The 72,089-nt window shown below is 42.3% G+C and overlaps 1 protein-coding gene across 1 annotated transcript; it reads left to right on the forward strand.

Annotated features, from left to right (window-relative positions):
* Positions 1-828: 828 nt before the first annotated feature.
* On the forward strand, positions 829-18,537 carry LOC139465434 (uncharacterized). Its single transcript, XM_071247147.1, has 15 exons — positions 829-903; positions 5,908-6,004; positions 7,666-7,778; positions 7,964-8,066; positions 9,891-10,015; positions 11,036-11,147; positions 12,461-12,576; positions 13,198-13,294; positions 14,018-14,139; positions 15,218-15,305; positions 15,494-15,609; positions 16,627-16,750; positions 17,353-17,462; positions 18,172-18,210; positions 18,476-18,537. The coding sequence occupies exons 1-15, from the start codon at positions 864-866 to the stop codon at positions 18,535-18,537; spliced, it is 1,464 nt and encodes a 487-aa protein (XP_071103248.1). The 5' UTR covers positions 829-863.
* Positions 18,538-72,089: the final 53,552 nt, after the last annotated feature.

Here is a 72,089-nt window from a genome sequence, read left to right on the forward strand (position 1 = left end):
ACATATGATCCTGTATGTTATATATGATCCTGTATGTTACATATTATCCTGTATGCGACATATGATCCTGTATGTTACATATGACCCGGTATGTTACATATGACCCTGTATGCTACATATGATCCTGTATGTTACATATGACCCTGTATGTTACATATGATCCTGTATGTTACATATGACCCTGTATGCTACATATGAACCTGTATGTTACATATGATCCTGTATGTTACATATGACCCCGTATGTTGCATGTGACCATGTATTGTATTAGTTATCCTGCACACCAAAAGACCGAATCACAAAAATATACGTGCACTCGGAAGAACGACAACGCAATGTCCTTGGACATTTTCTAGAGTGTTTGTAGTCGTGCGTGCTAAGCCATCACAAAACGACTACATTAAGTAGGTTTGTATGCGAACTCGACAAATAAAATCTCATATCGACCTCTTGGGACATATTTAAGTTGTTTTCTTTGGTAGACCTGCACCGCTGACCTTGAACACCTGTACCTCACTGCAACGAGGCAGTCACGCCTCAGTGAACACTGACGGTCACAGGGTCCAATGGGAGCACAAGGACCGCATGATCATATGATTTGCTTTGACACTGCGTGACACAGTCTGACAGTCTGACAGAGAAGGTTACTTCAACCTGGCCGCAGCCAATTACTTCGAGAACACACCTAATACATATCATTGTAGAACACATCTAATGCATATCATTGTTATGCGGACGTAGCGACACCTATAACTGCAGTGTATTGAGCTGATCTGAGCATGTGCATTGCGCAGTAGCCGACGACGGGCTCAAACATAACTCCGCCATCATCAGTCGTCCCGGGAACACACACCTGAAACAGCATGACATTCAACAACCTGTGCCTTTTGACGTTATTCCTCGGTAGGTACATTTTGAACAGCTGACTTTTGTTGAAAAACATATATGGGATTAATGAAAATAGGTTATTTTACTCACTCATGATATGACTTTCTCTGTATGGTTCTGATGGACCTTATCAAGCCATCTTTCTCCGAAGTCGAACTTGTGATAATAAAATATCAATCAATCAATCTTTATTCAAGTACTTAAGAGGCCCCAGGCCTATAGTACATGTGACAGAGATGTTGCACACAATTTTAACTAATATTTACAGATTTGGTTCTATATAATAATAGAATATATCCAGATATTGTTTTGCGGTTGTATATCTGTTTTATGAAAGTAATAGTTTATTCTGTTCTTATCATGGGGTATATGGGGGACGATGTTGTGATAGGCGCTGATAGGTGATTAGCACTAGCCAATGCAAGCCAACACTTTTCAGTTATTAGCGCTGATAGTATGGAAGCTAATAGGTAATGGACACTGGGCAAACGAGAGGCCGGGGGTAATTAACACTGATCGGTGAAAGAATGGACGAAACATTGTGTTCCTCATAATAAAGAAGTTGACATCCATATATTCTCTTCCTTATGTGTATCACATCTAAATGCCTTTCAAACACTCGATACACAAAATAATGTTTAAATTGTATATTTGGTATAGTGATGAAACTTTATTTTGAAGGCACACAGTTTAAGAAGTATGAATTACCTAGCACTTAGTTATACTTTGTTTATCTCTATATTTACTACGGCAATAAACTTTACAGATGAGTTTGACTGATATAAGTGATGAATTATCTGTCTGCACATCTGCCGTACAGCCTGGAGCAAATATCGCTCAGCGGCTTCTCTTCATATCAGTATACTATAGAAGCTGCTGCATATTTATATACTCGTTATATCTTGTATGACTAAGCAGTTGCTCCCAGTTACCTATGATATAGGCCAGCGGACGCCGTCTCTCAACTACCATCTCCCTACCCCTTAGCGTAACACCATTAGCAACGATGTTTTTTTTTAGAATATTTTAGGATTTACCATCAACGACATATAAAGTAATGGTGATGTTTGCCTTGATGCGAATCTCAATATCAATGATATATATACTCCCCCCTCTCTCTAACTCAACAGTCTGTCTATTTGAAGAATAATTGAGAGTTTAAACAATAAGACACGTTTCGTCTTGCAAAGTCTGTGAATGTCATCTCACAGAATCGGGCAATTTGGCAAATTGGTGAATTAGCCTTACGGTGAGGTGAAATGCAATTGAGCTTCATTATTATTGCGTTTATGTAGAGATTGGCATGCGCGTGTGTGTATGTGTATGTGTGTGTGTGTGTGTGTGTGTGCACGCGTGTGAGTATATGTGTGTGTGCGCCCGCGCGTGTGTGTGTAGGTGTGTATGTGTATGTGTGTGTACTTGTCATAGTCGGTTTTATAGTGCCAGCCCACTGAGATACCATGTGGCAGTTTAGCATGAATACCCCACTCGGACACAGAATACTGATTCGGAGCCGACCTCTCCCTTAATTCCTAAAAAACTCATTTATCCGAGAATGAGTTTGATAATCATGTGAGTATACCTAGTATTTTGTGATTGTGTGTCCGGAAGTGTGTGATGCTAAGATGTAGAGTTTTCAAAGATAACACATATGCATCTGAACGTCAATGACGACAGATATTGAGCTTGATGAAATTTCTTTTGGGGTTAAAAACATGAAAAACAATAAAAGCCCCGGTATTGAAGACTTTCCTATGGAATTAATAAAAAAATGGAAAGGACTTAAATTCTGGATAAGCAGATTTTAAAAAAGTACTTCTGTTTATATAAAAATGAGCATGACAATGAAAAGAGTTATAACGTCTATACCAAAAGCAAATACACAGAACACAGATTAAAACCTGTAGACGACTAACGTTATTGCATGCTCTCTATGAAATAATTAGCACTTGTATTGAAAACCGTATAAAGTCAACATTGGAATTGCTCATTCATAGCAATCAACATGATTTATTCCTGGAAGATGTATTTCAGAAAACACAAGAATGTCATACGACAATATCTGTGAATCAAAAAAGACAAAAGAGACCAGGATTACGTCTGCTGATAGATTTGAAAAAGGCTTTTGATACGGGTTTAAAACAACATATTTCCAGAAATATTGATTTGGGCCTCATATGACAAGGTGGATGAATATACAAAGTTTTAATACTACAGCAAATTTAATACAAAATGGACATCTACCAAAATGTTTTTTTACAAATGGAAGAGGCTGTCGACAAGGAGACCCACTGTCGCCATACACTTTCCTCCTCGTAGCTGAAATCCTAGGATGTATGATCAGAAATAGTAATAAAGTTGAAGGAATTTTTGTTCATAACAAATAAGTTTGGCAGTATGCTGATGATACTGAATTACATTTTATTGGTTGATATAAAAGATTATGTGCTGCTATAGAAACATAATTAATTCTACAAAATGTCTAGTCTAAAACTTAATGTAGACAAAAGCAATATGCATAGGTTCAAAAGCTGGTAGCAACGAGCGATTATGTCAAGATTTACACATAGAATTGGGGGGGGGGGGGGGGGGGGGGGGCTGGCATTTTGTTTACAAACATACCTACAAAATCCCACGTCCCCCGAATATCGAATGGTCGGTTCCTTAATAGGAAAAAGTACAGTTATAAGAACATTAGCACTGTCAAAACTTGTTCAAATATTTTCGTCACTTCCAACTTTGACTTTGTTTTATCTCTTGACAAATACTTTACAATCAATTAACATTTGCAGTACATAGATATAAACATAGGGGTATAAAACTTTTAGATTTTATGTACAGATTTCTACATAGAATTATTTAGTATCTACACATTGAAGGATTTTAGATGTATATTAGATGTATATATTCTATATCATAAATAATTAAAAGATGGTAATCGATTGTTCAAATTTGGCAAACATCATTTTCATAGACCAGGTTTCCATGTGGCATACAAGGAACAGTAAATTTTCATGGTGAAGGTCATCTGTTCTCAATATCTTTAACGTTACGTCGAAAGCTAGGTTTTACTACCTCACCTCAATTCGGGCAACTGCCATGCCGATATCCAATGCTGTATGCTGTCATTTTAAATGTTGATTTCGTTGAGATTTATTGTTGATCTTTTCAATACATTTTACTTAATGCATCTGTCTTTTGTAGTTTTTTGAAACTGGAGTAACTTAAAACTATGGTGAAGTTTTTTTGGCCTTCAGTTTACTTAACTACTTCAATCAACCAGGTTTTTTCTGTATGTGAAATTAAAGGAATCTAACCAACAATAGATACACTTTTGAAACATACATTCTTTTGAGGATTCATTGCTATAAAAAAGGATGACGAAACCACCTTTAATAAGAAATTGTTTTGACTCTTTGTTGATACATACCATGTTTGTGTGTGTTGCAACCTTTAAAAGTTGAAATATAACACTGTTTAACTGGTTTAACCACCTCACTCACTCAACAATTAACACCCATTCTACTCACTGCATCGGAATCTGAAACACTATTAAGAAACCCGACTTTATACTTAACGTTTTTCAACCCACGCCAGTTGTTATCAAACTGAAGTACACCGGATATATTTCGTTCCTAATTGAATTCCTCGCAAGAAAACAATATCGTATTACCATGACGACGGTGCTGTGTGTTGATCAATATGAACTTATTGTTTGTTGTCACGATAGCGGCCAATAACATGGCGAGCCTGCCACAGACGCCGAGCCCCACCTTCCATTGGGTGGAGTGCATGCTGCTTGTATTATTAGTCAAGTGTGTCCACATATCTCGTATAATTGGTTCTCCAGAACAATACCCGTAGTTTGCTTCCCGGAAGTAGAAAATAATGATTTCTTAACCAGGATAATAGCAAGTCTTTGACAGGCGTTTAGAAGTTATACACATAAGGAAGATATGTTTTAATGGATGTCAACTTCTTTATCACGTGGAACACAACGTTTGAGAGTATATACTTACTCCTTCATCAGGTGAATAAATGCTATGAGGCAGAGAACATATATATGTACCTGTAAGAACAACAAGAGTAATAAGATAACACAGGTGGAAACTTAACAAGGGGAGCCAACAGATAATTGGTGCTGATAGGTGATTAGCAGTGGACAAATGGAAGCCACACTTAACAGTAAATTAGCACTGATAGATAATAGCGATGAACAACTTGAAGCCAGGGCTTAAATTATCACTGATTGGTAATAGGCAATGGGCAAAGGGCGAACGGGTGGCCGGGGTGATTGGCGCTGAAAGTAATAGATTAGAAATGACAATGGACAGAATTATAGTGAAGGTGTTATGGGTCTGATTTTCACTCAATATGCAGTCATATTTATGTAGGCATACAGGTTAAGATAGATCTTTAACAGTCATAGAATGTATACTCGTGTAAAATGGCTATGTCCTTCAGCTAAAGTTAACTGAATCAGAACTAAACAGGAAAACACACACACTCGACGCCGGACACTAGTTTATCGGATATAAATATTATGCATACATTGTTAAGTCATTATGGGATTGTTCAAGAAGTTCACCTTATACATGGTAGAATACAGTAGATAGCCGATTAGGTGTGGATCAGTTGGTGGTCACATGAGTACTGACTCAAGTAATTGAAAGTACGATTTTGTTTTTCTGCTGGTTACAGTTTAAAGATTTATTTCCAGTCTAGCAGTTCATGTTTACCTCAGTTACACAGGGAAACTGTAACAGCTTCACACAATAGGTGTAACACCAGGTCAAGACTGTACAAGGGTGCCAAGCCGTGATGCATTGTATCTCCTTAAGGAGCTATTCCAGAAGTACCTCACAACCAAAGTCAATATACCTGCTGGAAGTGAGTCTTGTTATTTTAATTCCCGTGACGCTGTTTAACACAGCCCAGTATATTTGGTGACTAAATGTTAAAGAATATATACATAAGACCAGTCTTTTGTGACGTGCATTTTCCTTGCATGATGTCTAGGCGGCAGCCTGGCGTGTAAGAGCGACCCCAGTTGTACAGCCCTGAGTGTGGACGCCAACAGAGCCAAGACAGACAACAACCAGAAACTGTACTGTCAGTAAGTAACGGCACTAACATGTATGTATGTATGTGTGTGTGTGTGTGTGTGTGTGTGTGTGTGTGTGTGTGTGTGTGTGTGTGTGCATGCGTGTGTGTGCGTGCGTGTGTGTGTGTGTGTGTGCGTGCGCGCGCGTTTGTCTGTGTTAGCGTGTGAGCTGTACAGTTCTGCATAGTTCTGTCTGCATATGGTTGTATGAAAGAACAGTCACTCACTATACACCTCATATGCAACTTTTAATGTAGTGGTGATTCAATATTTAGTGTAGTGGTGATTCATAATTTAGTGTAGTAGTGATTCAATACTTAATGTAGTGGTGATTCAACGCGTCGTGTAGTAGTGATTCAATATTTAGTGTAGTGGTGATTTATAATTTAGTGTAGTGGTGATTCAATACTTAGTGTAGTGGTGATTCAATATTTAGTGTAGTGGTGATTCAATATTTAGTGTAGTGGTGATTCAATATTTAGTGTAGTGGTGATTCAATATTTAGTGTAGTGGTGATTCACAACTTAGTGTAGTGGTGATTCAAAACTTAGTGTAGTGGTGATTCAAAACTTAGTGTAGTGGTGATTGAACACTTGGTGTAGTGGTGATTCAACACTTGATGTAGTGGTGATTGAACACTTAGTGTAGTGGTTATTCAATACTTAATGTACTGGTGATTCAAAACTTAGTGTAGTAGTGATTCACAACTTAGTGTAGTGGTGATTGAACACATGGTGTATTGATAATTCAACAAATGATGTAGTGGTGATTGAACACTTAGTGTATTGGTGATTCAATACTTAATGTAGTAGTGATTCAACACGTGAAAGAGATCAGCATTTTATAAGCGCTTTGTGCAGTCAGTGGAAGCGGGAATAAAATGACGTGTGCATGTTTACATTCGTGTTTGAAACATGGCGCCTTTAACAGGCGATGATTGAAGGAAGGGCCGCATGCACGACTGTGATGGATGGAACAGTAAGTGATCAAATGGACGATTGAATTAATGGTAGAAAAAAAATACATGACTTGATGTGGAGCTGTTTGGAATGAACGAATAAATAAAATTCAGTCAGTGAATATGAGATTGGAGTACCGTTAGTGATCGATCCATATGGTTCAACATGAGCGAGTACACATCAACATCCACGCGATATACTAGTATGTCATACTGATCGCTGACGTAATGTAGGCAGCATGGTTGACGTCATATAGAAATGACATTAATATGACAACATACTTTAATTTCTGACGTCATGTTGCATCTCAGTTAGGTTGAAGTTTGGAACAGATATTGCTTATCCTAATACGTGTTGAAACTTGAGATATGACTGCACTCGAATGTGTGTCTTACTGAGTTTACACGTGGCAGAAGTACGACCCTCAATTTTCGTAAAACTCTGTAATACTCACACATTCCTTTTCTATTGCCTATATATCTACATAAGTACAGGAACTCTACAAAACCAATCTAAACTATCTCCCTGAGCTGCATAGCAATGTGATGGGCTCGCGATAGTCTGACCCCGAGTTGACCTCTGGTCACATCTACACAGGTGTATTTGTCACTATGGCCTACTGATAGTAAAAAAAACCCGTCTGTCCTGGGGACAGGTCTGCAATAGCGTCACACTAGAATTAAAATATGATATTGATGTCCTGCTTCCCCACAGGTTCACCAGCAAAATGATTGCCTGCTACTCCAGCGCCCATGCCAGCTGCGACAACGGTACCGAGTTGTCGGACGCCATGAAGAGAAAATACTACAGCGAGTGTTCGGTGACGAGTGAGTGTATTGGGCTTGTTTGCTGACGTCACATGGCAGACGCCACCATAGAAGTTGTAGAACTGAATTACATTACTGGTTTGATGAACTCTCAGAGACTAGCCTGCATCTTGACTTGTGGTGGTTTTAATATATGTTTTTGATTCAACAGTTATATTAAATTCCAAGTTTCGTTGCCTTTTCAGAGGAGGAGGTTCGGTCATGCAGTAACGAGATTGTCAGCTGCTATCCATTGATGACAGAAGCTTCAAATCTACTTACGAAAATGAACATGACTGGTTACTGCTCGTAAGTCATACTACTGGCAACCATGCATGCGTCGTACAACTGCTTACAACACGTGCGTCATACTACTGGCTACTATATGTGCGTCACACTACTGCTTTCAACACGTGCGTTATACTACTGGCTACTATACGTGCGTCACACTACTGCTTTCAACACGTGCGTCATACTACTTAGCTACTATATGTGCATCACAGTACTGCTTACAGCACGTGCGTCATACTACTGGCTACTATATTTGCGTCACACTACTGCTTTCAACACGTGCGTCTCACTACTGCTGTCTACATGTGCGTCACATTACTGGCTACTATACGTGTGTCACACTACTGGCTAATGAACGTGCGTTACACTACTGGCTACTGACGTGTATCGTACTGCTGGCTGCTGTATGTGTCATCATACTGACTACTGTCCATGTGTCATACTACTGGCTACTATCCGTGTTTCATGGTACTGGTTACGTTACGTGTGTCATACTGCTGGATACTGTATGTGTGTCATTCTGCTGGCTTCTGCCCGTGTGTCATACTACTGGCTACTATCCGTGTTTCATGGTACTGGTTACGTTACGTGTGTCATACTGCTGGGTACTGTATGTGTGTCATTCTGCTGACTTCTGCCCGTGTGTCATACTACTGGCTACTATCCGTGTTTCATGGTACTGGTTACGTTACGTGTGTCATACTGCTGGATACTGTACGTGTGTCATACTACTGGCTACTGTGCGTGTGTCATACTTCTGGCTACTGTACGTGTGTCATACCAATGGCTACATTACGTATGTCATATTACTGCCATTGAACGAGTGTCATACTACTGGCTACTGTACGTGTGTCATACCACTGCTATTGTTCAAGTGTCATACTACTGGCTACTGTAGTACTATACGTGTGTCATACCAATGGCTACGTTACGTCTACCATACTACTGCTACTGCCCGTGTGTCATACCACTGGCTACTGTACGTATGTCATATTACTGGCTACTGTAGTGTGCCATACTACTGGCTACTGTACGTGTGTCATACCAATGTCTACTATACGTGTGTCATATTACTGGCTACTGTACGTGTGTCATACCACTGGCTACTGTGCGTATGTCATATTTCTGGCTACTGTAGTGTGCCATACTACTGGCTACTGTACGTGTGTCATACTACTGGCTACTGTACGTATGTCATATTACTTGCTACTGTAGTGTGCCATACTACTGGCTACTGTACGTGTGTCATACTACTGGCTACTGTACGTGTATCATACCAATGGCTACGTTACGTGTGTCATATTACTGCTATTGAACGAGTGTCATACTACTGGCTACTGTACGTGTGGCATACTACTGGCTACTGTACTGTGCCATACTGCTGGTTACTGCACGTGTGTCATACTACTGGCAACTGTAAGTGTGTCATACTGGCAACTGTAGGGGCGGTCTGGTAGCCTAGTGGTTAAAGCGTTTGCTCGTCACGCCGAAGGACCGGGTTCGATTCCCGACATGGGTACAATGTGTAAAGCCACTTTCTAGTGTCCCCCACCGTGATATTGCTGGAATATTGCAAAAAGCGGCGTCAAACCATATTCACTCACGCACACGCTACTGTACGTGTGTCATACTACTTGTTATTGTACGTGTGTCATACTACTGCATACTCGTTTCACACTATCTGCTGCTTTACGTGTATCATACTACTCGTTTATTCTGGGATACCACTGTTTATCACTTCAAATCGTCCAGACCTCCTACCCGGTGTTTTAACCATGTATGCCACGTGCACTCCGCTCCATCTGTGTGGCCCCTGCGTGTAATAGTGACGGTCTGTTGCAGGTCCATGGAAACGTTCATCAACTGTGTGGAGTTTAAAATGAAGCCCTGCGCAAAAGGTGTGACCCTGTTCGATGTGCTAGAAGGGGTGTATGCATCGTACGACCACTTTTGTAGCACAGTGAATAGTAAGTCTGCCGTTGTTTTATTTGTTCCGCTCATAAATTCATTAGCATCAAGTCATGGTTAATATAATCGATAGTAACTACGTTTATCTTGCACGTGTATCCATGACGTGTCCCCATATGGTTTACCCTACACGTATTTCCTATTCATGTCCCCTTGCAGTTCCTCTAGAGTTGGGGCTGTTGGGTAGCCTGGTGGTTAAAGCGTTCGCTCGTCACGCCGAAAACCTGGGTTCGATCCTCCACATGGGTACAATGTGTGAAGCCCATTTCTGGTGTCCCCCGTTGTGATATTGCTGGAATATTGTTAAAAGCGGCGTAAAACCATACTCACTCACTTCTCTAGATTTGTTAATCCTTATGGACCGACGAAATGATATTCTGGAGGGGGTTGGCCTGAGATTTTGTAGACAGATTTGATATTTTTTTAGCTATATCTACAAAAGCAGATATTTTATTTGAAACTATGAGTCTGAATTTGTTTAAAGAAATACACCTTGAAACAATGGAAGTTTTGTGGCAGGCAAGTTTTGTTTTCAACAGATTGAAGCAGCATTTATTTTCAAGACTTTCTGGGACAATATATTTTTTGGATCAAATTCCAGCCATCACCCCTCCCTTCCCCTCAACCATATCTAATGGTCGGTCCTCGTGCGTCGGTGTGCCACTCTGTGGGTTCGAGTCTCGGTGCGCCCTGATTATGTTTCTGTGTTTGTTAGTACCTCGCCGTGGTCGTGGTGACAGTCGAAGACTTCAATTCTTCAGGCTCCCTATACCAAGCTGAAACGCAATGATGTCACTAAACTATTGTTCAAACGGCGTTAAACCATCTCTAGCATGTACATCTTTTCTGTGTCCCTACCAGTTTATCTTGCTCCTTTAACGCATCACCTGGTTGATGCTGTACGTATTTAGGGGCTATTTATACGTCAAGGCAACACTGCGAATTGGTAGGCGGGTCTAGTAATACTGTAAATACAAACTTGTGTGCCTAGATATTGAAAGATGGAATTGTTTATCCAGGCAACGACAAGAAAGCACTATGTACAGGCAAGCTTCATACGGCTGGGTGTGCAGACTCAATGGCGGGAATATCTGAAGCTTTAGCATCTTCTAACATAAATGTGTACTGCAGGTGTGTACATAAAGCTTTACACAGTGAATCACAAACATCACCAGAAACTAATTCTGGTTCCTACATAGACACTCAAACATGTGTAGACACCAACATAGTTCCCATATAAACCTACAAACATGATTGAACACTACTCTTTGTTTCCTACATTGACACACAGACATATGCAGAAAAAAGAATCTTTGTTTCCTACATAGAAACACAACGATCTGTAGACACTAAAATAATAATTCCTACATTGACACACAAACATATGCAGTCACAAATAATCTGTGTTTCCCCCATAGAAACACAAAGATATGTAGACACAAATAATAATTCCTACATTGACACACAAACATATGCAGACAAAATAATCTTTCTTTCTCCCATAGAAACACAAAGATCTGTAGACACTAAAATAATTCCTACATTGACATACAAACATATGCAGAGAAAATAATCTTTCTTTCTCCCATAGACACACAAAGATCTGTAGACACTAAAATAATTCCTACATTGACATACAAACATATGCAGACAAAATAATCTTTGTTTCTCCCACAGAAACACAACGATCTGTAGACACAAATAATAATTCCTACATTGACACACAAACATATGCAGACAAAATAATCTTTGTTTCTCCCATAGACACACAAAGATCTGTAGACACTAAAATAATTCCTACATTGACACACAAACATATGCAGACAAAATAATCTTTGTTTCTCCCATAGAAACACAAAGATCTGTAGACACAAATAATAATTCCTACATTGACACACAAACATATGCAGACAAAAATAATCTTTGTTTCCTACATTGGCACACAAAGGTCTGTAGACACTTACAGAAGTTCCCACATAGACACCGGTAACATCTGTGGACACTAATATTAACAACATGCAAAGTAAGATGTGTGATATCTTACAGTATTTTGTCTAACTGTGTTATATCCGACTGTGTAATATTTAACTGTGCAATACCCAACTGTACTGTATCTGCCTGGGCTATATCCCACTGTGTTATATCCGACTGTGTAATATTTAACTGTGCAATACCCAACTGTACTGTATCTGCCTGGGCTATATCCCACTGTGTTATATCCGACTGTGTAATATTTAACTGTGCAATACCTAACTGTACTGTATCTGCCTGGGCTATATCCCACTGTGTTATATCCGACTGTGTAATATTTAACTGTGCAATACCTAACTGTACTGTATCTGCCTGGGCTATATCCCACTGTGTTATATTCAACTGTGTAATATGTAACAGTGTTGTATCCAAGTGCGATAAATCTGTGTTATTCCCGACCATTGATGTTGCAGGCGAATGGGAGAGTACATGAGTTGTTTCGACACAACGTTTGCCAAATGCGATCCGAGCCTGAATCGCACCAGCTTCATGTCTGGGTTGGAGGACCCCTACAGGAAGCTGTGTAAAGGTGACGTTATAGTCAGGTCAACGCCGTCGGGAACAGTGTTACACATACATCCCGGCGTGTCAGGTTGGGTGAGGGATTGTGTGTGTGTGCGTGTGTGTGTGCGTGCGTGCGTGCGTGCGTGCGTGCGTGTGTGCGTGCGTGCGTGCGTGCATGTGTGTGTGTGTGTGTGTGTGTGTGTGTGTGTGTTTGTGTGTCCGGACCTCCTGGGGAGCTCCCCCCCCCCCCCGATCCGCCCGTGGTTATTCCGAGATTTAAACGCACGATCGCCTGGCAAGGGGTAGGCTCGCATCTATGTATCATCGGTGTGTCAGGCCCCCTGAAGGTGGGTGCCTGTGTGAGGAGTAACATACTTCAACGGTTGACGAATCAAGGTTAAGGTGATTAGTCAATAATTATTTGTACATGTAAACGTTCTAAGTGATCTTCCGGAAGTGTTTAACCAACGGAGTCCGCACTAACGAGGTTTCGCTGGATAAGGTAAAACCAGTACTGTTAGGATTCATGCAATGTCACTTTACGCATAGGGATGACTTATCTTAAAATTTAAATCTTGTCAGCGCATTGATTTGAAACTTAACAATGTTTTACAGATCCAGTTTTCGTACTGAACATATCTTGTAGGTAACCCAGTAGAAATGTGCCAGACAAAGCTTCAGAGTTGCTTCCCACAACTGGCTGAGGCCCTCAACAATACAGACAAGCCGCCAGTCTACTGCAAGTAAGTAGTTTTTTCTTTGTTGTTTAACGCCACACTCAGCAATATTTCAGCTACATGATGGCGGTCTGTATATAATCGAGTCTGGACCAGACAATCCAGTGATTGATATCATCAGCACCGATCCACGTAATTGGGATAGGATGACATGCACGAACCAAGCCAGCGAGTCTGACCACCGGATCCATAAAGTCGCCTCTTACGACAAGCATGGGTGGCTGATGATTTTTTTCTACTCTGGTTCTTCACGGGTCGAAAGTAAGTAAGACAGGTGCACGTCGCTGCCAGAAGTATTGATTCAATATTACGTCGGCTCTAGCGTGTACAAGGACACGGACCAGTACAGCATGATTATACTGTCAATGACAAAGGTGTCACTTGGTGGCGTTTGCTAGTAAGTCATTCTCAGCAGTACTTGATGCTATCCTCATTGCTCTTTGATTTTTATAAGTCGTGGCCCATGTACTGGAAACAATACCACCTGGAGTCCTAAAACGAACTAATGACCGGTATCTGTTATAATTATCATTAATATGGAAAAAGATGATAATATGAATAGCTACCCTTTCCCCACTGAAACACCACCATATGTTTCCTAACGCAGCACCACTATCTGTTTCCTAACGCACCACCACCATCTGTTTCCTAACGCAGCACCACCATCTGTTTCCTAACGCAGCACCCCCATCTGTTTCCTAATGCAGCACCGCCATCTGTTTCTTATAGAGGCCTCAGCTCCTACATGGACTGTGTGGACGAGCTGCTGTCAAGCTGTGACCCTCCCGTCACACGGTCTGAGGTCCTGGGAGAGCTGGAGGAGGGATACACAATGGCATGTCATATGGTCGGTACGTGTTGTTAGTAATAAGGCTCTACGGACACTTTTCAAAGTCTTCCTAATGTGAAGTTTGATTTCAAGGGATGCAGCTGTGTTGTATAGTGACCTGCATTTGATGGTGTTGTATGTTTGACCTGCATCTGACAGTGTTACATATTAGACCTGCATCTGACAGTGTTGTATATTTGACCTGGATCTGACGGTGTTGTAAAGTGACCTGCATTTGATGGTGTTCGATATTTGACCTGTATTTGATGGTGTTCTTTAGTGCATCATGTTTGACCTGCATCTGACAGTGTTACATATTAGACCTGCATCTAACAGTGTTGTATATTTGACCTGCATCTGACGGTGTTGTATAGTGACCTGCATTTGACGGTGTTGTATAGTGACCTGCATCTGACGGTGTTGTATACTGACCTGCATTTGACGGTCTTGTATATTTGACCTGCATTTGACGGTGTTCTATATTGGACCTGCATCTGACGATGTTGTATTGTGACCTGCATTTAACAGTGTTATATAGTGACCTGCATTTGACGGTGTTGTATAGTGACCTACATTTGACGGTGTCCTATATTTGACCTGCATCAGACGATGTTGTATATTGACCTGCATTTGACGATGTTGTATGGTGACTTGCATCTGACGATGTTGTATAGTGACCTGCATTTGACAGTGTTATATAGTGACTTGCATCTGACGGTGTTGTATACTGACCTGCATTTGACGGTCTTGTATATTTGACCTGCATTTGACGGTGTTCTATATTGGACCTGCATCTGACGATGTTGTATTGTGACCTGCATTTGACAGTGTTATATAGTGACCTGCATTTGACGGTGTTGTATAGTGACCTACATTTGACGGTGTCCTATATTTGACCTGCATCAGACGATGTTGTATATTGACCTGCATTTGACGATGTTGTATGGTGACCTGCATTTTACGGTGTTCTATATTTGACCTGCATCAGACGATGTTGTATAGTGACTTGCATCTGACGATGTTGTATAGTGACCTGCATTTGACAGTGTTGTATAGTGACCTGCATTTGACGATGTTGTATAGTGACGGTGTATTTCCAGACTGCCCCTCTGTGTATACATGCACCACGAACATGTCCACCTCCGCCCAGGAAGCGCCGACTGTTCCAGACCTACTGATGAGATGTCAGTACGTACACCTTCAACTAGCTGTCTCTGATGACTAAAATGATTTCTTCTGTGTGAAATGCATCTTTCTGAGACATCCATACAAGAGTCAAAGAACACATTTTCCATAACGTATAAATAACATTTGCCGGAAGTAGTCTTCAGTGCTGTGTTTGGGTTACATGACCAACTCGCTCCTTGTTCCAACAGGGAGATGACAGAAACAATGGCTTGCATGCACGCAGAGTTGGAGAAGTGTAACGTCTCCTCCCCCAGGGACTACAGCTTCGAAGAAGTCGGCGGCCTCTACAACGCCACCTGTCGAAGTACGTACAACGTCGTGTACTATGTCAAGGAATTTACAGACAGGTGTATCCAGCGAATAAACATAAGCTCTAGAAGTCATTGTTATTACATAGTATTAACACCCAGACTTTGTTTCCTTAGTATACGAGTGTATCTGTTGTTTTGTAGCTATGGAGATTCAAGTTGACAACCGAATGTGTATCACCCGGAGACGCCTTGGGAAACATACTTTCAGAACTAGGACACACCCTCCATCTTCATCGTCCTCAATAGCATTATTGATTTGGATACAAATTATGAATAGATGTTGAATTATAGGTCCAATATGTAGAAGAGAGATAATTTGACAAACCATTTATGTCTCTTACATGGACATACAGTTTAGAAAGCAGTGATATTTGAATGCTAAGAAAAACCGAAAGCTTAAAAATTGTCTTTTAGCAGTATTTTGTTGGTTATTGCGAGCAGAGTAGAAATATTGTTTTCGCATTGTCCCACGTGTAAGCATGTGTATGATCATGTGCACCTATTTCCCAATCAGCTGTGGGGAATATTCAAATCCAGTCCTGTCTCCTATGTCTCCTAGTGGCATTGAATCATTCTAAACAAATAATATATTTCCACCATGTTATATACAAATAGGATTTTAAGCTATTAATTTTGGCTTAACACTGCAACATTTTCGATTTTCTTCTGGATCATTCCCTGGAGTTGTATAGCTCATACCTCTTATACTTATCAGTATTGTTTATGGACACCTCTTGTGCTTATGACTCCTCAACAAGCGTTCATCTATTGCAGATGCATCCCCCCCCCCCCCCCCCCCCCCCACACACACACCACCCCACCCCTGACGGCTACATTGCTTATCGGTATCAACCTATCCCCTTCAAGAAATCCTAAACAACGTGTGTTAACGGTGTGTTACGATTCTCATAAAATGTTGTTCCATTGTTCCATTTTTGTTTATTTTCGGTTTTAACCATCAATAAACTTGTGTGATGCCGCCTGTTATTCGGTTTTAACTTTTTCTTCAGCCCTGACGGTCGACGTGGAGTTGGTCGGCTGTCCGGAAATGACGTCATGCATGGATACAATGATGGTCCCGACCGACCTCAACACAGCCGTCCCCCTGTTCATAGACCCGCGTTTCTGGTGCTCGTGAGTACACTCTCTAGATGATAGATTTAGTTATATGTTTCCAGTCTATACGATCTAACGTCAAGGATGACGAAAATTGAAGTATTGAAGCAAACATGTTTATCTTATCGACTTAGCTGACAAAATCAATCTTTTCTAGATTGGTGTTCATCAGGTCACGATATGAGATAAACATTATGAATTACTTGCGTTTGTTACGCATGGAATGACCGAAGACCGAGGTGTTATAGTGGGATTCGTTCAACGGACTCTTCTTTTAGCAGATATTTCTTGTCGCTTTTATTTACCGGAATATTTCTCTCTAAAATTCAATGACACATGTAATGAATTTATCATTAACACTTTAACAAAGACTTATTTTCTGTGAAATATACTTCCGTGGCAATATTGAATCTATCTTAAAAAAGGTTAATCGTGTCGTGATAATCAAGTGACGTCCATCAAACACTATGACGTCATGATGACCGAACAGAAAAGCGTTAGACGCGACTAGCCCAAACAAAAAGTGAGATGGTATGCGGTATGATTGCGTTAAAACCGGAATAGTAGTTGCTGCTCATTGAGTCTGAAACGAAGTAATCCCCATGTATTCACTTCCTCAGAATGCTGAAGAGCACTGTAACGTGCGCTGACAGTGTGAAGCATTGTACCCTTGCTAACCAGACAGACCATGGCGTGTCACTCGCCACTATCAACCATCTGTGCCCGGAAGGTGAGTAACACTTTCATCATTTGGTCATCGTAGCTGGTCAGAACGCCGGGCTCTCTGTTCCGTAGCTGACCATGTTGGGGGGCAGGTCGCTGACGCAGACATTGAAAGTGGTCCTGTAAGTGACAATGTCTACAACAGAACCCGTAGAACACGTTGGTACCCGGAGAAATCGCTCAGCTCCGGTTGGCGTTTTTCGCATAATAACCCGTAGAACATGTTGGTAGACTAGTACCGATCTGGCTTGTATGTGGGCATTGTCCACTACAGAAACTGTAGGACATGCTGATAGACAGGAACGGATCTGGCCTGGATGTGGGCATTGTCCACTACAGAAAACTGTAGGACATGCTGATAGACAGGAACGGATCTGGCCTGGATGTGGGCATTGTCCACTACAGACACTGTAGGACATGCTGATAGACAGGAACGGATCTGGCCTGGATGTGGGCATTGTCCACTACAGAGCTTCTAGGACATTTTAATAGACGCAGGAATCGGTGTGTCCTGGAAGTGGCATTGTCCACTACAGAACCTGTAGAACATATTGGTAGACGCAGGAATCTATCTGCTGGTCACGTTTTCACTGTATGACATGTTAGTAAACATCACTTGCTTGACATAGGTGTTATAATCTATACCGAAATCGACGCCTCAATTGCAGCAAAGAAGTTGTTTATCCATAAGAACTTGTCTGTTTTTTTTCTTTCAGCTGACACACGAGTGACGCCAAACAGAGGCAGCATTTCAGGTAAGGCTCACGCGCACAACACACGTGGGGTTGGCATTTCTGCAAAGAAAAAAGAAAAAGTGTCAATTGAGGAGTGATGAATGTGTAATCCACGTCATGTAACTTCTCCAGGAATCCCTATGTTATGTTCGAGAAATGTTTCACTGGGTGTGTAAGATCCTAGGGTCGATGGGGTAATGTAGTGACTGATTTAAACACTAGCTAGTTACGCCAAAGAATCTGGTTCGATTCCCCACAATGGTACAGTGTATACCTTCTGTTTCAGGTGCAGGTCTGTTACCAGTGGTGACACTTGTGATGTCGTTCCTGCTCTACAGACAGGCGTAAGGGACGTCCAAGACAACAGTCTCAAACACTTTCTCATTAAACCCCCAAAGATTCTACTCCTTTCACACTCATTGCTGACAATAGTGATAAAGTTTTGCATCAAAATGTTTTTTCTTTAAAACAATACGAATAGTAATATCTGCAAATTTGCTATCTATTTACTATTTCTTTGTAGGAGTATTCCAGTGAGGTAGTCCACGTAAAGTAGAGGGTCAAATATAAAATAATAAAAAAAACATATATTGTAGATCTTAACGCCATCATCTCCAGACGTTGATGTTGACCACCATCTTTTAGACGTGTGATATAACTGTCACCTTTGTTCTTTTGTTTTCGTTATACGCATCATGTCGATCAACAACAACCCACTATGACTCCCGTACATACTTCGTGCCTTAAAGAGGACTATCTTCGACAATCCTGCAATGTCGTTGCATTACTAATTTGAATTTGATTTCATTTGAACTTGATTTGTATTTGAATTTGAATTTGAATTTGTCTCTGAATTAATTATTTGAATGTTGGCTTGACGTTTTTATCATTTGTCGTTTCTTATCCACAACAATAAGATGACATCAACAACGGCGGCATTTCGTCCAGTTTAACGGTAACATATCTTACATTGTGATGCATGGGTTCAGTTAGTCCTGCACCATGACCGTGGAATATATTTATTTTATGAAAAAAGAATAAGCGAGAAATGCATACAAAAGCAAGTCGCTGAAATCAGCATAGGGATTTTTTAAATATATTTTTAGAGTCAAGAAGGCTATTGTGCAATATAAGATTTCAGAGACTAAATGTTAGTCTAGGGTTCAGTGGGCATCGGAGGTCCCTTAGCCGTGTGGGGGTCGATGGTCGTGTGTTGGAATCTGATTCTTCTGTTATGAGCCTTGGTTTGTCAGCAGCGCACTAGAAGTCGTGACCTTCATCGCCGTTGTAGCATCTCCCAGCTGCATCACTTCGAGCTTCAGAGTTTTCCCCATCAAGCTGACACGCCGTGATCATCCTGACCCTGTTAACCATATACACCTCACTGTCACGCTAGCTATATTGCAAACCATCAACAGATAAAATACTGATGCGTATGTTTGCTTGTTGCTTAAAGTCGCACTCAGCAATATTCCAGGCTTATGACGGCGGTCTGTAAATAATCGAGACTAGACCAGACAAGCCAGTCATTGACATCACGCAATTGGGATACGATGACAATGATCAATCAAGTCAGTTAGCCTGACCACCCGATCCCGTTAGTTGCCTCTTATGACAAGCATAGTCGCTATTTACGGCAAACGTGGGATGCTGAAGACACTTTCTAACCCGGATCTACACGGGAGATGCTTATGTGATGGTATGTAATTACAGAGTGTTGCGGTGAGGTAGCTTTCATAGAAATCATGACATCGGTCGAAAAGTACGCATGCACAGAAAGAATGCAACTAACGCTGACAGTTACCGCCAATTTGCCTTGGGGTCATAAGTTACTTTTTGAATGTACTTGTTTAAATAAACAACCATTGTCACATACGTTTTCGTTACGTTTTTGTTAAGCGAAGTTGTGACAAACGGCATATATATTGTGCTGTAGGGACCCAGGACATGTCGGGTCGGGTCGGGTCGGGTCGGGTCGGGTCGTGTCGTGTCGGGTCGGGTCGGGTCGGGTCGGGTCGGGTCGGGTCGTGTCGGGTCGGGTCGGGTCGTGTCGGGTCGTGTCGTGTCGGGTCGGGTCGGGTCGGGTCGGGTCGGGTCGGTTCGGGTCGGGTCGGGTCGGGTCGTGTCGTGTCGTGTCGGGTCGGGGTCGGGTCGGGTCGGGTCTTCTTACAGGATAATTGATAACGTACAGATGTTGCAAGATTCAGAGGTTTAATGTGTCTGACCTCGACATGACCTCGAATGTTGAGTATTGTGTAAACAATTGTTGTGACGCATAGTCGTTAGCACTCGCCCCAGTTTTTTTTGTCTGTTTGTTGTTTAACGACGCACTCTGCAATATTCCGGCCATATAACGAAGGTCTGTAAATGATCGAGTCTGGACCAGCCAATCCAGTGACTGATATCATGAACATTGATCTACGCAACCATCAACCTAGTCAGCAAGACTGATCCCGTTAGTCGCCTAGGCCTCTTACGACAAGCACCGTCGTCTCATGGTAAAGCATGGGTTGCTAAAGACCGATTCTCACCGAATCTTCACGGGTCCACTGGCTCTAGTCGGGCCAAACAATATAACATCACGGATACCAGGATCACATCTACCATTGAGTATGGCCGGGTTTAATGATGCACACAGGTTTACAAGTTGGCGTCCAAAACTGATTGTGACCTTGTCACAGGAGAAACGACGTAAATTTTAATTGTCACAAAAAAAACAAAGAAGATTTTGTCATAGATGCCAATTTCCAAACATGCTGCCATACCAACTTTTGCATAGTCGACGATAGTTCCAGTCACCGCTAATAATAACAATTTCTCTAACATCGTGTGAGGGCACGGGGGGCCTAGTCGTCTATGGCGATTCGCTATGCAGATTTGCGTCCCTTGGGCTCGCCAGAAACCTATGATTGTGGGTTCGAATCCCGGTTCGCCCCGATTATATTTCTAGGTTTGTCAGCACCATACCCATGTTCTTGGGTTTCACATTAAGCTGACACGCCGCGATATAACTGGAATTCTGTTAAAAGCGGTGTTATACCAGACTCACTCACTTATTCACTCCAATATCGTGTAGAATATCAGGGCTTCCTGAAGTATATGTGAATTACTGTTTTCACATGTTTATTTGTTTTACCATGTTGACCTTTCAGGATGGAAATAAGTACACATAAAAAAACACATTCATCTTAATCAAACAAAGACTTATGCAACACTAAAAAAATAACGTTTTCTCCTATCGAGGGATACCTTTTCACGTGATTAAATGATTTTCTTACACAGGGGCAATCCCCCTGCCGTGTTGTGCTGTCCGAGTAGCACTCGCCAAAACAGGGTATAATCATGAAAACATCCTAATCAATATCAATAACCTGAAGCCATGTTTCTGTTATTCCAAATATGAACAAATGTTTGAATAAATGGCAGAAATGCGAGTCAGTTTTTTCTGAGGCTAGTCCACTGATATTCCTAAAAAGTAGTCATAGACCTATCAGTTCCCCAAGTTTGGACCTTTGCAGCTTTGATTTCAGCGCGGAGTCGTGGTCGGCCTTGAATTTCATTTCGGTCTCAAGTAGAAGGGAGGTGGCCTTTGTGACGTCACTGGGTGTTCTGACGTTGTACGGTGCCGCCTCCGTGGTCTAATGGTAGAGCGTCCGCCCGGAGAGCGGAAGGTCCGGGGTTCTATCCCCGGCCGAGTCATACCAAAAGACGTTAAAAGATGGTACTTGTTGTTACCCTGTCTGGCGCTCGGCTTTAAGGGGCTAAAACAAGGACTGGTCGGCTCGGAGTCAGTATACTGTGTCTGAGTGGGGTATTCATGTTAAACTGCGGCATGTTATCTCATCGAGCTAGCACTATAAATCGGCATCAGTCCGGACTAGTACAAGCAGCCACACACACACACAGGTACATGCACGTCGCTATATAAGTGCAATAATCTTGGACGCGACGTTAAACCCCATCTCCTCCACATAGAACATCTTCGTTATCATAGACCGTGGTCTATATTGTCTATGTGCTACAGCAGGTCACCTGGGGTGATGTACTCCTTCTCCAACACTGAGGTCGAGTGTGACGTGACACAGATGTATTGCTTACAACCTGTTGCAGATTCGTCTGTGCAGGATTATATTATTCAGGCGTCTGTTGACCTGCTCCTGTTTGTCTAGATCGTTTTCCAATTTATCAAATCTTGAGTTCGCTCCTGTATACGTCTACATATGAATAATCAGCATAAGTCACCACACTATCAAAGCGTGCAGCTATTTCCTCAATATCGAGTCCGAGAATCTCTTGTCAAGATTATCAAGACTTTTATTTCCCCGACGTGACTATTTAATTCGTGTGATTCTATTTTGAGGCCTTTTTTCCGTTGAGTTATTTGCCGCAATGAGTTCTTTGTGTCGCTTACGGTACTGGTCAGTATCAATTCCAGGGACACCTTTCCAGGGCCTGGGTTTAATTCGATGTCACAACAGAGAGTTAGTATTCTTGATCGAGTAAACAGACAAAAGCGTGTAAGAGGCTCCATGCATATAGCTTCCGGCCTCGCTCGGGATTCCTGTTTGTGTCTTGCACTCAACTCTCACAGCCGATGTAGCGTGAAAACACACTGCAGATTGTCAGCAGGATAGTCGCTGGTCTGTTTCTGGTGTCCGTCCTGCTTGTCCACAATGTCAGACGAGTATGTGTTGAAATGGCGTCTCTCAACCCACCTGCTTGTCCACAATGTCAGACGAGTATGTGTTGAAATGGCGTCTCTCAACCCACCTGCTTGTCCACAATGTCAGACGAGTATGTGTTGAATGGCGTCTCTCAACCTACCTTGGGTGGTGGGGACTGAATGTCCAAATTCGCTGATCCAAAACTTACGCCCATTCTGTTGTGATCGTATTCTATAGAGAATATACATCATCCCTCTGTCTGGATCGCGACTATTTATCAAATAATACTGGATTGTGCATTTTTATCGAAGAACTTCAAAGGTATCGAAATACTTGAAAACAAATATTCAGAAAGATGAATTGTAACATTTCACATATTCATATCTTAATGCCCTGGACTTATACTTGAGCTTTAAGTGATTGTATTGTCATTATTTATCATAATACGATTACCTACACAAACTGTGAAACCTAATTTTGATTTTTAGAATTCATTATGTATTTAAACATCCATGCAAATATTCAAACAAACTATAAACCAAAATCGTGGTCAGGTTTCGAAATTCTTTGTGAACGGGCACAGTGAAATGCGTTCTAAAGAGTAGCGTGCGTAATTCAGTGTTCCATGTCTATAGAAAATAGGAAACATATTAAAATGTTCTTTGTATAATCGATCATGCTCTTTCTACGAAGATTTCAAAAAGCTCTATAATTTTTTTCTGTGCTTAAAGATTCAGAGCGACAAAACGATTCCCTCAAGACAACATGACAAGAGGAATGACTTCAACGTCCCCAATTTCGAGCAATATTCCATCAGCTCTAGCCCTTGGTGTCTACATTTCACAACTGTTGAGTTTCTCTTTCTACGAAGGTTTCAAAAGGCGTGATATGATCTTGTGATCAAGGTTACAACATTCAAGGCCTCGGTAAAGCCTTCAAATTTTTTTGCAGCATCAGTGACGAGAATGATGTTTGTTCCAATTCCCTATATAGACTTGTACCATATGTTCCCGTATTTTGTCAGGTGAACAACTGACTTGCCTTTGCATGTGTTTGTGACGGGGGCCACCGGTGGGACAGGATACGCTAACCTTTTCACAAACACCTGGTAGCATCACTATTTGATAATGATTTATTCTCATGATATGGTCAGAATCCTAAAATGGACTTTTGTCGGAGATTTCTTATCAATATGGAAAGGTTTTGTCGTTTTTATTATAATTGAATAATCATGAGAATCTGTCAGTTCCGGAAGTAGAATTCTCTGACTTTAACCACAGTTTTGCACAATGACCTTTAGATGGTAACGTAAGTTGTATTTGTTTAAAATACACGTTCAGAATAGCCAGTAAATTTCTGGCTCAGAATCAACTACAAGAACAATAGCATGACGTCATCAGAATGGTTCAATAATGAATATTGCATTTGCGTTCCAGTTTCACTGCTTAAATATCGATTGTCTGCGACTGAACAGAATAATGTGTATCACGGGCATTATAAAATGGTATCAGTGACCATGCATGGTTGAATGTTAGAATGATAAGATCAGTCCCCACTATGAAAACATCCCAAACATGACAATAGTGCTACCGTGTGCAGACACAATTTAGTCAACATAGAAATCTTAAATTAAACAGAGAAATGTACAGACAAAAGAGACTTACGCTTAAATAGATATAATTGAAATACGGTACTTGGTTTAACACAATCGACCCCAACGATGTGGAAAATAATTACTAGCGGGACGAACGCTGTAAACGGAATAACGTTTTCTCGGTCGTAATGCATAACCTGTTCAATTGCTCGTCAGTAGAGCGGGTTAGCGTTGTAAATATACCCTGTCAAGACATTAAACAACAAACTGCATTAAAACGCTTAAATTTTCACTGTCAAAAGGTGAAATGTAGGACGCACCTCATTTCTCAATCGCGCAACTAAATTGGATTTTTTTCGTACTTATGTAAACATTTTATACTTGTACATTATCATGAGGAAAAATATATTGTTACGCGTTCATAGCTTTCATTGCGCGTACTAAACACGGGTATGTTGAGTGGTTCTGGGTGCTGGGAGTGGCTCACTGGGTGTGCAATGAACGAATATAAATATGTCATGAACAAATGTGATACTCGAAAGAATAGAGCCTAAAATGGAGACAAGTCGCAATAAAGTCAAAGCCACAAATACTTAGGCTGTGCCCGTCCTTTCGTATTCTTTTAGTGTTGTTGATTGGACGAAACAAGAAATTCAGGGTATTGACTACCTCACACGAAGAATCATGTCAGACAATAGATCCCACCACCCTCGCTCTTCCCTTAATCGCTTATATTTACCAATTATGATGGGAGGGCGTGGTTTGATTAATGTGGAGGCTCTTCATGATAGAATTGTTTTGTGCACTTTTGCACACATTTATTTTTCTGATGATCCTCTTGTGAAGCATGTCAAGACTCATGATGAAAACAAGGCATTCCACAGTTTTCTAAAACGAGCCAAGGATGTGGGACATACTCTTTATGTCGGTGTTGGTTTTGTTGATGGTTCTGTACTGCTGGATGGTACAGAAATGAGTGTCAACCAAGTGAAGTGCCATATCAAATCGGCCCAGACTCAGGTTTTCAATGAGAGGCTCTGAACGACCACTGCATCACGTTAATGTGCAGTGTGTTGAGAAGATCAGCAACCCTGCAGAGTCCTTCACTTTGATGAAGTCGGCTGGCCTGAAAAGTGAAACAGAAGGCTTTCTGTTTCCTGCTCAGGACCAGTCACTTCCAACTAGAAACCGTGAATGTGTGATTTTGCATCAAAATGTGAATATGAAATGTAGATTATGTAATGAATTTAATGAGACTGACTACTACTACTACTACTACTACTACTACTACTACTACTACTACTACCAACCGTCCCTCGATACATGTCCCCTGAAACACTAGTCCCATAGGAAAACTGCACTCGGGCGGTTATCCGTGAAGATCCTTGTCTATGACCTATGCGCTCTGGACAATTACATGAGTAAACTGTTTAATCAAATATTTATGAGGGTTGATAACTTCAGAGTCCCGCTTTAAAGGAATTGCGTAATAATGAAATCTTTGTTGTGGGCATTGCATGATGTCCTAAAGGTATATCCTTGATTCAATGGACCAAATCACACGCTGCGACAAGTCAGTAGAAAAAGCAGGGATTTGAAACCTTTGGAAAATTAATCAAACTTGACAAAGGTGCATTGATCAAGTAATTGCAGACAAAGGGATTCACTCCAAAAGGCAACCCTTCCTATGTCACTGTAAAGCGCAGTGTTTCGGCGAGGCAATGAGAGCCTTGAAGACGACCATCATCCCGGAAGGTCTGTGATGTCAGCAAAACAAGAAATGATCAAGAGAATCCACGTTTGGTGATGACTGACCGGCGAAAGACTCCCACATTGCCAGTAGAGTAGGCATTTCCCAGGAGAGAGTGCATTACCATTACAACGGAAACGTCGGCAATGAAGAACGTTGGGTTCCAAAGCTTCTACCATCTGATCAAAATCGCACCTGGCACAATCGACATGTCTCGTGATAAACTAGCTGTTTGAAACTGAACCAGAAATGTTTTTGCAACGATTTGTGATGATAGGCATCTCTTACAGGAACTGCCCTATGGAATTGTCAGTGCTAACAAATTAAGAAGTCAGGATGACATTATGTTTGTTTACCACGGAGATTACAGAGAGGATTCGCTCCGAGAATGGAAGTAGGGCATGGCACCACGATTCTACTTGTTACAGGCCTTGCATGTTGGCATGTTGAACCAGAGTTTTTGCAACAATTTGTGATGATACGTGTAGCATCGGTTCTCTCCACTTCCAGCTTGAGCCCAAACAATTACAAAAACGTGGAAGCAATTGATATCTCCACAACCAATGAAGGCAAAGATTGTCAATCATGTTGAATGGTTATGGCCTCCGTATTTGGAACGAGTCTATTTTCCATAAGAGCAGGCATGTAACAGAGCATGTTTTGCTGCACTTTGGGGTCAATTACGGGATTAAGACTACGAGACGTAGGAAGCTGAGAAATAGTTGTGCTCTTCCATCAGGACAATCCGCCAGTGCACAAATCAGTCATTGCCATGGCCACAATCCACGACTGTGGCTTTGAGCTCCTTGAACCCCATTCATTCTCCTGATGTGACTCCGAAACACAAACATCTGTTCTTAAACATGAAGGACGCTCCAGCCGAACCAATTGTGCCCCCAGCAATGACGTCATAGCAGCTGTGACAGAAAAAGGAGAACGATTACTACAGAAGCGGGATAAACACCCTCCAACCCCAACTCGAGAAAGTGTACGAATGATTATGTTGGACATTATGTTTGTTTGTTTGTTGTTTAAAGCCGCACACAGCAATGTTCCGGCTGTATGACGGCGGTCTGTAAATAATCGAGTCTGGAGCAGACAATCAAGTGATTGACATCATGAACATCGATCCACGCATTTGGTATCGATGACATGCATCAATCAAGTCAGCGAGCCTGACCACCCGATCCCGTTAGTCGCCTCGTACGACAAGCATAGTCCCCTTCTACGGCACGCATGGGTTGCTGAAGACCTATTCTACCCCGGATCTTCACGGGTCTGTTGAACATTAAATCATTTTGATGTCTGTTGGTCATGTCTTTCTATGTGAGACTGAGAAGTTATCAATCCACTTTCGAATATGAGGAATTATATATTTTATGCTAAACTCATCCTCCTGCACTTTTATCATTTATTTCTTATTTGAAGACTATAGTTACGCCATATCAACAAGACTGAAGACGATAGTGACATCATATTGACCAGACTGAAGACGATAGTGAAACCTTACTGAAGACGATAGTGAAACCTTACTGACCAGACTGAAGACGTTAGTGACACCTTATTGACCAGACTGAAGACGATAGCGACAACAAATTGACTATACTGAAGACGGTAGTGACATCTAAATGACCAGACTGAAGACGATAGCGACACCTCATTGACCAGACTGAATACGATAGCGACGCCTAATTGACCAGACTGAATACGATAGTGACACCTTATTGACCAGACTGAAGACGATAGCTACACCAAATTTACCATACTGAAGACGATAGCGACACCTAATTGACCAGACTGTAGATTATAGCGACACCTTATTGAAAAGACTGAAGACGATAGCGACACCTTATTGACCAGATTCTAGATTATACCGACACCTAATTGACCAGACTGAAGGCGATAGCGACACCTTATTGACCAGACTGAAGACGATAGCGACACCATATTGACCAGACTGTAGATTATAGCGACACCTAATTGACAAGACTGAAGACGATAGCGACAGCTTAGTGACCAGACTGAAGACAGATAACGACACCTTATTGACCAGACTGTAGATTATAGCAACACATCATTGACACAGTACATGTAGATGGAAATCCCAGCTTCGATTCTCTTACAGGAACTGCCCTAGGGAATTGTCAGTGCTAACACATTTAGAAGTCAGGATGACATTATGTTTGTTTACCACGGAGATCACAGAGAGGATTCGCTCCGAGAATGGAAGTAGGGCATGACACCGCGATTCCACTTGTCACAGGCCTTGCATGTTGGCATGTTGAACCAGAGTGTTTACCATAAAGACGTTTGAACATGTTTTCATGAGCACAATAATGTCATACCATTGACCAAATAGCGTTCTTCCCATCACATGGTAGCGTTTGTTGAAGTCAGTATTAAAGGAAACCTTCTCTCGGGGACTTCAATAATTATGAGGTGAAAACATCACATGCTGGGACATAGAGTAGTTCACTGCTTGGCATAATGGGAAAATTGACGACTGTTTCAGTATGAGCTCGATGTTTTGTGCACTTAAGAAATATGACTTGATCTATCACTCCTTGCGATACATTGACAGCGGCTCCTTCCAGAATAACGAACTCTGCACTAAGAAGCCAGCATTATGCAGTCTAGTCTATACAGGTTCTCCAATAACAACAGTAATGTCTGTGCGTAGATGTACACAAAAGTTGTTCAGACACTAATCACCTCATACACCATAAACTGTACTTTTAATTAATCTTGAATACAGATCAACACAATTCCATATATGTATGTATGATATATGATATATGATTTAAACAAATATGTATTGCTCTCTGCCTTTGTATTATCATAGCAATAAACCCCAGACCTTTTAAGGTAATTTTCAATATCGCAGACCTTGCTGATTAGGAAACAATAAACTACACTTGGTAAGATAAACATTACCAGTTGTTCATGTTAAAGAGTCATTCCCAAGTAATGGCACGGACAATTCAAACGTCATATACTCCATCGAAACACCAATGAATGAAAGTTTTATATTTATGCTTGTTAATATGTTATGAAAAAGTGACATTGTGAAATGATGACTTGTTATACAAAAATATGAGGAAATATGGTGCATATACGCTTATACGACATGCAGTCAATATGCCATGGTAGCTTTAAATGGAATATGGATTATCCAGATCATCTCACTAAGCTATGCATCCTTTGACCACTGACATCAAAAAGAGCATTTCAGCCTCTTGACATATTCCTGATGGGCGAGGGTCTAGGTATTCTGCAGAGACTGATCCTACCAGCATGTCGCGAAGGAAAATTACTGAAGGCTTTAGTCATTTCACGAAATGGCAGGTTTCTTAGCCTGACTAAAACATATAGACATGTACAGTATACAGTGAGTGAGTGGGTGTAGTTTAACACAGTCGTATCACACCTACCCTCACCAAGAGACAGTACCAGTATCTATCCATGACCTTTGCATAGCGTTGTCACGCCTCCTTAATCACTGGCATTTACTATTTTAATTGAAATTGTGGGAGTTGCGGGAGCTACCGTTAGAGCAGGCCATGCTTAACCTTTTCGTGAATATCTAGTATCATCACTGATTTTTTCAGTGATCCATTTAATAAATTTCTTCACTTTTTTCCTTTTACGCCCTATGGAATCGGTTTGGGCAAACATTCGAGACAGATCATTCTCTTTTCTGAGTTGACGTTTTGAAGTTATTCTGTTGTTCGCGTTGGTTGAACGGTAAAACAAAACCACCCCATAAAACGCCACTAACACTGACAACTATATAGTCCTCGACAGGTGAGAGAGAATTGTGCTGAGACATGGAGTGGGAGACATGCTATTGATTAGAGCGAGGGTATGGGGACGGCGACCAGGGCAAACAGTTGGCCAACTCCCTTGCATACAGACTGCGCGTTATGACCAAGCAGTTGCAGACAATTGAACCTTTAATTCAGAGATATTTGATTAATGATGCCCGAATTGGAGAGTATAGTTCTAGTATTACATGACTTCACTATTATATTACATTATTCTGTATTTACAGGCCAATCTGACTGCCATTGCATTCACGTCGCTGTCGTCGCTTCTTACATTGTAAATATAATTAAACAGTTACCTTAAGTCATTAAAGGTTAAAGTTCGATGATTAAAAGAGTAACATACATAATTTAAATATAAAATTGTCATTACAAACAACCATTCATCTCCAGTATATCACGCTGAAGATCCACGAGAAGGCCTGTGGGTGTGTATTGAGTGCGATGATGAGTGTCCCATATGTGTTGTGTGATGTGTGAGTTAGTGTGTCTGTGGTGTGTCTGTGATGTGTCTATGGTGTGTCTATGGTGTGTCTATGATGTGTCTGTGGCGTGTCTGTGGTGTGTCTTTGGTCTGCCTGTGATGTGTATGTGGTCTGTCTGTGGTGTGTCTGTGGTGTGTCTGTGGTGTGTCTGTGATGTGTCTGTGGTCTGTGATGAGTCTGCGGTGTGTCTATGATGTGTCTGTGGTCTGTCTAAGATGTGTCTGTGGTGTGTCTGTGATGTGTCTGTTGTGTGTCTGTGGTCTGTGATGTGTCTGTGGTGTCTGAGATGTGTCTGTGGTGTATCTGAGATGTCTCTGTGGTGTGTCTGTGATGTGTCTGTGGTGTGTCTGTAATGTGTCTGTGGTGTGTCTGTGGTCTGTCTTATTGTGTGGTGCGAATTTTTTAGATGGAATGTGCAGTGTACAATGAGACGTGTTGCGTGTTGCGCGTAGCGTTAGGTTTCAAACCTGTTTTGCCACACTTTTTTCATTTCAAATTATGTTTGGAGTGAGATAAGGGCATAACCTCCTGACAGTCCCAGTCTCTGCATCACGACATCTCTTTCTTGCATGTTGCTATACGTGACGGCACATTCCCTTGTCACAGCGACCGTTAACTTGGCGGACCACACTGGCACCCTGAACTGCCCCATCGCCGAAAGATCGACAAAATTTGTTGTGAAGCCACTGCATTGTAATATCACCGAATTGTGATACTTGGGTTTTGCAACAACCATCAGTCCACAAATAAATCATAAGTTCTCTCCAGCTTGTTGCTGAAGTGGAGAGGGTCGAATTCGTTTATCAACTGTTTTTGAAAAGAGAAATATTTTGATATGTTTAAATAAAATATCAATAATCAAAAATTAATCTATTTCAAGTTTTGGTATTTGTATCTTATTAAATGTTTTTATTTAACATATATTATTGTCCAAAATGATAGTGGGATAGGGCACAAATGCACCATGTATTGCCGCCTCCTCCATTTATACAGTTAAATATAATTTCGCATAATGGAAATGAACAATTTACAATTAAAGCAGTTGTATATATATACAGTGCTCTGATATAAAGGGTATGTACAATGTTCTAGAAAGCGAAGATAGTGTGCATCTCATACATATGCAAATATTATACATTTTAGTGTTTATATATAGATTTAACAATATTAATGATTAACATTTGGAAACAATGATATGCTAGCTACTTAATCTGTTAGTCGTTTCTATATATTTGTTTAAAGAGAAGAATATATTTGCATTCAGTACAATAATTAGGTTTGGGTCACCCAAAAAATACTAAGTTGATTTTTTTGTCCTCCAAGTTTATGGATAGCTGACGGTAATGTCTCCCTTAACTCACCATACAGGGTACGTTCGAAGAAGAATTGGAATAAATTTTCACAAGGAGCTCCGCATTTACAGGAAATAGTGTCAGGTAGGTTAACACGAAACAGGTCGAAATTTAGTCTGATACGCTAATGGCAGCCATCCAGTTTCTTGATATAGGCTGCGACGGGAGGAAAATTTAGTTAATCCTGTTGCTATTCTAGGTGCCTCAAGTTGTAGTAGTTCTTATTTATTAGCATTATAAGAAGAGCAATTGTCCCAGACAACTGAAGTCTGATAAAAACTAGATATATTCTAGCCAAATTTGATCTAACTTAACCGATATTTAAGTTTTCTCATTGATGAAACCATAGTTGAAGCACTTGAAAGAATATTATTGATAAGATCATTCCATTTTGTGTCTTGTGATAATGTAACACCAAGGTGCTTGTGACAGTCTACTCTTTCTACACATGTGTTATTGAAAACTATTGATGGTATTTCATCTGCGGTTTTATGCGCGAAGTGTATATACTTGGTTTTGATAGGATTGAATTGTACTAGCCATGTTTGTGCACAGTTATGTAATTTGCACAGATCCTTATTTTTGGAGTTTTCAATATGCTTAATATCTGGAGATGATATGCCAGCGTTGGCATCATCTGCGAACAAATGTACCAAATTTCTCATTCATAGCATATGTAATTTATACAGATAAAAATAACAATGGCCCAAAATCTGTCGCCTGTTGGACGCCAGCATGCAGGAGTTGTTCACTGGCGAGACAACCGTTAACATTAACTTTTGGGCGTCTGTTTGTGAGATAGCTCTGGAACCATTTAAACTGGTTATCACTAATACCATATTGTCTTAACTTGTGTCATAAACACTTGTGCCACACTCGGTCAAATGCTTGAGAAATGTCAAGAAAACCATGCAAAAATATTCATGCTGATCTAAAGACTTACATATTTGATGATATATTTCTGTGGTTGCAAAGTAGTTGAGTGTCCTGGTACAAATCCTGAATGGTATTTACACAGCAAGTGATGATCCATAACATGAGTATACAATCTATTGAAAACGATTCGCTCAAATTCTTCCTGATGCATGATAGTACTGACTCTGGTCTATAACTGGAAGATGACGAGTTATCCCCTTCCTTATATAGAGGAATGGCATGTGCCAATTTCCACTGGTGTCGACATTCGTGCTTAAGCAAAGACTAACTTAACAATAAATACAATGGAATGGCTTACAATAAGCGATTATTAATGTAAGCTCGATCACTAGCTTTGTTTACTGCAAGTGACTTTATCAAATAGATTATTTCGTTATGTTCAACATAAAAATCTTGAAGTTCAGCATCACATTTGTTATAAGTATAAGGTAACATATGGTTACAATCATCGATATTTGTGACTGGACTGAAATATAGAGTTAATGCTTCAGACTTCTCGGCATCTGAAAAAGCGGTTGGCATACTTGAAACATCAGTGACCAAAGGGGTAAGGCTGTTGTAGTACCAGAATCCTTCAGAATAAATCTAAGTAATTTCCAATAGTTGGTGTTATTTTCTTTGGATACAGTTCATAAAAAAACATCTAACTTACAATGGAAGTCCTCTTTTGCTTGTTTTCGGAGATTAGTAACAGTATTTCCTTGTTTGCTCGTCGAATTTCGCTGTTAAACCAGGGTTTATCCCTTGGCCTTATTATTACTCGTTGTATAAGGCACGCACTCTTTGACATAATGACTCAGTGCTAATGTAAGGGCGTCACAAGCTTCGCTGACCGAATTGCAGGAGTAAAACAAAATCCCAATCTGTCTAAACAATAAGCTGGTTTAGGCGTTGATAATGACCTTACTTGTAGAGTAAAACATCTCTTACATAAGTGTGTTAAGTTAAAACCTTGTGGTCACTGGTATTGACACTAAAGTCTAAAACGCCGGGTTCTACGGTTTCGCTGTCCTGGCTTATAACAAAAGGGTCAATCAGAGTAGTCGTGGTTTGTGTGATACTCGTGGGCTGTTTAATGAGATTTGTATCGTACTTTAGGCCTTATCAGACTGTGCATCGAGTCCCAAACCCTTAAATGACATAAGGAAACGAAGATGTGTCAGAAAAAATATTATATAAAATAATCTGTTCAACAGAAAATATCTGCCATTTTCTTTAAAAAAAACCCCAGAAAAATGTGGCTTAATGTACTGTATAGCGACGGGGAAACGTCGGCCAGAGTTATTTAGTTGGAATTAACCCCAGTTTGAACAGTATTTCTGCTGTGTCACAGAGTATGTACATAATACAGAAGAGAGTTCCAAGTGATGTTCAGCTTTGTCGTTTACCATTTTTTTTGCGAAAACGAGGAACGTATTTCTGGAGCTGATAAGCGAAGGATCACAATTTGGATTCAAACCCATTATTTTAAAATCCTGGCACACACAAACCCATACAGCGAATCGAGGCACCGTTTACCCCTATCTCTACGCCAAATCTGCTGATGGTCTCTTGAGCATATTGTTGCAAAAGAATTATACTGCTTGAAATGGAAAAAAAATATTTTTAAAATATCTGTCTGTCATTTTGTAAAACGTTTATCATGTATTTTAGTGGAACTTTAGCAGTCATGTGTTAGTGAATTTCACGTCTCAGTCCTCATGTAACCAGCAATGTAAGTGTCAGATGACACGCTGCGTAATAGTATAGGAGTTCCTCTACTGACAACGGCCGAAGCATGTGTAAGCTTGTCTGACGAGCTCAGCAAATGATTGAACGGTCTCTGAAACACGGAACGTGACGTTATCAGGCTGTGTGTGTGGAAGTCCTGGTGAAGTCAGGCTTGAAATTGATGCTGGCCATAGGTACTGCAACAAGCGCCTCACTGGATTGGGGTCAAGTCTGCCAACCCCTTCATCCCTGAAACTGATGAATAACTAAAAAAAGAGATACTGCAACATATGGATATCAGCATACTCGCGAAAACAACTGAAAAAAACCGTACAACTATACCGAATTTAACGTTTGTTTTTATAGAAGCGGAGAACACATTTCCTTCAAATAACAAACACCGTTTGAAGTGTTGAAAGTACATTTTTACAGTTATGTACGTATTATATCATGAATATTATATCAGGAAAGTGAGAGTAGTGTTCGAGGCATATCACAAATATGTATTCAAATATGGAATTGAACTCAGATTTCTTACTTTTTTCAGCTTTCCTCCTCTTTAACGAATAACGTGGCCAGTCGACTTCGGTGTATGGGTGCTGATGCCTACGTGCGTGTTTGTGTGAATATAGAGTTGTGTGTGCGATAGAAGCGCCTGTGTGTGCTTGATGAGGGTCGGCGTGCATCTACCTCTACCTTGGACAGTACCCTATGAAGGTACGGAGGCGTGCTCCGTAGAGGCTGGCGTGTGTGTGGGCGTGTATGGGCGTGTGTAGGTGTGGGTGGGCTGTACATGTGGTTCATGTAGACACACTGACCCTGCACCCTCCAAAATAATGTCTCAATTTTCCAAGTGTTTCGACTTTCACACAAATTCGGTGAACTAAAATTTATGTAGATAATTTGAAAATGTCTCCACCTAGATTTTTATTTTTTTGCTTTTAAAAATATACATTTTGTTATACTCATTATCTAATTAGTTGTGGCATTATCAAGGCGTACACTTGTCACTATTTTAAAGATTCAAAGAAACAAAGAAACAAATAGAGTATTACAGTTAAAACATATACTCAAACGTATGTATGACTTTAATTAGGGATCGTACTGTGTGTTGAGGTTGAACTTTGTCAACATTCGAACATTTACGAAAAGAACCATATACCTAACATAAATATCAACCCAAGACGGTGATCTGTTAATGCGATTTGTGCATTTTTATACTGTTTTGTTATTGCTGTGGGGACTTGTTTAAGCCTGACTTCATGGCACTTAGTTCTTAGCCATAGCTCAACCTTCTTCTAAAGCAGACATTCATATTGACATTAATATTGACATGGACTGGCGACTCTATTTTTACTGTATCAAGATCGTTTCTAGTTCAACAAATGTCTAGTTTCCTCTGTATCAGCATAATTTCCTTCCATGTCCAGATCCCTGTCAACTCTTTGTGATGACTGATAAATAACCTGCTCTTTATCCTACATCTCGCCCAACCCCCGCAATTACGCAATGGTACCCAGACCTTGTAGACACACATACTGGACCGAGCTCAAACACACCGGGAATGTTTTTGTCCCACCAAACAGAAGATATGACCGATTTCAAAAAGATACCGAACTTCATTTTTTTCCCAAAGAAGTAGTTAGGAAGCGTCCTTCAGAAGGGTGGTTTAGGAGAGCGGGATACGGCAGGTAATCAGGCGATGCTATGCTATCATGGTATTTGCCGATTTGCAGACTTTCGTAGAGGAAATTCAATTTTAGCACGCTTTGTCATCCACGCCTGGCGCCCGCCAGCTCAAGTCAGTTCACGTATTGAACTGCGATCTTTTGACAAATATCAGAAATAGATCTTCCACAAATCGACCCGGGGTCTGCCCCGCTCTCCCCCCCCTCACCCACCGAGGCTGAACTCCACGGTGAAGCGTGATAGGCGGGGGGCATGACAATGACATCACACTCTAGGCCTATCGCGTCAGTTTCAGCCAATGTTTACGGATAATCTGAGCAATTACTGCCTATTTCCTTCTTAGAAAAACCCTTTTATGCGCGGTGTTTTATCATTCTTTCCGTCCCGGCTCATATTTGCGTGGTCCCGACGTGCCATAAAAGCTCGCACACATCCTGGCCCTGCCTTTAAGAGCGAGCCCCTACTTGAAGACCCGTGCAACAACTCGTGGAGCAGAGGAAACGTCCGAAGGTAAGTGAACGCGGCATTTCCTTTGAGGTTTACCTGTAGAGTATCTAGTTGAGTTTGTTGGCTACTGACAGTCTAGCACAGGTGTGTGATAAGATATATCATATTCGAAAAAGATGAATATTTTTTCATGCTTTAGCTATTTGATGTGTGTATTAGTCTTTAATGGAACTATATGTGAATAAATATACACGATCGATGTATTTTTGCCTGACAGAATATTGTTTCTGCCATAGTTTCAAGTTGTACAAAAGTTTCTGTGATACTGTCAGTTTTGGGGAAAGAAAGAGCAAGACACTTTTTATGGGGACCAAGGTCTGTATGTTCAGGATATCAATTCAATTTATTTTCTGGGCAAAATTAGCTTTTCTTGCATTTACTGGAACACATTGTTTTTAAATGGTCAATCCCAGAAGTAACGTGGAATATAACTTGCCGTATGTTGCAAAGTAACTTGGAAAATAGTATCGCTGAGGTATGATGCGAACTGACTTGGATATAGTATTACTTCAGCAGTATCTTGTAGATTGGTTTGGAAGATAGCATCGTTGCAGTATGTTGTTAATTGATTGGAAAATATTATCGCTGCCTTGTCTTGATCAATTACATCTGGACTATAGTGTCACTGTGGTATGTTGTAAATTGGTACAGGAAAAAAGGTATTGCTTCGCGGAATTCGGTATGGTGTAAATGGCTGCCTTTTCTTGTAAATTGATTTGGAAAACAGTTTTGCTTCAGTATGTTGTACAATGCTGTCTTTTCTTGTAAATTGAATTAGAAAACAGTATTGCTTCGGGATGGTTATATTGCTGCCTTTTCTTATAAATTCATTTGGAAAACAGTATTGCTTCGAATTCACTTTGAAAATAGTGTAGCTGTAGTCTGTTGTAAATTGACTTTGAAATTAGTATTATATCAAAATTAAACACATGTGTCTTCAAGGGACAGACATGTGAAACATGAGAAGAAAGGGCGGGGTTTTCTAATGGTTAAAGTTGATTGCTCGTCACGTTGAAGACCAGGGTTCAAATCACCACATGGTTTCAAAGTGTGAAGCCCATTTTTGGTGCCCGCGCCGTGATATTGCGGGAATATTGATAAAAGCGGTGTAAAACAATACTCACTCATTCAACCATGATGGGGCGTTATAACCTAAATAAGACCAGTCAAAATATTTCTGCGCCATCAACGTTTCTATATTATTTTATGTCTACCCATATCGTCATGCTGTACTTGTTTAATTCCACATCAGTCAGTGAATCGACAACTCCATGCTGATGGTAGCGTGTCACACACCTCAATCACTGATTTGGGATATTGGAATGACTAAAAGACAAAATGTTGCCGACCTTGCTGACTTACATAACACGCACATGAGGCTCTTCAGAAGACGACATTTTTCGCTTACGGTAGTCATAATTTGGAAAGAAAGAACTGTAAGTTGTATTAAAGTGTTAGCATGATTTAGTCAGTGGGAGTTTATTTTGGAAGTATTTTCATTAAGAAAGCATCATGGGGTTGAAAAAAGCCGACACAAACCCTTAAAGAATACAGAGTAAGTAAGGTAATAGGTCACGTCCATCCACAAGAAGTGGAAGGTGGGGGAAAGGTCATTTGTTACAAGAGGCCTTCGGTGATTCTTTCATCATGAGTGTTCTGCAGTGTTGTCTTGTCGCCACATATAATTGTGAAAGTAGTTTGTTTGGCTGCGCATCAACGGAGTTCATCAAGACGTTTGGTCGCTATATAAGTGCAATAATCTTGGACGCGACGTTAAACCCAATTTCACCTCACCTCATCAAGACGTTATCAGTTACATTGTTAGTTTTTTTGCCCTTCCTAAAATTGCGTCCTTTCGACTGTTTCAGTCAGAAATGTACCAGAACAGATGCTGAACGAGTGACTGAGTGGGTGAGTGAGTGACCGGTGTGAGTGAGTGAGTACGCCGCTTTTAGCATTATTCCTGCAATATCACGGCGGGGGACACCAGAAATGGACTTCACACATTGTACCCATGTCGGGAATCGAACCCGGGTCTTCCGCGTGACGAGCGAACGCTTTAACCACCAGGCTACCCGACCGCCCCTGTGACCGGTGTGTGGTTGATTGATTGGGTGAATGAATGTGTGAGTGAGTGAGTGAGTCAATGGGTGAATTTGTGAATGACGAATAAGGAGAATTGAATAATTGAGCTTGAATAAAAAGACCGGCGGACCGGTATCGTGTAAAGTAATATATATAGTAAAACAAAACAGAGACAGAAATAGTGTGCATGAGTGTCTGAATGAGAACTTGATTGAATCAGTGCTTGTTTGACTGAATAAGTGAATGAGTGTTTGATGAAACTGAGTGTTTGACTGAATGAAAAGATGAGTGATTGGATGGAGAGTGCACTTGCTAGTGAAGGGGTGAGTGAGTGAATTAGTTCGTGGGTGGATGAGTGTATATTTGGTGTCCCAGGTTTGCATTTTTTTGTGAAGAGAGATGTTTGGGTTGTTTATTCCACGTTTTCGGAAAACACTTCGTTGGGATTTATTTCAATGTCTTAAAACGGCTATGAACACATCTGAGTGTCGTTAGAAGAACCCCCGACCGACAGCTGCAAGACACCGTCAGAATACACAGTGTATTGGTCCATTAGTTTTCTATAAGAACAAAATGACTTTACCTTTATCCTTTTAGCGAACACCTGGTGTCACCAATGGTTTTCAGTGATCAATTCACATCACATTCCCCGCTATTTTGTCTTTTACGCCTTAATGGAATCTGTTTCGGCGGATCATCGAGACTCGTTATTCTCCGCGTTGACGTTTTATATTTAACCTACAACTTATCGCTGGGCACTGATTAATATTTTATCAAAGGAAATCTAGGCCCAAGCTTCCAGGGTGGACTGGCTTTTGTTCGTTTTGAATAGTGACGGCAACCGGAAGTGGGTTGAATTTTACGGACTGTTTTTTTGGTTCGAGCAGTGCGCATCCCGGCTGTAAAAACACATTGTGTCATATCCGCTGTTGGCAGTTGCTTTTTGACGTTCGAGGAAATGAACAACATGCGATTTTTGTAATATCGAAGTATTCATAGATAATAGAAACGATTGCAGACGTTGCCGCTGTTGTCCCTACAGACGGTAGCCCGGTGTCATAAGCCTTGCGGGCAGTGTCATAAGCCTTGCAGGCAGTTTTATAAGCCTTGAATGCAGTGTTATAAGCCTTGCAGACAGTGTTTTAATCCCTGCGGGCAGTGTCAGAAGACAGCGGGGTAGAAGCCAGAACCTAATACTTATTTAAACTTTATTCATAAACCCCTGCACCTCTTGTACCGACAAGGACAAGGCAGGCAGGAATAGAAATACTTCCATGATTATGGATTGTTAGATCGTAATGCATAAAAGACTTCCCTCTTCAGGCTGCATACTAGCCAAACGTCCTTTAACAATACAAACAGCGAAAATTGCGTAGCTGATGACGGCATGTGCTGGACATTATTGTACATGTGTTTGTAGTGGGCTGCAGTGGTAATTTTTCACCTAGTTAACTCCCCTGCACCAGTCGACATCACAGCAATGCGGCGTCTTCTCGGCACCTGGCGATGAATGGTGGCTAGCTTTCATCTCCCTGCTGGGGTATAATTGTGATAATTCCTACCATATATCAGCCTGCGAAGGCAGCGGAAATAGTTAAACACCTAGTAGGGTCTTTGATCTTGTTGAGGACAGCGACATGATCAAAGCTTACGACCTTAATAGGCGTGTATGCCATCAACGGCTTTGTCGTAAACATAGGTAGTATCTTACTTAAACTACCCCAAAGTGTTTTTTTATAAAACTTTTACACCTGTGGATGTAGATTTATATACATAATATTTGGATCAGGGTTCTCGGTCAGCAACAACAGACTTCCTGGAGAGCGTAAAAATAAAATATTGTGTGGCGTCTTTCATTTTGAATGCCCTTGTTTGTCAGACCCAGTCGCAGGAAAATGGTCTTTGTGAATAATTGTCTCCACTGTTTATAACACCCACAGATATCAAGTCTATTATTACATGTAATAATTTGTTTTGGAGCTGTATAACCTTCTAAACATATAATGAGTTGGTATTTGTGATGTCTATTTGAAGTATCGATGTTGTTGGCCCGTGTATAACATACAAAATGTACAATAAACTCTCCCTGGACTATAATCTAGAACGTCGAGTACAATATACAATGAACACTCCCTAAACTAGCCTCTCTATAATCCGGAACGCCGCCTTCAGTATACAGTGGACTCTCTCTAAACTAGCCTCTCTATAATCCGGAACGCCGACTTCAGTATACAGTAGACTCTCTCTAAACTAGCCTCTCTATAATCCGGAATTCCGAGTATAAAATACAATGAACTCTCCCTCCCAAAATTATATATTTTACGGAAGACAATTTCAACACTCGTTCTTCACTTATTCCGAATAAAATGTGTTTTCCACAGATGTTTTTGACGTTTTTTTTCTTTTCCCTTTTCTACATCATGTTTGGGAAGTACACACATAGGGATTATAACTACTTTCCAGACTTGGTGAACAAGCAACTACTATTCGAGTCTTAACGCAAACATTTGGTCACATACCATCTAGCATTCGGGTTGGGTAGTCGCCGTCTAGTAGAAGTCAAAGGCCATTTATGTGCGGACATCACTGTGTTTAAATGGACGTCACTTGATTATCACGACACAGTTAACCCTTTCCGCACTTTGGGATGGATCTAATATTATCACACACTTATATTACACAGAAAATAATCTGTTTAAAACACTTGCAATGAAATATTCGTTACATGGGTCATGGAAATTTAAGATTGAAACATTTACGAAAATAAAAGCGAATGAACCCTTTCCATAATCATTAGAAATCTCCATTGTTGAATTCTGACTTTATCATAAGCATGTCTTAATAAATTGCAATCAAATAGTGATGACACCAGGTGTTCACGAAAAAGGTGGGCGTATCATGCCCCATTGGTAGCACCTATCATAAACACACGCAAAGGAAAGTCAAGTGGTTCCCTTGATTAACAGGGGAATACATGGTATTAGTCAAATAAAAATTGCATCGGACATAGCTTCTGTCACTGATGCGTCACATTTGGAAATGTCATGCACTTGTCTACAATAAAACGTTTTGAAACCTTTACCGAGACCGAGAATACTAATCAATCTAACTTTGAACAAGAATCTTATGACGCTCTCTAAGTAAGTAAATGACCTAGAAGGTATGGTAATCAAGGGAAAAATGCATTTATTGTGAAAATTAAAGTTGCATAGTTGACTCCCATGCGGTAAAACCAATACGATTATGATAATAGTGAAGATATGTGTTTAGAGAAGACGGCATATAGTGGTTTGGGCGAGATCGTAAGTTTATGGCCCCGGTAGAATGTTTCTGTATTTATCATTATATAAAGTCGACTGTCTCTAGCATATATACGCCTGAAAAAAAGTTAAGCACCCCTTCTTTATTTTTATGCATACCGAACGTCCTTGTATCTTTAGGAAAATCTAAATGACATTCACATCCCATTCATAAATGTCCAAATTACCATGGATATTTTTTGAAAATTTGGTATAATAACCCTCTGTTTTCTATTGGTTTGTTGAAACGGAAACTAAGTTTCAGATACAGACACCTATGAAGCGAAATTTACAGAGGGGCAGCAATTAAATATTCTTTTAAAATTATTGAAAAGTGTTTGCGTGATCGCTGCCACACTTTCAGAGGAACTCGCTGCTGAATCTAGTCATAGCGTGATCTATGTACTTTCCTAGAACGGCACCCAGTCGGAAATTTCCAAGCTCCATCCCGAGCGTGTAATTTCGCAACGCTCTGGTTATCGAATTAATAAACCACTAGACCAATAAATCACGATATTTCTGAATTGATATTGTTTCTTTGTCAATCACTCAATTCACTTTAAGGCTGAAAGTGCGTTATAACCAAGTAAATCTGGAAGGAAGAGAGCGTATTGGTGGATCATGGTGGCTCCACGCACTGTTGTATTTTGGTCACGGTCCTCCGACTCAGGGGAGAGGGAAATATTGGCTGCGGGAAATATGGACACTCCTGTACATCATAGGGCATTGTGTGTCTCATTGTCCGGCATGACAGGTGTAAGACATCGGTGATGAATAGCGGACAATCATATGTGATCTTGCTGGTATTGCAGCTTTTTGCCAATCCAGTGAGAATGTAATAGGGTTATACGAACAAAGAAAACAAATTACAGTCAATTATGCGAGACAGGGATCTCCTTCGCAACAGATGACGACGCGATGCTCTAGTGTGATAATTACAAGCGTGATGTACCAGCGAGTAATTTTCAGATTACAATGCGCTGTGAGGTAGGCGGGGTATTATCTGAGAATAGGCCGACTCGTTTGAAGATGACAGGTCCTTGTCTGGCGCTTCAGTTATTGAGGAGGGGATTGTGTCAAGTGTCTACATTAAACTTAAGAACTTGATAAAATGCATTAAAACAGGGTATTAAGTTGTCATATTCCTCAACATAAAAAAGCTAAACGTTATTTATGATCGCGGGTTTCTTTTGCTTGAAGAGTTATAATATCGAAATGTTCTTCATGTTTTCCATAATATTTTAAATGATTTATGTTGGAATTACTTTGTTACGTTTATTAGCTTCTAGTGATATCAACAACAGCATTGGCATCGAAAACACCGCCAAAACATTTGCATTGAAAAGCTTGACGTCTTGTTTTATCAAATACATGTAGACCATTGCATGAAAAATATCATTGTAGCTTTTCGCATGGGTTAAACAATATCCGAAGTTTAAATGTCAAAGCCACATAATGATTTATTTAAATATGATTGTTTCACACGGGTTAAAAGACAAGGAAAAAAAGCCTATCTAGCGGGCAACACAGTTTTATGTCTCGATCAATATTTCAACTATTCAAGCGTGTGTGGTAAAGGTTTTTGCAGTATGTTAGCAGGGATACGGTGCTTGTTGGAACATTATGGAACCCCTAGGGGATGCCACGGCCGGGTTAGACTACATAGGGGGTTTGGGGTGTTTGTTGGTGTGGGTGTGTGAGTGTGTGTGTGTGTGGGGGGGGGGGGGGGGGGGGGCATAAGGGGGAAAACAAAATATAGTATGTTGTAGGCAGTAAACATTTACTGAGAGAGGGTTTTCATACTTTGGACCCCTCCCTTTAAAAAATGCTTGATCCGGGCTTGGAATTTATATGTCCTGTATTGTTTGCGGTTTAACGCCGCACTCAGCATTATTCCAGTTGCATGACGGCGGTCTGTAATTAATCTGGACCAGTCCAGTGATTGACAACACGAGCGTTGATTAACGCAATTGGGATACGATGACATGCATCAACCAAGTCAACGAACCTGATTACCCGATTAGTCGCCTCTCACGACAAGCAAAGTCACCAAGGTCCTCTGTAATCTATGATTGTCGTAAGAAGCGATTGAACTGAGCGAGTGGTCAGGATCGATGCATGCCTCCCATCCTCGTCTGCGCGGACCGCTGCTCGTAATATCACTGGCTTGTCTGATCCAGATCGACTATGTACAGGCCGCCACCATACTGCTGGAATATTGTTGACTACGTTACGAAAATCCAAAACCATCCAAGGGATTCGAACCCAGGTCCAAGGCGAGACGATCGCTATAATAGTTGTTACTTAAAAAGAGCACCAACATTTATTCGTGAAGCTGTAAATTATTAAAGAACAAAACTGAATCGTGTTGCGGACTGAGAAGGACGCTGCGCATCAGTGTCGGCGAACCTGTTAAGTGCCCAGGGTTGTTCACGTGAAGATGTTTTTGTATTTTCTGAATGTTGAGATCGAGACGTTCTACATTAGCGTTACGTACTACACAGTGTTTAATCGTGTTTCACTTTGTTTCACTTGATCAAATCGTGATCGTAAAGTTATGAGATTTGTGGAGCTGTTCCGTTTTTTAAGAGTTTGAAGCCTGAGCACGACCCACTACTCACCCAGTCAATTAAAGAAGCCTGCCAAGATACTATGATCACTGGTTCGAATCCCATTTCTTCCGCTGGTTATAACACTTTCGTCATAATACCCACGGATTTGACCAACTTTAAACGCTTATGACCAGGGCCCCGTTCCACGAAGAAGCCTTAGCCTTCAGATGATCCTAGCTCCCATTCTTTAACGTGGGCTGACAATCGCAGCGCTAAAATCGCTTTGTGGAACAGGGCCCTGCTACACTTTGTGTTTTTATTCACATGAAGTTGATATGACGTAATTGATCTTTCGTTTCAGCAAAGCTAAACCCAACTCACTCACTTACTCGGTGAATTGTTGACCTTTCAGATGAACTGCAAGATTCCGTGTCTGCTCTTGGTGCTCACACTCTGCATACTGTCTATCACGCATGCGCAAGCAAACCCCCGGAACCTAAACAGACTTGTGGGACAGCAGCCATTACTGTTTGGGCGGAGAGGCGTAAACCCCAACATGAACAGCCTATTCTTCGGCAAGCGAGCGTCCACTGTGAACAACATGGACGTCAGGACGATGTGTAACGCCGTGCTGTCTGCGTGCGCAGCCTGGCAAGCGGATATGGCGGACAACTAGAACAGCAGTAAGTTCTTTGCGTTTGTAGTTATTGTCCACTGTGGTGTTACTATGTCTGTCTCGTTTATTTTAATACATTTCTTGTAAACAAATCACAACAGATGTTCCTGTAAAGCAAGTTGAGCTCATACACTCATGTCACCGAGTTATACGATAGTGATATAAAAAATATATTATATTATATTATAAAAATATAAGAAATGACTTTTACTTTGTGTGAGTTTATTGGAGAATGAACCTTCATAGACTGAGGGCCAAACTGTATGAACATCGATGATTTATTCTCCCTTCTGCAGTGTTTATTGTACGTTTAACAACGACCACCAGTCGTTTAGTTCTTATACGAGATATCAACGTTATGCACAGCCTCTTTAAGGATTATAAAATATATATACGTATTTAAATAATCAATACTCCCTGAAGCTATTACTGTGGTGTTGCTCTGTGTTCTTCGCTGCAGTGGATATGTTTGATATTACCTATGGGCATTATGTTCTTTTCTCCAAAATATTCAAATCTCTCGTTCCAATGTAGTCTCCTCTTACCACAAGAGTTAGGGGTCTGTCTATTCTAACCCCGGTCCCAAAGGAAATGTTTTGTTTTGTGTGAGTGGCGGCTGAGGCCGGTAGGACAGGACATGCTTGTCCTTTTCGCGAACACCTGGTGTTATCACGAATTATCAGCGGACCATTTATATAATGTTCACAGCTGTTTTGCCCTTTGCGCCAAATGGAATCTGTTTCGGCGGAGAGACCAGACGCGTTATTCTCTTGCGTTGACGTTAAAAATTAATTTGAGTCATTGCACCGCATTTTATTGATTTCATTATGTTTTTTCATATAATACCAGGCAATCTCAAAACAACTATGTAAATAGAAATTTACATTGTCCCCTTTGTGAGCAGATTCGCATTGAAGCACATTATTATGTGTGCTCACAACCTGCTCATTTTCAACTTGCAAGATAAGATTAGAATTGTCTAGTTGTTAACTCTGCTGTATATGTTGTTAAGAAGTGTACGAAATAAACACCTGTCCGGTAGCCCGTGGCTACTTTTTTCACCCTGGTTAGGACAGTTGTTGAGGTGTATTGCCTTTACAATGATGTGATATCTCTTTTCTACTGATTGCCTGACGAATATGGCAAACACTGTTCTCCCAACTCGCTTTAACTTACCCCTAGGGACATTGCCTAGTATGACGTCGGATAACCCTTTATGGCTCAAAAGAGCACGTATCTAGTTCGTAGAGCTGGGCAATTTAGATAGATCGTACGACAGTTCTAAAAACAACATAAAGGGAGTTTTGTTGATCGGTAGTGAATGTGAGGATAGATATGTCCTGGAAGACGTATAACCTATAGGTCAGTGCTATTTAGACACAACAGCTGATATGTTACGAGAAACGTCTTTGAAGAACGCTACTGAACAGCAAACAATGGTTTTTAATGTGATCACGTGTGCATCTTAAACCGAAAACAGTCCAATCGCATTGCGCTTCGATCTGCCTAAAAGAAAATGACAACGTGTAGTTGTCGAATCCAATATTTACAATGAAGCTCACTGATGCAGACCGACCTCAATTCAGCTTTGATCCTCGTAGTAGATTTTGTCTGTTACATGTTCAAAAGTACAAGACGGGAAATAAGAGTCTGTCCGAACCGGATGCGGGTGTCTGCGGCGGACAACGCCATTGATGACGGCCTGTATGATTTATAAAGACCAATTCAGTTAGGTAGTATTATTCGGGTTGTATGCAGTATTGTGGAGTGCAGTCATATAATGATTGATGATTAAGGACGGATGCTCTCAACAGCGAGGCAGACATCTAGGACATCACGTGACTACCCTGCGCAGTAGATGTTTAATTGACAAACACAAGACGGGGGCAGATTAGATATCACATGTCTGAGCAACAGAACCACGACATTCCCTCGGAGACATGGCTGATCACATGGGTTTAGACGATGTTAATGGATGAGGTTAAATCGTATGGGCCTCTTTCAATGTTATTTTCTTTTTCACGAATAAAAAGCCACGGACACGTATGACTGAACTGCATATTTAAAACATAATTGTCGTGAAATATGAAAATATAAGCGAGGAAACATGACTATAATCTCTTCGATTCCGACCATATCATAGGCATGTTTATGGATCACTAACAGTGATGATACCAGGTGTTGGCGAAAGGGTGAGCGTATCCTGCTCCACCGTTGTCACCCGCGACAAACACATGCAAAGGCAAGTCAACTATTCACCTGAAAAAGAAGTTGAACATGTGATTCAGGTCAAAATGGAAAATTACATCGGAGATCATTTAGCCATTATGCGTCAAATTTGGAAACGTCCTTCACAACTTTTTGAAATCTTAACTGAGGCCTTCAATGTTGTAACCTGATCAAACAAGAGTCGTATGACGCGCTTTGAAATCTTGGCATAAAGAGCATTCTTGACACCTCAAAAGTTGTGAAATATAGTCCCCAAGGGCTGGAGCTGCTTGAGTATTTGCTTGATATGATGGACTTGCCGTAAAAGGCGACTATGCTTGTCGCAAGAGGCGACTAACGGGATCGGGTGGTCAGGCTCGCTAACTTGGTTGATGCATGTCATCGTATCCCAGTTGCGTGGAGCGATGCTTATGCTGTCAATCACTTGATTGTCTGGTCCAGACTCGATTATTTACAGACCGCAGTAATATAGCTGGAATATTACTGAGTGCGGCGTTTAACAACAAACAAACAAACGACATAATGGGAAAGTTGACTATTGAAAAGTTGAAGTCATCCCTCTTGTCATACAGTCTTGGGAAGAGGTTTTTGTCATTCCAAATCTTTATGCACAGATCCAAATAGGCAACAGATGAAACTGTTTCACTGTTCTCTTTGTTTTCTTTTAGTTTTCGTTCATGTGGGTGAATTGGTAGAAGGGAAGTGACTGTTTGACAGTTATTTACTGTATCAGATCATGGTTATATACATGCAGTAGAATGAAGTATGTGATCGGTGATATCACTAACAACCCTTCATGCAGCTTTTATTCCAAATGGTGTCCTACAAATCAATTATTACCCTTGTGGGTGTCTGTATCCTATATAACACATACTAGGAATAACCATATTTTATAATGTTGGCATGCATGATATATTTGGTATTCCTAATATATGATATTTACGAAATAGTGGCATATCATCCCATGTGTTATCACACACGCTTGTGTTATCACATACCCTTGTGTTATCACATACGCTTGTGTTATCAGCATTGTTCTGTGACCTCGTTAAAGACTGGCTTCGACACCTTGCTGAAATATTGAACCGGGCAAAAAAAACCAAGAATTGCTAACTTTTTACGACTTTTGAAAACGAGAAGGAAGATTCTCAATTTCAGAAAGGTCACCAACCTACTCATGGTTATAATCAAAGTTTCGTGTAGATTCAAGTACACACGTATCAACTACTGCTCGAATCTGGTCTTGGATGAACTACATTTTGATCTTCTTCATCACGACGTGTATCTTTAACATTAGAATAAGACAAGTAAAACGATTGCTCAAGAAATTTTCTCAGTGTAACTTTGAACAAGATCGCCCCGTCCATCGACCTAGAGGCAGTTTACAAGTATTTTACGTGCGCGTATTAGGTTACACTGTTATTATCGCTTGATATGAGTTATTTCCCTTTGATAAGGGGACCCCTGTACACTCATCTCGGTATTGAAATCGATTCTGAAATTAAGGCTTTTTATTTTTTATCACTCGCTTAACGAATATGACATTCAGGAATTTGGAAACATTTTTTAAGGCGAACCTGATAATCACTCTTTCAATGAAATAGGGACGAATTGCTTCCCTGTCTGAGATAAGTGTAATGTGACCAGACACTTGTAATTGTTTGATCAAATACTGTTCATACTTACCGTCACCTGTATTCCAAAGTGGATGTCGCTTTGCTTCCATGTAATCAAGTTACAATTGATAACCCTTTGGTTCCTAGTAATCATGTTACAATTGTTAACCCTTTGGTTCCATGTACTCACGTTACAATTGTTAACCCTTTGGTTCTTAGTAATCAGGTTACAATTGTTAACCCTTTGGTTCCGTGTACTCACGTTACAATTGTTAACCCTTTGGTTCTTAGTAATCAGGTTACAATTGTTAACCCTTTGGTTCCTAGTAATCAGGTTACAATTGTTAACCCTTTGGTTCCTAGTAATCAGGTTACAATTGTTAACCCTTTGGTTCCATGTAGTCACGTTACAATTGTTAACCCTTTGGTTCCATGTACTTACGTTACAATTGTTAACCCTTTGGTTCCAAGTAATTACGTTCAATTGTTAACCCTTTGGTTCCATGTAGTCCTGTTACAATTGTTAACCCTTTGGTTCCATGTAGTCCCGTTACAATTGTTAACCCTTTGCTTCCATGTAATCACGGTGCAATTGTTAACCCCTTGGTTCCATGTAATCACGTTACAATTGTTAACCCTTTGGTTCCATGTAGTCACGTTACAATTGTTAACATTCCTAGTACATAATACGAAAATGCCGAAAAGAAAATAGATTTGTTTTTCTCATCCTACCGACACTATATTCCAACAAAAAAACAACAACTAACCAATGGTTATTTTTAATTTGACCATCGACCAATGGTTTTAAAAAGGGCTAAGCGTAAATTGTACTGCTCTAAGCCACGCATGCACACACTAACACTGAGATACAGTACCTATATATAAGGACGCCCACATTCCAATAGCAAATCATAGACGCAGTCACTTACAGTGATGAAATCACTCATAATCACGCACACAAACACACGTAACCATGAATACGGACACGCATAATGACCAACGCACAAATATAGACTCACAGCTGTACAATTATCGACATTGAAACCATAAGAAAACGAGAACAAGCACGATAGAAACAAAAAAGAAAATTAAAAATCGTCGACAGTGTCACGTGACGCCGCTTGACATTCACTGTGTGATATGCTGCCTACGGTGAACTTTAAAGCACTACAATGCAACATAATACCAGATCTGTTTCAGACGCAATTCGAGATCAGATTGTATTCAAGTCTTTCTGGCCGTTTCAAGCTGCATAATGTTATTTGAAGGGCACTGGTTACTTATCTTAGCGTTTTAAATTCTCGACCCACAGCCTCTAAAATAGAACCCATGTCACTGAAGAGACTGTTAATTAGAAACAAAACCCACAATAGTAATTCAGGATGCCATTTGCTCATATGGTCGATGGTAAAAGTACAGACTAAGTGTCACTTGATAAAGTAGATTTTCTTGTTTTTGTGCGGTCGTAAGAGTCGACTGAAATGGGGATCGAGTGGTTTCAATGTGTACCTTGTTGATTGTGTGATGTCGCACCCCGTATGTTTGGATGTCGGTGCTGTCAGTCACGGGATTATCAGGTTTAGATGTTTTTCAAACAGGTAAAGCTGCAATGTGACCGTAACGGAAAACATCACGCCCTCAACAACTTCCGCTTGGTCGGCACGCGATGCACCCTGGGAGCTATGGATATTCTTATGACCATAATGAGTAACCATTCATTTGTCTAACGGGATCACACGTATATGACGGAAATTTGTTTCCAGATTTGAAATAAAACCCGAGGATTATATGTTTTTCATAAGCGTCAATAATTACAATGATGTTTCTGGTTACAAATGATATGTTTTGTATAAATCCAGGACACGTACTTAGGTTAACACAGTTTTGGAAGAGGGAAAAGGCCTTGCCAGTTCGATTAGATAATGAAGAAATAATGAACATGTGTTAATTGCGGAAGTGGAATTAACCCCCTTAATCCCTGCTGTCTTCCTTAACCCCATGCTGTCTTCCTTAACCCACAACTGTCAGTTTTAACCTCTTTCAGCCTTAACTCACAACTGTCTTTTTTAACAACTGTCTACCTTAACCACTACTGTCTGCCTTAACCACTACTGTCTGCCTTAACCACCACTGTCTGCCTTAACCACTACTGCCTGCCTTAACCACCACTGCCTGCTAACCACCACTGTCTGCCTTAACCACCACTGTCTGCCTTAACCACTACTGTCGACCTTAACCACTACTGTCGACCTTAACCACCACTACCTGCCTTAACCACTACTGTCTGCCTTAACCACTACTGCCTGCCTTAACCACCACTGTCTGCCTTAACCACTACTGCCTGCCTTAACCACTACTGCCTGCCTTAACCACCACTGTCTGCCTTAACCACTACTGTCTGCCTTAACCACTACTGTCTGCCTTAACCACTACTGTCTGCCTTAACCACTACTGTCTGCCTTACCCGTCTACTGTATCGCTTCAGGCTGCCTCAGCCATCTATTGTCTCCCTTAGACCTCCACCGTCTCCCTGTAACCTTTACTGTCAGTTTTAGCCATCTATTGTCTCTCTTAGACCTCCACCGTCTCCCTGTAACCACTACTGTCAGTTTTAGCCATCTATTGTCTCCCTTAGACCTCCACCGTCTCCCTGTAACCACTACTGTCAGTTTTAGCCATCTATTGTCTCTCTTAGACCTCCACCGTCTCCCTGTAACCACTACTGTCAGTTTTAGCCATCTATTGTCTCCCTTGGACCTCCACCGTCTCCCTGTAACCACTACTGTCAGCTTTAGCCATCTATTGTCTCTCTTAGACCTCCACCGTCTCCCTGTAACCACTACTGTCAGCTTTAGCCATCTATTGTCTCCCTTTGACCTCCACCGTCTCCCTGTAACCACTGCTGTCAGCTTTAGCCATCTATTGTCTCCCTTTGACCTCCACCGTCTCCCTGTAACCACTACTGTCAGTTTTAGCCATCTATTGTCTCCCTTTGACCTCCACCGTCTCCCTGTAACCACTACTGTCAGCTTTAGCCATCTATTGTCTCCCTTTGACCTCCACCGTCTCCCTGTAACCACTACTGTCAGCTTTAGCCATCTATTGTCTCCCTTTGACCTCCACCGTCTCCCTGTAACCACTACTGTCAGTTTTAGCCATCTATTGTCTCCCTTAGACCTCCACCGTCTCCCTGTAACCACTACTGTCAGCTTTAGCCATCTATTGTCTCCATTAGACCTCCACCGTCTCCCTGTAACCACTGCTGTCAGCTTTAGCCATCTATTGTCTCCCTTTGACCTCCACCGTCTCCCTGTAACCACTACTGTCAGCTTTAGCCATCTATTGTCTCCCTTTGACCTCCACCGTCTCCCTGTAACCACTACTGTCAGCTTTAGCCATCTATTGTCTCCCTTTGACCTCCACCGTCTCCCTGTAACCACTACTGTCAGCTTTAGCCATCTATTGTCTCTCTTAGACCTCCACCGTCTCCCTGTAACCACTACTGTCAGCTTTAGCCATCTATTGTCTCTCTTAGACCTCCACCGTCTCCCTGTAACCACTACTGTCAGCTTTAGCCATCTATTGTCTCCCTTAGACCTCCACCGTCTCCCTGTAACCACTACTGTCAGCTTTAGCCATCTATTGTCTCCCTTAGACCTCCACCGTCTCCCTGTAACCTTTACTGTCAGCTTTAGCCATCTATTGTCTCCCTTTGACCTCCACCGTCTCCCTGTAACCACTACTGTCAGCTTTAGCCATCTATTGTCTCCCTTAGACCTCCACCGTCTCCCTGTAACCACTACTGTCAGTTTTAGCCATCTATTGTCTCCCTTTGACCTCCACCGTCTCCCTGTAACCACTACTGTCAGCTTTAGCCATCTATTGTCTCCCTTTGACCTCCACCGTCTCCCTGTAACCACTACTGTCAGCTTTAGCCATCTATTGTCTCCCTTTGACCTCCACCGTCTCCCTGTAACCACTACTGTCAGTTTTAGCCATCTATTGTCTCCCTTTGACCTCCACCGTCTCCCTGTAACCACTACTGTCAGCTTTAGCCATCTATTGTCTCCCTTAGACCTCCACCGTCTCCCTGTAACCACTACTGTCAGTTTTAGCCATCTATTGTCTCCCTTTGACCTCCACCGTCTCCCTGTAACCACTACTGTCAGCTTTAGCCATCTATTGTCTCCCTTTGACCTCCACCGTCTCCCTGTAACCACTACTGTCAGCTTTAGCCATCTATTGTCTCCCTTAGACCTCCACCGTCTCCCTGTAACCACTACTGTCAGCTTTAGCCATCTATTGTCTCTCTTAGACCTCCACCGTCTCCCTGTAACCACTACTGTCAGCTTTAGCCATCTATTGTCTCTCTTAGACCTCCACCGTCTCCCTGTAACCACTACTGTCAGCTTTAGCCATCTATTGTCTCCCTTAGACCTCCACCGTCTCCCTGTAACCACTACTGTCAGCTTTAGCCATCTATTGTCTCTCTTAGACCTCCACCGTCTCCCTGTAACCACTACTGTCAGCTTTAGCCATCTATTGTCTCTCTTAGACCTCCACCGTCTCCCTGTAACCACTACTGTCAGCTTTAGCCATCTATTGTCTCCCTTTGACCCCACCGTCTCCCTGTAACCACTACTGTCAGCTTTAGCCATCTATTGTCTCCCTTTGACCCCACCGTCTCCCTGTAACCACTACTGTCAGCTTTAGCCATCTATTGTCTCCCTTAGACCTCCACCGTCTCCCTGTAACCTTTACTGTCAGCTTTAGCCATCTATTGTCTCCCTTTGACCCCACCGTCTCCCTGTAACCACTACTGTCAGCTTTAGCCATCTATTGTCTCTCTTAGACCTCCACCGTCTCCCTGTAACCACTGCTGTCAGCTTTAGCCATCTATTGTCTCCCTTTGACCTCCACCGTCTCCCTGTAACCACTACTGTCAGCTTTAGCCATCTATTGTCTCCCTTTGACCTCCACCGTCTCCCGTAACCACTACTGTCAGCTTTAGCCATCTATTGTCTCCCTTTGACCTCCACCGTCTCCCTGTAACCACTACTGTCAGTTTTAGCCATCTATTGTCTCCCTTTGACCTCCACCGTCTCCCTGTAACCACTACTGTCAGCTTTAGCCATCTATTGTCTCTCTTAGACCTCCACCGTCTCCCTGTAACCACTACTGTCAGTTTTAGCCATCTATTGTCTCCCTTTGACCTCCACCGTCTCCCTGTAACCACTACTGTCAGCTTTAGCCATCTATTGTCTCCCTTAGACCTCCACCGTCTCCCTGTAACCTTTACTGTCAGCTTTAGCCATCTATTGTCTCCCTTTGACCTCCACCGTCTCCCTGTAACCACTACTGTCAGTTTTAGCCATCTATTGTCTCCCTTAGACCTCCACCGTCTCCCTGTAACCTTTACTGTCAGTTTTAGCCATCTATTGTCTCCCTTAGACCTCCACCGTCTCCCTGTAACCTTTACTGTCAGCTTTAGCCATCTATTGTCTCCCTTTGACCTCCACCGTCTCCCTGTAACCACTACTGTCAGTTTTAGCCATCTATTGTCTCCCTTAGACCTCCACCGTCTCCCTGTAACCACTACTGTCAGCTTTAGCCATCTATTGTCTCCCTTTGACCTCCACCGTCTCCCTGTAACCACTACTGTCAGCTTTAGCCATCTATTGTCTCCCTTTGACCTCCACCGTCTCCCTGTAACCACTACTGTCAGTTTTAGCCATCTATTGTCTCCCTTTGACCTCCACCGTCTCCCTGTAACCACTACTGTCAGCTTTAGCCATCTATTGTCTCTCTTAGACCTCCACCGTCTCCCTGTAACCACTACTGTCAGTTTTAGCCATCTATTGTCTCCCTTAGACCTCCACCGTCTCCCTGTAACCTTTACTGTCAGCTTTAGCCATCTATTGTCTCTCTTTGACCTCCACCGTCTCCCTGTAACCACTACTGTCAGCTTTAGCCATCTATTGTCTCCCTTTGACCTCCACCGTCTCCCGTAACCACTACTGTCAGCTTTAGCCATCTATTGTCTCCCTTTGACCTCCACCGTCTCCCTGTAACCACTACTGTCAGTTTTAGCCATCTATTGTCTCCCTTTGACCTCCACCGTCTCCCTGTAACCACTACTGTCAGCTTTAGCCATCTATTGTCTCTCTTAGACCTCCACCGTCTCCCTGTAACCACTACTGTCAGTTTTAGCCATCTATTGTCTCCCTTAGACCTCCACCGTCTCCCTGTAACCTTTACTGTCAGCTTTAGCCATCTATTGTCTCTCTTAGACCTCCACCGTCTCCCTGTAACCACTACTGTCAGTTTTAGCCATCTATTGTCTCCCTTAGACCTCCACCGTCTCCCTGTAACCACTACTGTCAGCTTTAGCCATCTATTGTCTCCCTTTGACCTCCACCGTCTCCCTGTAACCACTACTGTCAGCTTTAGCCATCTATTGTCTCTCTTAGACCTCCACCGTCTCCCTGTAACCACTACTGTCAGTTTTAGCCATCTATTGTCTCCCTTAGACCTCCACCGTCTCCCTGTAACCACTACTGTCAGCTTTAGCCATCTATTGTCTCCCTTTGACCTCCACCGTCTCCCTGTAACCACTACTGTCAGCTTTAGCCATCTATTGTCTCTCTTAGACCTCCACCGTCTCCCTGTAACCACTACTGTCAGCTTTAGCCATCTATTGTCTCTCTTAGACCTCCACCGTCTCCCTGTAACCACTACTGTCAGTTTTAGCCATCTATTGTCTCCCTTAGACCTCCACCGTCTCCCTGTAACCACTACTGTCAGCTTTAGCCATCTATTGTCTCCCTTTGACCTCCACCGTCTCCCTGTAACCACTACTGTCAGCTTTAGCCATCTATTGTCTCTCTTTGACCTCCACCGTCTCCCTGTAACCACTACTGTCAGCTTTAGCCATCTATTGTCTCCCTTAGACCTCCACCGTCTCCCTGTAACCACTTCTGTCAGCTTTAGCCATCTATTGTCTCCCTTTGACCTCCACCGTCTCCCGTAACCACTACTGTCAGCTTTAGCCATCTATTGTCTCTCTTAGACCTCCACCGTCTCCCTGTAACCACTACTGTCAGCTTTAGCCATCTATTGTCTCCCTTTGACCTCCACCGTCTCCCTGTAACCACTACTGTCAGCTTTAGCCATCTATTGTCTCCCTTTGACCTCCACCGTCTCCCTGTAACCACTACTGTCAGTTTTAGCCATCTATTGTCTCCCTTTGACCTCCACCGTCTCCCTGTAACCACTACTGTCAGCTTTAGCCATCTATTGTCTCCCTTTGACCCCCACCGTCTCCCTGTAACCACTACTGTCAGCTTTAGCCATCTATTGTCTCCCTTTGACCCCCACCGTCTCCCTGTAACCACTACTGTCAGCTTTAGCCATCTATTGTCTCCCTTAGACCTCCACCGTCTCCCTGTAACCACTACTGTCAGCTTTAGCCATCTATTGTCTCTCTTAGACCTCCACCGTCTCCCTGTAACCTTTACTGTCAGCTTTAGCCATCTATTGTCTCTCTTAGACCTCCACCGTCTCCCTGTAACCTTTACTGTCAGCTTTAGCCATCTATTGTCTCCCTTTGACCTCCACCGTCTCCCTGTAACCACTACTGTCAGCTTTAGCCATCTATTGTCTCCCTTTGACCTCCACCGTCTCCCTGTAACCACTACTGTCAGCTTTAGCCATCTATTGTCTCCCTTTGACCTCCACCGTCTCCCTGTAACCACTACTGTCAGCTTTAGCCATCTATTGTCTCCCTTGGACCTCCACCGTCTCCCTGTAACCACTACTGTCAGCTTTAGCCATCTATTGTCTCCCTTTGACCTCCACCGTCTCCCTGTAACCACTACTGTCAGCTTTAGCCATCTATTGTCTCCCTTAGACCTCCACCGTCTCCCTGTAACCACTACTGTCAGCTTTAGCCATCTATTGTCTCTCTTAGACCTCCACCGTCTCCCTGTAACCACTACTGTCAGCTTTAGCCATCTATTGTCTCCCTTAGACCTCCACCGTCTCCCTGTAACCACTACTGTCAGCTTTAGCCATCTATTGTCTCCCTTAGACCTCCACCGTCTCCCTGTAACCACTACTGTCAGCTTTAGCCATCTATTGTCTCCCTTGGACCTCCACCGTCTCCCTGTAACCACTACTGTCAGCTTTAGCCATCTATTGTCTCCATTAGACCTCCACCGTCTCCCTGTAACCACTACTGTCAGCTTTAGCCATCTATTGTCTCGCTCTAATCGCTACTGTCTGCGTTAACCATCTTCTGTTTCCTGTAACCTTTATTGTCTGCCTCAACCACTATTGTCAGCCTTAACCGTCTGCTGTCTTGCTTTAATCGCAACTCTCTGTCTTAACCGTCTACTCTCTCCCTTTATCAACTACTCTCTCCCTTTATCATCCACCACCTAGCTTTAATCTCTACTGTCTGCTTTAACCCGCTACGGACAACTCTCTACTGTCTACATCGACCTTATTCCTTCCGCCTTAACCCTCTACTGTCTGTCTTAACCCACTGATCCCTGTCGAACCCCGCTAGTCTTCCTTCGCCTACTGTCTGCGTTTACCCTCTGCTGTCTGTAATCGCTGGTGTACACGTCATGTCATCTTCTACCAACGCTCCGGGTGAGTTGGTGAGCTGGTATTCGTGCCCACAGCTTGAACACGCCAACAGGAAGTCGTTGTCTAATAAAGACGTTCGCGATGGCTGGCACAACGTGACATTCTGACTCAGGCCGTGGGCGATATGTCCAGCACATGCGTAGTCACGGTATAAACCGGAAACAGCGCCATATTTCTTCGGATGAATGTGCATAATTGCCTCTTTCCACATCCGGCTGACAAAAACATGAAAATGTTAGGGATTATTTCTTTCGATATCAAACTAAAGATTTTCCTAGTCAGTGATTTAGGGGGACTGGTGACTCAGACTGGTAGATATTGAAAACCAGATAATGAAGAAAAGACGGGAATCTCTAATCATCGTCTCATCATCATCTAATCACTCTTCCGCCCCACTACTTGTGTTTACTGCTGCACAGCGCCTGAATCAGATCCTTGTCTGACGTCTCACACATTCTTAAGGACAACTGCTCTTGCGCTGGTGGTCAGAAAGGCTGAGGCTTCGGACAGTCGTTGTACATCGTCATACACCGTATCCAGTTATATCATGGGCACAAGCAAGTGGTCAAATAAAACCTGTGGTTGATAGTGTAAGCACCCATGGACATCGTTAGGGTGAGATGACACATAGCGAGCAATGTCTAGTCTTGTATCAATCATAGGGCGCTGGGAACCTACCTGACCCGGATTCACCAGAGGGGACAACATGATAAAAAAAAATAGATATGGCTTTACGAGGTTGAAAATATTTTTTTCACTTTTATTGGGAGCATTTCACTGAAAGTGACGTAACTCGTGTTACATTCCCCTAATTTTTTTACCCAAGAACAACAGATTCAGGAAGTTTAACGTGTCCTGACTCGTATCGAGGCAACGGTTGCTGTTGCTCATGACGTATTTTTTAAAACGTTTTTTTTTAATTTTTTTCTTATGCTGATTCCTAAAATATCCATTCTTCAAAAGGTTTGATACGCACCACATCCTTTGTGTTGGTGATCTGAGCACAAGGCTGTTGTACGTTTGTTTGTTGTTTAACGCCGTACCCTGGAATATTCCAGCTATATGACTGCGGTCTGTTTACATAATCGAGTCCGGACCAGACAATCCAGTGATTGACATCACGAGCATTGATCCCCACAATTGGGATACGTTGACGTGCATCAACCAAGTCAGCGAGCCAGACCACCCGATCCCATTAGTCGCCTCTTACGACAAGCATAATCCCCTTTACGGCAAGCATGGGTTGCTGGATACCTATTCTACCCCGGATCTTCACGGGTCCTGTTGTGGGAGTTTGATTGCAATACGTGTTTGTTTGCAATACATTATGTTGGTGATCTAAACACAAGGCTGTTGTACATGTTTGATGGTGGTACATTGTGTTGGTAATCTAAACACAAGGCGGTTTTACGTGTTTGATGATGGTACATTGTATTGGTGACCTGAGCACAAGGCTGTTGTACGTGTTTGAGGGTGGTACATTGTGATGGTGATCTGAGCACAAGGCTGTTGTACGTGTTTGATGGTGATACATTGTTTTGGTGATCTAAACACAAGGCTGTTGTATGTGTTTGAGGGTGGTACATTGTATTGGTGATCTAAACACAAGGCTGTTGTACGTGTTTGAGGGTGGTACATTGTTTTGGTGATCTGAGCACAAGGCTGTTGTATGTGTTTGATGATGGTACATTGTGATGGTGATCTGAGCACAAGGCTGTTGTATGTGTTTGATGATGGTACATTGTATTGGTGATCTAAACACAAGGCTTTGTACGTGTTTGAGGGTGGTACATTGTATTGGTGATCTAAACACAAGACTGTTGTACGTGTTTGATGGTGGTACATTGTATTGGTGATCTGAGCACAAGGCTGTTGTACGTGTTTGATGGTGGTACATTGTGTTGGTGATCTGAGCACAAGGCTGTTGTACGTGTTTGATGATGGTACATTGTGTTGGTGATCTGAGCACAAGGCTGTTGTACGTGTTTGATGGTGGTACATTGTGTTGGTGACCTGAGCACAAGGCTGTTGTACGTGTGTGATGGTGGTACATTGTGATGGTGATCTGAGCACAAGTCTGTTGTACGTGTGTGATGGTGGTACATTGTATTGGTGATCTGAACACAAGGCTGTTGTACGTGTTTGATGGTGGTACATTGTGATGGTGACCTGAGCACAAGTCTGTTGTACGTGTGTGATGGTGGTACATTGTGTTAGTGATCCGAGCACAAGTCTGTTGTACGTGTGTGATGGTGGTACATTGTATTGGTGATCTGAACACAAGGCTGTTGTACGTGTTTGAGGGTGGTACATTGTGTTGGTGATCTGAGCACAAGGCTGTTGTACGTGTTTGATGGTGGTACATTGTATTGGTGATCTGAGCACAAGGCTGTTGTACGTGTGTGATGGTGGTACATTGTATTGGTGATCTGAACACAAGGCTGTTGTACGTGTTTGAGGGTGGTACATTGTGATGGTGACCTGAGCACAAGGCTGTTGTACGTGTGTGATGGTGGTACATTGTGTTGGTGATCTGAGCACAAGGCTGTTGTACGTGTGTGATGATGGTACATTGTGTTAGTGATCCGAGCACAAGTCTGTTGTACGTGTGTGATGATGGTACATTGTGTTAGTGATCCGAGCACAAGTCTGTTGTACGTGTGTGATGATGGTACATTGTGTTAGTGATCCGAGCACAAGGCTGTTGTACGTGTGTGATGGTGGTACATTGTGTTAGTGATCTGAGCACAAGGCTGTTGTACGTGTGTGATGATGGTACATTGTGTTGGTGATCTGAGCACAAGGCTGTTGTACGTGTGTGATGATGGTACATTGTGTTGGTGATCTGAGCACAAGGCTGTTGTACGTGTGTGATGATGGTACATTGTGTTGGTGATCTGAGCACAAGGCTGTTGTACGTGTTTGATGGTGGTACATTGTGTTGGGGAACTGAGCACAAGGCTGTTGTACGTGTTTGATGATGGTACATTGTGTTAGTGATCCGAGCACAATGTTGCTGTGTATGCTTGTTTGCGATACTTTGTGTTACAGTTGTGCCCCTTGTTTCAGATTCTCCCCCGTTGACGAGACCGACATGGAACAGGCTCCAGAGCATCCACGGGACCAGTTTGTCAGACACCACGACCGATGTGACAGGCACGGTTTACCCCTTCAGACCGGATGTCACCTTTGACCCTGAAGACAACATCACCAGGACAATGTTATCGATGTTGTAATCGACCAATGAAAACCCTCGACACATGTTGCCACGACTCTCTCCTACAGACAGATGTTCTCGCTTCTTTGTACGACACCTTTGATTAAAACGACCAAGATAATACTTGTTTTGTGTGCGTTCCTCTATCCATACATTGGACAAATTAGTATTTGGTGCGTTCTCACGTAACGAAAAAGATCCCTTCCATTGTCCACATAGATACAATATTGATTTCCATCATTGGGGTTATAAAAACTTGATAATCCGACAATAATGCTAAAACCTGTCTCAGGTACATGCACCTCAGACAGGGTCTGTCTTGTTTAAATTTGGGAAGCACTATTTCATCCCAAGCTTATCATATACCGACGTTGTGTATATCCTTGTTGTATACCGACCTTGTGTATATCTTATTAATGTCTGACAAAAGAAAGAATACAAAGTAGTTACTGAGTATTTAAAAATATAAATTGGATTTGACCAATTACATATGTTATCAAAACCTTAGTAAGTTGTACACAGTCGCCGAAACACTGAATACTTAATTCAAAACATAGCTATGATACCCGTAGCAAATACATAACCCTGAATAGCCATTTGTTTTTTTGTTTCATTTTGAGTTTCCACCAAACTTGGGTGTATACTTATTCAAATACCATACCATGTGTCTATCTGTGATTTCCAAACTTTACACGCTAATCCTGAACAAGACAAATGGTGGATCTCGAGTCATGGATCGATGACGTCACAATTGATGCGTTCATTCACACCATACCAGTATGTTCGTGTGTGCATCGAACCAATATAACATCTCTTGAATATGAGTAATTCTTCATATATCAACCAGCATGTATAGCATTCACGTGTCTTTTGTCGCTGAGTATATTTCCTTCTAGTTATATATCGTGAGTATGCATAAGCCAGCTAGTTATATACCATTGTTTTTCATTCAAAATGGTTGTATGCGACAGTGCACACGTCCTAGTTGTATACCGACCGTGCGTATCTTAATGATAATTTAAGTCAGTTTGTGGTGTCTAGATCTGAACAGATGACGTTGACCGACTTTCTCGGTCTGTGAGATCTTTTGTGCGCTGCACTATGTGAGTTATCTATGTGAAGGTCACGGCAAAAAGTGTCATCTCGTTAGGGAGTATTCATGATCTGTTCTCTGGCTCCCTCTCTACTTGCAACGTCGGCAACGTCGGCAACACGTAGTCGGAAAAAAACACCTAAAGATGTATGAAGAGAGTTTTTCTCTTTTTTGTGTAACGCATTTATGCTGCCTGAAAAATAAAAGTTTGTTTCTAAAATATCCGTTGCAGGTTAAAGCGGGTTGTGTGTGCCACCGTGAATGACAGTCAATTCGAAGCAATGAATGGCCCTAATTTCACGGCTATTGTAGGCGGGGACCGCTCGTCTTATACTTGGTGTAATAGGAGTTGTTGATGGGGGACACGAAATGTGTTTAAGTTGGCGCTGCGAATGGAAGCTCTCCACATTGCGTCTCTATATGTGCGAGGAAAGGAACTTAGATGAGAAATGATGTTGTTAACGTCGACATTACACTCTTAAAACCACGTAAAACTATTTCTTTGTACAAACACGTTCAGTGTGGCGAACACGGCGCTAAATGTGAGCCGTACCCTGGAAATCAATAAACCAGCCTTTCTATTACACGTTACACTTCCTCATTTTGGGGGTGCTGGCGCCCCCCGGATGTTGGAGTGATATAGGTGTCGGCAGTGAAAGTTATTTCCTGTAAAAATCCAATGGTTACTGACTATGGCCTTAGCCTAAGTGCTTGCAGTCCCTTGAGTTATAAATACTGGAATATCTCGACACACTTAGCTGGACGTAGGACACACAGCGCGCGAGAGCAGTGACCCTATTGGCCTTAATGATAATTGACCCTAGTTCGCCTATAGCTCCATCCCGACCCAGGTGCAGCCTTCAGTCCAGTATCACAAGTACCGGGTACTCCATCCCGACCCAGGTGCAGCCTTCAGTCCAGTATCACAAGTACCGGGTACTCCATCCCGACCCAGGTGCAGCCTTCAGTCCAGTATCACAAGTACCGGGTACTCAATCCCGACCCAGGTGCAGCCTTCAGTCCAGTATCACAAGTACCGGGTACATAATCCCGACCCAGGTGCAGCCTTCAGTCCAGTATCACAAGTACCGGGTACTCCATCCCGACCCAGGTGCAGCCTTCAGTCCAGTATCACAAGTACCGGGTACTCAATCCCGACCCAGGTGCAGCCTTCAGTCCAGTATCACAAGTACCGGGTACATAATCCCGACCCAGGTGCAGCCTTCAGTCCAGTATCACAAGTACCGGGTACTCCATCATGATCCAGGTGCAGCCATCAGTCCAGTAGCGTAAGTACCCGGGCACTCCTGGGGCACATTTTGCCGGGTACTCCCTCACGAACCAGAGGTGGAGCATGACTCCACAAGCACAGCTTCCCAGGAACTCCATCACAAAACGGCGAGCGCATCTGATACGGCAGCGTGGACATTTTCATGGCAAACTATAAGACAGCAAATAATACACTTCACAACCTGAAGAAACCCCAAACAGTGAGTGAGTGAGTTAAAAATTTACGTCGCATAGGCATTATATCAGCCATATAGCGACGAGACACCGAACAGTCTCTTATTGTCTCCATCCGCACCCCAACCCCCCCCCCCCCCCCCCCCAACACACACACCAATACCCCCATCACTACCCCCTAAGACAATCGCCCCATTGGGAGCATGCGAGGAGAGAGAGAGAGGGAGAGAGAGAGAGAGAGAGAGAGAGAGAGAGAGAGAGAGAGAGAGAGAGAGAGAGAGAGAGACGAATACATGAGTCAGGGTTCGGAATAATTAAATAACATGTTCACTGTGGTGATGTTATTTGTCAAGTGTGAAGTTGTTCTCCGATCAATGGAGCCGTTCGCATTCCAGTTATCATCCTCAACTCCCAGGGGAGTATACAACCCAAGCTGCCTATGGGCGCTAGAAGGTTTTTACATCCACCTCACATATCGGGTACCCATTCCCTGCACATTTGAGCTAAGCCCATGACCAGGCATACACCACACACTGTGACACTTACATGTACCTTTCGGGTGTATGTACGTATTGGGGCGGTCGGGTAGCCTAGTGGTTAAAGCGTTCACTCGTCACTCCGAAGACCTGGGTTTGATTCCCGACATGGGTACAATGTGTGAAGCCCATTTGTGGTGTCCCCCTCCGTGATATTGCTGGAATATTGCTAAAAGCGGCGTAAAACCATACTCACTCACTCACTGTATGTACGTATTTGTGTTTCCGCCATCTGGTCATCTACAATCGAATGAGTAGTATTTTTTAGTGCACAGGTTGTATGTACTGTACACTAGGGATAGTGACAACACTGTAAAGACCTGTATACATTGTTGATCCAAAGGCTGAATAACAACCAGCTGGCCACCAGCGGGATACGATCTCAGCACCTGGCGCTTTTGACCGCATGCCCGCTCCGCTCACGGCGTGTCAACATGATGCATGAGGAAGGCTGCCAGAGATGCCGACAGTAGACCTTCAGAACCTTGGGGAAATCAACGGATAGATGAAGGATGCTAAAACGTCGATTCTAAGATTCGAACCCAGTACCATCATCTCTTGAATATTGATTCTTCAAGCAATTTGTGTAATCAAAAGAGTAAAGTGTTGTTTGTAAAACCTGTTTCGATGAAGCTCATGTTCTATATTTCTGTAAATAAGGTGAGTTGAGGTGAAATTGGGTTTAACGTCGCGTCCAAGATTATTGCACTTTTATAGCGACGTGCATGTACCTGTGTGTGTGTGTGTGTGCGTGTGGCTGTTTGTACTAGTCAGGACTAATGCCGATTTATAGTGCTAGCTCACTGAGATACCATGCCGCAGTTTAACATGAATACCCCACTCCGACACAGTATACTGACGAGCCGACCAGTCCTTGATTCAGCCCCTTTATGCCGAGCGCCAGTCAGGGTAGCAACAAGTACCATCTTTTAACGTCTTTTGGCATGACTCTGCCGGAGATCGAACGCCGGACCTTTCGCTCTCCGGGCGGACGCTCTACCACATATGCCATGTATATAAGGCCTCATGCGCAAAGTACATGGTTTTTCCTATCAATACACATGTTTGAATATAGAAAAATGCATTTATATAAAAACAACCATGCAGTATATAACCAGAAAAAACAACCATGTATAATACAGCAATGTGGTATTAACGACACAAAACAGTAATGCGGTATTAACTACACAAAACAGCAATGTGGTATTAACTACACAAAACAGCAATGTGGTATTAACTACACAAAACAGCAATGTGGTATTAACTACACAAAACAATACTGGTTCATGTTCAGTATAGAAGTTCAATAGAAGTTATCTCCCCTTACACGCTGAAATTTGTCCCCTTTGTCCCATACCTCTCTTCATAATTCTGCAAACTTTTCGTAACGTAACAATCTGTCATAACTGTTATAATTTTATGTTTCATGTTTCGATATAACTGTCAATTTGTTCAGTCTTTAATATTTAACCAATAACTGACACATGGTATCTGCGGGAATATATATTATGACAATCAGTTTCTGAGACCGTCAGTTCATCTCCCAGCAAACGGTAAACGTCAAGAGAATTTAAGCATTAAGCTTGATAGGTTTACGGTCAACGGCAGAATTGTTTCTGCCTGTATTGTCGTGAAAAAGATACTTGTTGTCGGCTTGTCGTAATGAGGGATTTGCCTCAGAAGAAGAAAGAAAATCACGTTTGAGAAAGATAATTACATTTGAAGTATCTCATAGTTGTGGATCGTGTACTCTGTCACCCCCGTTTACATATGATCAACAGGACATCGGCACCCTATCAACAGTGCACGATTAATTACCATCTGCAAATAGATTGGGGCAGAATACTACGATCGTTTAAAATTAATACAATTTTACTTTGAAAGAGCAAAAAATAATTGAAATTGATAGAGTCAGTGACGAAGATTGCTCAGAGTTGATATCTGCAGCCAAGTGCACTAACGAGTTTGTATTGCTTTCATAGAGATAATGGGGTTGGCTGCAAGTTGACTTGTTTTAAATTAGATAACTCCGTGTGAGGCCGGGCGACATCAGTTACTCCTGTTCAATGCTGTTTTATCTGGTAACGTAATTAAGCCACGATTCTTCCCATTCAAGCGCGACAATGGCAAGAAGACTGTTTTAATGACGTCGTGTTGGTGATGGAGTGACAACGTGACACGGCGTGACCTGCAGCATGGCGACACCCAGGACTCCCCAAAGTCGCCACCTGCACGTGGGAATCTTGGAATGTTGGTGGGGTACATGAGTAGTGCTTGTGTAGTGCTTGTGGCGTACATGTGTAGTGCTTGTGGGATACATGTGTAGTGTTTGTTGGGTACATGCGTAGTGTTTGTGGCGTACATGTGTAGTGCTTGTGGGGTACATGTGTAGTGCTTGTGGCGTACATGTGTAGTGCTTGTGGGGTACATGTGTAGTGCTTGTGGGGTACATGTGTAGTGCTTGTGGGGTACATGTGTAGTGCTTGTGGCGTACATGTATAGTGCTTGTGGCGTACATGTGTAGTGTTTGTGGCGCACATGTGTAGTGTTTGTGGGGTATATGTGTAGTGCTTGTGGGGTACATGTGTAGTGCTTGTGGGGTACATGTGTAGTGCTTGTGGCGTACATGTATAGTGCTTGTGGGGTACATGTGTAGAGCTTGTGGCGTACATGTGTAGTGTTTGTGGGGTATATGTGTAGTGCTTGTGGGGTACATGTGTAGTGCTTGTGGGGTACATGTGTAGTGCTTGTGGCGTACATGTATAGTGCTTGTGGCGTACATGTGTAGTGTTTGTGGCGCACATGTGTAGTGCTTGTGGCGTACATGTGTAGTGCTTGTGGGATACATGTGTAGTGCTTGTGGCGTACATGTGTAGTGTTTGTGGCGTACATGTATAGTGCTTGTGGCGTACATGTGTAGTGCTTGTGGGATACATGTATAGTGCTTGTGGCGTACATGTGTAGTGTTTGTGGCGTACATGTGTAGTGTTTGTGGCGTACATGTGTAGTGCTTGTGGCGCACATGTGTAGAGCTTGTGGCGTACATGTGTAGTGCTTGTGGCGTACATGTGTAGTGCTTGTGGCGTACATGTGTAGTGCTTGTGGCGTACATGTGTAGTGTTTGTTGGGTACATGCGTAGTGTTTGTGGCGTACATGTGTAGAGCTTGTGGCGTACATGTGTAGTGCTTGTGGCGTGCATGTGTAGTGCTTGTGGCGTACACGTGTAGTGCTTGTGGGGTACATCTATAGTGCTTGTGGGGTACATGTATAGTGCTTGTGGCGTACATGTGTAGTGCTTGTGGCGTACATGTGTAGTGTTTGTGGCGTACATGTGTAGTGTTTGTGGCGTACATGTATAGTGCTTGTGGCGTACATGTGTAGTGCTTGTGGCGTACATGTGTAGTGTTTGTGGCGTACATGTATAGTGCTTGTGGCGTACATGTGTAGTGCTTGTGGCGTACATGTGTAGTGCTTGTGGCGTACATGTGTAGTGCTTGTGGGGTACATCTATAGTGCTTGTGGGGTACATGTATAGTGCTCGTGGCGTACATGTGTAGTGCTTGTGGCGTACATGTGTAGTGTTTGTGGGGTATATGTGTAGTGCTTGTGGTGTACATGTGTAGTGCTTGTGGCGTACATGTGTAGAGCTTGTGGCGTACATGTGTAGTGTTTGTGGGGTATATGTGTAGTGCTTGTGGTGTACATGTGTAGTGCTTGTGGCGTACATGTGTAGTGTTTGTGGGGTACATGTGTAGTGCTTGTGGCGTACATGTGTAGAGCTTGTGGCGTACATGTGTAGTGTTTGTGGGGTATATGTGTAGTGCTTGTGGTGTACATGTGTAGTGCTTGTGGCGTACATGTGTAGTGTTTGTGGCGTACATGTGTAGTGCTTGTGGCGTACATGTGTAGTGTTTGTGGCGTACATGTGTAGTGTTTGTGGCGTACATGTATAGTGCTTGTGGCGTACATGTGTAGTGCTTGTGGCGTACATGTGTAGTGTTTGTGGCGTACATGTATAGTGCTTGTGGCGTACATGTGTAGTGCTTGTGGCGTACTTGTGTAGTGCTTGTGGGGTACATCTATAGTGCTTGTGGCGTACATGTGTAGTGTTTGTGGCGTACATGTGTAGTGCTTGTGGCGTACATGTGTAGAGCTTGTGGCGTACATGTGTAGTGTTTGTGGCGTACATGTGTAGTGTTTGTGGCGTACATGTGTAGTGTTTGTGGCGTACATGTGTAGTGTTTGTGGCGTACATGTATAGTGCTTGTGGCGTACATGTATAGTGCTTGTGGCGTACATGTGTAGTGCTTGTGGGTTACATGTGTAGTGCTTGTGGGGTACATCTATAGTGCTTGTGGCGTACATGTGTAGTGTTTGTGGCGTACATGTGTAGTGCTTGTGGCGTACATGTGTAGAGCTTGTGGCGTACATGTGTAGTGCTTGTGGGGTACATCTATAGTGCTTGTGGGGTACATGTATAGTGCTTGTGGCGTACATGTGTAGTGCTTGTGGCGTACATGTGTAGTGTTTGTGGGGTACATGTGTAGTGTTTGTGGGGTATATGTGTAGTGCTTGTGGGGTACATGTGTAGTGCTTGTGGCGTACATGTGTAGTGCTTGTGGCGTACATGTGTAGTGTTTGTGGCGTACATGTGTAGTGTTTGTGGGGTATATGTGTAGTGTTTGTGGGGTATATGTGTAGTGCTTGTGGCGTACATGTGTAGTGCTTGTGGGGTACATCTATAGTGCTTGTGGGGTACATGTATAGTGCTTGTGGCGTACATGTGTAGTGCTTGTGGCGTACATGTGTAGTGTTTGTGGGGTACATGTGTAGTGTTTGTGGGGTATATGTGTAGTGCTTGTGGGGTACATGTGTAGTGCTTGTGGCGTACATGTGTAGTGCTTGTGGCGTACATGTGTAGTGTTTGTGGCGTACATGTGTAGTGCTTGTGGGGTACATGTGTAGTGTTTGTGGGGTATATGTGTAGTGCTTGTGGTGTACATGTGTAGTGCTTGTGGCGTACATGTGTAGTGTTTGTGGGGTATATGTGTAGTGCTTGTGGGGTACATGTGTAGTGCTTGTGGCGTACATGTGTAGTGCTTGTGGCGTACATGTGTAGTGCTTGTGGCGTACATGTGTAGTGCTTGTGGCGTACATGTGTAGTGCTTGTGGCGTACATGTGTAGTGCTTGTGGCGTACATGTGTAGTGCTTGTGGCGTACATGTGTAGTGCTTGTGGCGTACATGTGTAGTGTTTGTGGGGTATATGTGTAGTGCTTGTGGTGTACATGTGTAGTGCTTGTGGCGTACATGTGTAGTGTTTGTGGGGTATATGTGTAGTGCTTGTGGGGTACATGTGTAGTGCTTGTGGCGTACATGTGTAGTGCTTGTGGCGTACATGTGTAGTGCTTGTGGCGTACATGTGTAGTGCTTGTGGCGTACATGTGTAGTGCTTGTGGCGTACATGTGTAGTGCTTGTGGCGTACATGTGTAGTGTTTGTGGGGTACATGTGTAGTGCTTGTGGCGTACATGTGTAGTGCTTGTGGCGTACATGTGTAGTGCTTGTGGCGTACATGTGTAGTGTTTGTGGCGTACATGTGTAGTGCTTGTGGCGTACATGTGTAGAGCTTGTGGCGTACATGTGTAGTGCTTGTGGCGTACATGTGTAGTGCTTGTGGCGTACATGTGTAGTGTTTGTGGGGTATATGTGTAGTGCTTGTGGGGTACATGTGTAGTGCTTGTGGCGTACATGTGTAGTGTTTGTGGCGTACATGTGTAGTGCTTGTGGCGTACATGTGTAGTGTTTGTGGGGTATATGTGTAGTGCTTGTGGTGTACATGTGTAGTGCTTGTGGCGTACATCTATAGTGCTTGTGGCGTACATGTGTAGTGCTTGTGGGGTACATCTATAGTGCTTGTGGCGTACATGTGTAGTGCTTGTGGCGTACATGTGTAGTGCTTGTGGCGTACATGTGTAGTGCTTGTGGCGTACATGTGTAGTGCTTGTGGCGTACATGTGTAGTGCTTGTGGCGTACATGTGTAGTGCTTGTGGCGTACATGTGTAGTGCTTGTGGGGTACATGTGTAGTGCTTGTGGCGTACATGTGTAGTGTTTGTGTAGTGCATGTGTTGTGCTTGTGGGGAACATATGTTGTGCTATCCCGTATGCCCAAACTTTAACATCCAATTGATCAAACCAATCCAACAAAATATTACTTCAACAACAGCTTCATGCCGAGGCTATTCTGTGTGTACGACAGGAACAACGCAGGGTGACTCTGAATGTCTGAGCACTGTCCAATTGACCAACCCCCAAACAGGGTGACAGCCATTACGGTCGTTGACTAAATGGAGAAGCGTTGTCCCCTGTTGGGGACACAGACGGTCCAGAGGTTCACAGAGATCGGACAGCCGTGCTCAGTGATGTGTCCATACTTTAATATATTGCCTGGCTTGATTGGTCGATCACTCTTCACAAGCCAGACCTTGGGGCTGCCCTGTCTGGAGGAGACGACCGTAGCGAGTGGAGAGATGTCTTACCGACTCTAGACATAGACACGGGTAGTGGAACCTCGTGTGCTGTATGAGCACAAAACAGAGAAATACAACAGTGAAGTTTTGATTTTAGTGTATTATTAATGATTTAGTGTACGTATATGAATGAATTTGGGAAATGCAAGGAAACACGAGACACAAGCTAATGTGTGCTTCATCGCAACATTTTATTGAAGGATTTCACAATTTCATTCATATATCCTCAATTTTTACCATAACAAGAAAAGGCAACCAAATTAATATTTTGAGGATATAAGTCTTGTATTTAAAAACTGCCCTAAAACGAAACTGTTGATACAAACAGTTTGAAGACATAACCTGAATGTTAAGCATATGAGTTTCATAAGTATGTGCCTCCCTAAGTTGACCAGTTAGTAACGACAACTGACAGACGGAAGGCAGGGTTTTCTGACCACACACCTTGGGCATTTTGTTCACTCGGAGGCAACCCCTATTAAACGCCTCTCCAATTACAGATGCCTCAGTCGTACATTGCGTGGGATGTTAATTTCAATCCTCGCAGGGTCAGTTTATAAACTGTAAAATATCTTTATACCTACGATCTTTAAACAGATTAGCTAATTAATGAAATTAAAAAGACGCCTAGTTTACCATAAGACATTTGCTTTCAGAACTAAAGTCGATAGAAGTTCTTTAAATAGCTGTAGGGGCAATATATATATAATTTTAAAGTGACGGTACCACAATATATCGTTTTTCAGTTGGGTATGAGGATCTTAGTTATCTTGGATCACTCCGAATTAAGTGAAATAAATAAAGATAAAGATTATTCATGCTTGCCGTAAGAGGCGTCTAACGGGATCGGGGGGTGGGGCTCGCTGACTTGTTGATACATATCATCGTATTCTAAATGCGTAGATAATGATGTCAGTCACTGGATTGTCTGGTCCAGATTCGATTATTTACAGATCTACTTCATGTAGCTGGAATACCGCTGTGTGCGGCGTTAAACAACAAACAAACAAAAGCATACATCAGAAACAGTTTTATTGCATGTCCGTGAAAGAATGTCTTCACTTTGACCTAGCCAAGAGAACACGAGAAGACAAATAAATACGATCGGTTCTCTGTCTAGGCAGACTATAGCTGTCAGCTTCATTCTGCAGTGATTTATAAACCTAATTCAGCACCTATCGACACATCTTGATTAGCGCCTTGTCATGATAGCTCAATACAACAGATGATTGCCAGACGTACATTTCATCGACAATTGTCTCCTGTAGGGGCGGTTCATTATAACTGTCTATCTGGGGTGACTGTAACCGACTTGTAAGATAGGTCTTTAAAGAACTCCCCGGTTAACGATCACATTATTGACTTTTTTTACATGTGTCTGAAATATTGGGCATACGCGGACTTGCGTTATTATTTGCCCCTCGATATTACCAGAGAAA

The sequence above is a fragment of the Haliotis cracherodii genome, unplaced genomic scaffold (genome assembly GCF_022045235.1).
Source record: "Haliotis cracherodii isolate W230 unplaced genomic scaffold, xgHalCrac1.p SCAF_18, whole genome shotgun sequence".
Classification (NCBI taxonomy): Eukaryota; Metazoa; Mollusca; class Gastropoda; order Lepetellida; family Haliotidae; genus Haliotis; species Haliotis cracherodii.

What these genes read in the sequence shown, in the direction of transcription:
- LOC139465434 (XM_071247147.1), top strand. Translation starts at nt 864, where the DNA reads ATGACATTCAACAACCTGTGCCTTTTGACGTTATTCCTCG. An exon ending in AACCAGAAACTGTACTGTCA is followed by an intron (nt 6,005 to 7,665) that starts GTAAGTAACGGC and finishes GCTTCCCCACAG; the next exon opens with GTTCACCAGCAAAATGATTG. An exon ending in AAACAGAGGCAGCATTTCAG is followed by an intron (nt 18,211 to 18,475) that starts GTAAGGCTCACG and finishes CTTCTGTTTCAG; the next exon opens with GTGCAGGTCTGTTACCAGTG.